General features: G+C 45.2%; 1 protein-coding gene across 1 annotated transcript; it reads right to left on the bottom strand.

Annotated features, from left to right (window-relative positions):
- Positions 1-22,164: 22,164 nt before the first annotated feature.
- On the bottom strand, positions 22,165-69,935 carry SIAH3 (siah E3 ubiquitin protein ligase family member 3). The gene is made up of 2 exons (XM_005433230.3): positions 69,645-69,935; positions 22,165-22,823 (listed from the first exon to the last, which is right to left on the bottom strand). Exons 1-2 carry the CDS (start codon positions 69,777-69,779, stop codon positions 22,230-22,232), a joined length of 729 nt encoding a protein of 242 aa, XP_005433287.1. The 5' UTR covers positions 69,780-69,935; the 3' UTR covers positions 22,165-22,229.
- Between the last annotated feature and the right edge of the window lie 516 nt (positions 69,936-70,451).

The following is a 70,451-nucleotide window of genomic DNA, read 5'->3' as shown; positions in this document are numbered from 1 at the left end:
CTATGGTAGGACATGTCCCAGTCATTCAGGGAGACAGGAGCCCTCTTGCTTCCTCAGCACCACAACTTCATCATCCTACATCTCTTTTTCAACATGTTGAGGTGTCACTAACATAAGCAGTGACAGTGGCAACAAGGCACTCATGCAAATGTACATATTAGAGGTAAAATGAAGGTGAAGAGGCACAGTTCATGCCTGGTTAATTCTTTTTCTAGATCATCCGTTTCCAACATAATTCCAAGTTATTCCATATATATATGTAAAAATATATAAAAGCCATATATACACATGTGTATGTGCATACACACGTGTATGTGCATACACACACACATACATGCACACACATATATATGGAATTCATTACAATTAATTTCCTGCTCCTTTAAAGGTGTCCAGGAATAAACAAATTATGCCCTCACACAAGACAGGTTTCATGGATGTTTACACAGGACAGTGATCGCTCAAGTATGCAGCAGTAAGGCTGGTGATGAACAGCCTTGAAAACACAGTCCCAGTAATAGTTACACGGCACTTTGAAACTTCACAGTTTGCTGAAAACACAAATAAATCCCATGAACTGAACAGTTCAGTAGCACTACCTGCCTCTTTCAAATGGATTATGAAGGAAGAAATGCCACCATCATCAGCAATCAGCTTAATTTTTTTTTACTACAGAAGGAAATCAACAACAACAGCTCAGAGCTGAAAATGTGGGGGGTTCAAGTTTTAAGGGAAAAGTAGGCTTACCCTTGAGGAAGGCTATGGGGACCCATCATGGCCACTGTGAAGGTCTCCAGCGTGGGCACAGGGGGTCTCCTCTCACCACCACCCACACAGCCGACCTGCGGCAGCACCCCACGAGTGCTTATTTCCTTGGCTATAAAGGAAACCACAGTATGCCAACAGCTACATTTTAAACTATAAAGGTGGGTGAGACATCTCTGATTCCTTGTGCTACAAGATTTGCCTCTGCAAAGTCCAGCCTTGTGCATACAGAAAAGCTAATGACCACAAAACATTGAAGAGGTTCCACACTACCATTGGTTTCTCATAGCTATAGGAAAAGATAGCTTTAGCACATACACATTTTTCCTTCCTGAAAATGTTTACAAACCATTCTTCTAATTACCCATTGAGTATTAAATGCATGTTTAAGTACTCTGCTGAATCAGGACCTGAAGCAAACAAGTTCAGTCCATAGAAATTTCAGCTGGTGAAATGAAGGAAAAAAGAAAAGTGACTAATCTATTTTTGCGTTGTCTGTGACAATGACTGAAATGAAACCCTGTGGGATTGCATTTCATTAAAATGCACTTCACAGAAGACACAGGAGGAAAACAGTCGTGAGTCAGTGACACACATTGCTGGAACCCTTTTGGCTCCTTGTGTGCTGGCTGGCAAGAGCTCTGCACACCCCCACAATTTCAGTGTGCTTCTGGGACTGATGCTACTGCTGATGCTGAAAAGCATTTTTGAATGATCTGTGTTTGCAGTGTTATTTCCTAATAGACAATTTGCTTTTAGGTAGAAACCATTGGTGAAATTACGTTGCGAGCAACCAAGCTTGAAGTGATGCTGCAAATGGCACTAAAGGTTCCTTGCAATATGGTACACCTTTCAGAGTAATATACTCTAGTTTAAAGGGCAGGTGACAAAAAATGTCTTTGCTGAGTTTTTCCCTTCTGCTTTAGCAGCTCAGATAAATTATAACATCTTTTGCACTCCTTTCCCCTCAGACTAGAACTTTAATTTTAAATTTCATAGTATGCTGGAAAGAAAACAAACAAAAGCAAATAACAGAATAAATCTACTTAGGAAAAGAAAATGCTGGAGAGTCGCTTCAGTGACTTCTGAACATTAGAGGTGTCCACTTGATGTCATGGGATTACAATACTGAAGTGGTCAGAGCTGCCTCACTGTATTACAGTCACTGAAGTTCAGGCATGAAGGTTTGACTTCCAGTTTTCAATTTAACCTTTTTAAATCCAGGATGAAAAGAAATATATAAAACTCAGGTAATAGCATATTTTCTGGATTTTGGCCTGCCAAAGCATAGAGCCCATGCTGGAGGCTCACATGCCATTCATCTGAGTGAGCAGTAACAGTGGGGACATGTAGAAGGATGAAGCTGGGTTAATTATCATTGATAATGTACAGCTGTGGGCTGGCTTCAGGGGCGGTGGGTTGGCCGATGTAGATAAGGTGCAGCTGTGGCTGGTTCTGTTAAGTGGTTAAAAGCCAATGAAGAGAGAATAGCAGAGGAAGAAGCAGAGAGAGCAAGAACCAAGAGACGGGGCAAGAGCCTACTCTGGATGAGGAGAGGCTAGGAGAAGGCAGCAGATGGACTGGCATGAAAAGTATGTTGGTATGAGATGGTAAAAGACCTTGTTGCAGCTTGATAGTTTTGAGAGTGCTGTGAGAGGGGCTGAGCACTGAACAGAAATTTAACAAATCATTTCAGTCTGAGAGGGCTTAAGTTTACTTTTGCTGCAAAGTGTGACCAATATTAAAAAAAAAAGGGCACCATAAGCAATAATCTTCCTGGATATGCTCATGTCTTGTTTTCTCACTAGCAACCTCTGAAAGCAATTGGGTGTCCTCCTAAAATGCATTCCATAGGTCAGCAAGGAAATCTGAACTCAGTGTGAGAATCCTGGGTGCAATCAAATAGCCCTTAATTCTGTCAGGGAGCTCAGACTAGACAATTAGTTTGTTCCTGGCCCAAAAATTTATGAATCGTGTACCAGCAGTGGCTGGCACAAAGAGCTTTAAGCTAGGAGAAAGTCTTTTTCACAGGGGATTTCTCCCCTGGCTTACTACCATGATCCAGCTCTTTACAGGGGACGAGAGACAATTCGTGTTATAGTGAGCGGTGTAATTTCTCCTTTCATCATGGCTGCAGAACTGGGAGAGGGTAAGAGGGTATTTTAGACAACAAACTCCAGGAACAGCAAAAAATATTGCTTTGAGGCTGTGTCCTTTAAGATGCATACAGATTTAACCTTACTATTTAGATACAGCTTCTCAAATGTGGGGTTAGGGACATGTGATGTAAGCAGAGGACCATGGAGGTGCTGTCCCTGTCAAGACAAGGTCTGTCTCAAGACAAAGGAGGAGTTTTCCTGCCTGAATGTCCCCTGTACCACCAGGGCGTGATAAGGCAGGCTCAAGTAACCTGAGGTGGAACTGCAGCATAGGAATCATCCTGAGCTGTCCCTGAAATGGCATTTCTCTTTCCTTGGGCCCCTGGATATTTCTGGTACCATCAATGCAGAAGACTGATGTAGGTATATACACTGCCTTCACTTTAGGAAGATCTGGGGAGGACTGACCAAGCCTGACAGGATTCAAATGGCAGGTTTGCAGTGGAGTTATCAAGCTCGGATATGGTTGATGTTATCGCTAGTGAAGGTAAATAGGCACCCTCAGGGTGCAAGACCTCTCCCAGCACAAAGGTTTAAGAGCAGTCAGATGGGATAGATGCTAAAAGCACCCATTTCTCCCTGCAGACAGTAAAGGGAGCTGAGAGTGGGACATTCAGGAGGAGACAACTGCTCTGTTGGCATCCTAAGCTAGGTGAGATAAATCTCTGGCCCTTCTAGCCTGATTAGCACCATCCCATCCCTCCAGGTCAGCTTCACTGATGGAGAACTGTGATGATCCCCCTGCATCAGCATGCCACAGAGGTGGATGAGAGCATTGGTCACTTCCTAGAAAAGAGGAAACCTCTGCAAGGTGTGCTCAAGTATATATGTGTGAGCAGTAATAAGATCCTGTGTATTACTTGGTTTACACTGAGTGCCTAATTAGGTGTACATGCTCCTGGAGGACGATGTGCACTACCTAGGTCAAGAACCTCTGCTCCAGCTCTAAAGGAGGAGGGTAGGTAACTCCAAGGATAGATTGAGAGAGCTGGGATGTGATGAGTGACTAGCAGCCACTGGCCAAAGCATGTCCAAGAACCTTCCCCACTCTTCAGTGGAAAGGAAGTGGTCAGGCTCTTCCCTCTCATCCAGGCAGACAGTAAGACCCTGAACCGTCTCTCTTTTCCAGGACAGTCACAGCTGTGGCCTGTAATACATCATTTGCTGTCCTCCCATGCACACCTTGCAAGCACATCCCACCGAAGACAAAGCTATTCAGGCTAGTCAAATCAAAGAAATAATCATTACTTGTAAGATTACTGCAAGCTGATTTTTCTCATTAAAATTTCATTAATGTCTTTTTTTTTCTCCTTACTGTGCTAAATCCCATACTTATAGAAGCATCTCATTCTATTATATTTCCATTAACACTAGCCACCTTATTAATAGCTTGAAAACACAGGCTGGTACATCTATGCTGGTAATGAGCACTGCCCTCACCTTCTCAAAACATAGTTATGACACGCAAAATAAATATCACAGCTAATGCTTTGATTCCTCCTATGGATGTGTTTTAAAGACATCATCAGGGTTTCCAGTTGATCTCAAAGGTATCATCCATGTTTGATTTAGAAACAAAATGATACCGAGTTATTGTTGTCTCCATCTGAGCACAGTCAGAGCCTGGCTGACAAAAAGTGTCATATTAATGCAAGCTGCTATTTTGTCATGGTCTCCAGGCTCTGAGAAGGATCGTTTTACAAACAGAGGGTCATCCTGGTGGCCTTCAGGGCTTGCTGAGCCCTCTGGTGGCATGGGTTTCTGCAGTGGGTCCCCTGCTCTGTGGCAGCTGCACTTCTCCAGGAGGGTTTCTTTGCTCCACCCTGTCCTCCAAAATTGGCCTTTTCTGACTGGAAACCAGCAGCCTGATATGGAGGCACTGATGAGCACAGTGGCTCAAAAAGTTGAGGGAGGGAAATTCATCAAGGACATGCCTCACTGTGACAAGGAGCCATTGGCACCGGTGGGAGTTGGAAAAAGCCCACTGCTCTGTATGGTCCCTCCCTATTTGTGCAACGAAGCCTTGCACACCTGCCTCTGTTCTTGCTGGCGTGTCAGCCTGGAAAAAATGCACCAGGGGATTACTGAAGGGCAGCAGGAAGATGCTGGAGGGAAGAGTGTTTCACTATGTACCAACACTGAACGTCTTCTGAATACTTATCCAGCTGGCTGCTGCCTATGTTACAGGGCTGCCTCTGTTCCCATCCCCAGAGGACTTCAGCCGTCACAGTTCCTGGCTGCGGGGTGTGGGCTCATTAGTTCGAAACAGGTAAACGCACCTCTCCGGCATGCTGCCAAGAAAGCAGCCTTCACCGCCCGTCCCGCTGACATTAAAGGCAGCTTTTAGGGATGTGAAGATTCGGCTGAATCAGGAGCCTCAGAGACATCAGGATCACCCCTGGTGTGCACAGATCACGCATAAAATAATCCCATTTTAAAAATTGCTCCTAAGGACCAAAGGATTGTGTGAGACCGAGGAGGCAGACGGGCTGCGGTGCCCTGGCATGCCGGCGCTCTGCCTGGCAGCGTGCCCACCTGCTGCAGATTCATACTGGTGTAAATGGGAGCAGAAGCTGACGGATTACTTCACCGTCTTGCAAAACACCGTATAACCCCCAAGGGCTGGAAAAGGCCCCCTTCGCTCAGCCTCCCTGGCAGTGTGGGTAGGCTTAGCTTAGCGTGCTAATAAAGCAATCAGAGAGCACAGAGGCAACCCGCTCCGCTATGCCAGTTACTGCGCAAGCAGCAGTGATTCTTTCTTATACTTTCCTAATTAGGGGGAGAGAAAAAACAATATCCATGCACAGCATCTCCTGGGAGGAGATAGAATTTTAACATGTAACTTAAGAAAAAGATAGAGTTATCTTTTTTGGGACCCAGGATAATCTCCCCTTTTCACTGGGGGGATTAGGGCTAGGGTTGGAGGATTTGCAGTTTTAATCAGAGGAGCCTCGACAACTTTCATTGTCTGCTCCAGATTACTCTGGCATCTCCATATCCTCCCATCCCTCTGAATAATGAGGAGCCATGGACTGAATCCTATCTTACTGATACTGCCAGAGTTTTATGGCTTTATGGAAATTAGCAGTAACTTAGGCTGCTGCCGCTCTTTTCAGAGAAAAATGAAGGTTTTCCTGGCATTGAGCTCTTGCTCTGCTCCTTTCAATGATCTAAAAGATCTGGAGAACTTAATGAACTTTTCTACCGGTGGTGGGAACAGCAGGTCCAGTCCTGCTTGACATGAGTGATGGTTGGTAGAGCAACAGCTAAAGACAGGAGAGGTGAGGAGAGACGAGGAGGGGAGGTGAGAGAAGAGGAGGGGAGGGGAGTCTGTCTCTTTGACATCATCACAGGTTTAAGCTCGCAAATTCAGGAATCTCAAAGGTTTAAGGGGGAAAAAAAGCATTCCTCAGGCCCGGATGACTCAAGAAATTGATTAATTATTATAGAGGGTTTGGTTTGTTTTAGCTACAAGAGTAATGTTGCTAGTAGAGGCCAATGTATTTTGACAAACCACTATTTATTTACACAGAATGGAAATGAAATCCCATTCCCCTCATTGAAATAGAAACAAACACACCTGGCGATTTCTTGTCTCAGAAATCCCATTCTGGTGAGTTCTGTGACCAAAAGAATCTCATCTCTGACCTTGCACGGCCAATGTGCCTCTGCTCCACTGACTTACTGCAGTCAAATCTAAGGGAACAGCTCTTGCTTGTGCAATCAGAAAACCCCGTGACCCAAATTAACTAACAATGACCAGACCTTGAGATGAAGATAATTTTCTTGGTTGAGAAACTACCACAGTGTCCACCTACCCAACAACAGAAAGAAGCTTAATTTTTAGCTCAGCTAGTATGTCTGGAAAGAAAATATGTTTAGGCTAGTTGCAGAGAGATTTCTTTTTTAAATAAAAAGTGTATTTTTTTGCTAGATTTGGGTTTTGTTTTCTTTTCCAAAAAAGATATTTTGTGGTCATACATTGGTTTTGACTGTGTTTTCCCGTTCTGTTTTAGTGAAGTTTGAGGTGGGCTGTCTGGCTGTATCCTTGAGGGAGGGAAACAAAGGGGGAGAAATAAAGAAAGCTCTGAAAGCCCTGACCTTTTCAATCTTCCAAAGGACCTTTTCAATCTGTTTTGACATAATCCCCCACTGTGAAAATCATCAGAAGCTATGGGATTTCTTCTATAAAGCAGATTTCAGAACTTCAGAAATTCTTACGATACCAAAGTGAATTGCCACCCTTCAGCCATCCCTCGTCCCTTGCACAGCCGGGTGCTTCAGCTGGACCTACAGCTGGCCTTGAGTTGTAGCTCACCTGCTGGCCACCACTTATCCCCCTCGGACTCATGTAACAAATACTTCAGCTTATATTTAGCAGGTCTGCCCTGAAGATGACAATAAGCAGCCCCAGAAGAGAGCTGAAGAGAGGAGGTAGGGGATCCCTCTGTGTGGGAAGTAGTGCATGTGTGTCTGGGAAAAAGCCTGGCTTGGAGCTCTTGGAGGCAGGAAACATGCAGATGTGCAGCAGGACCCACCAGCTGAGGACACTCTGGGGTCCAGTTATCTAAATGTAGGCATGGTGAAAAAAACACCCTGTCGCCTTGGGCTGGGTGTGAGGGCACCTGGTGTCCCATATGAGGACCCCCTACTTGCTGGGGAAAGCAGCCCTGAATGATTTCTTAGGAGCAGCAGCGATCCAGAAAGGGGGAAAGCACGTGCATTGAAGGTTTTCTAAGTAGAAAAACATTAATTTCTCCCTTGGTGTTGGTGTATTTATATGGATTGCACACAGAAGGGTTTATGTTTGGGGTTGGATACTCAACCTAGGGATATCAGAATCTCCATCCACTGTTGTGTGGGGGCTGCTCTATATTCTCTCACATATCCTGATACATCCAAAAAGAGCCCTAAGAAGCTGGCATTATACTTCCTGGGTGAAAAACCAAAATTTGAACGAGACTCTCTCGTAGCTGTGCGAATCGTTTTGGATTAATCTCAATCAGTTCAGTGATCCTGGTGGGGGGATTACTGGCCTTTTTCCAATTTCACCTTTATTGCTTGATGTAGGATTGATCAGCTTTCAGTCAAAGCTGATATTTTTATAAATAAATGTGGAAACAAATAGAGTTTGCATTCAGTGTCTTTGTCTATAATGCAGTTTTCATTAATGCAATAAGTTTGCAGAATGAATTTCTTCTGAGAGTCTTTATTGTATTTCTTAACAAGAGCAAGGCTATTCCACTGGAGCATTTCTACCATAGCATTTTAAATACAGAGTCATTTTAATCTCACAGTTGCTCTCATTAAACTAAGTGGCTTAAAAAAACGTGACTCCATGTGGACAGTTGCAGGCATGAAGAATTTATCACTTGTTCAAAAATACTTGTATCCTTCCTGAATCCACCCTTGTTTTGTCTGTAACTCTGGGAAAACCACTTTTTTTTTTTTTTTTTTTAACAGATGTCTGCAGCCTCCTACATTACCCTGTCACTTCCAGAAAATAGGATTTCTCACCTACAGATGGTGAGCAGAGAGGAGGATAGCCGTGAACATTAGGTTGAAATTACTTGTCAAGTTTGATCAATTCATAGAAAGACAAAAATCCCTTTTGAAAAGGCACAGTTGATTTTTGAAGATTAGTAGCAGTGTCCTCGCAGCTCCATTGTTTGGGTAAATTATACAAGGGTGCAGTTTATTACCTAAATGAAAGATACATTTGCATGTAGATGGTACATAAATTATTTTATTCTGTGCTGGACAGTGCAATGAACATCCCCTCTCCTATACACACGTGCACACAAATGCACACACTCATTCACTTACCCAGGACTTATGACACAGGGAGCAGCTATTTTCTTTGTGTTTTCTTTTTCCTTTTATTGCCTCGTAAGTATTATTATTTGACAAAGCACTAGGGAAGGAGTACATGAATCTATTAAAGATAACAAAGCTCTATTGTGACCCGAAACTCAGGAAAGCAGACAAATAAATCTTTCATAATGTGGAATAGCTGGTCCCCAGCTCTTCAGGTAAAGAAGAAAGAGTCGATCTCAAAATGAACACTAATCTGAATCCTGCTGTTCTTGTGGTGACTTCTTGTTGCATCAATTTCTTCTTCCAATTTAGTCATGTCATGATGCATTAATTACCATCTGTGTGGCTCTGTTTAATGGGAGCATTAAGAGGCGATACCTGTTTTGTTCCCTCCCAGAGTAGTATTTATAGGAGACAAGTGTGCATGTGCCAGAAAACAGCTCCTGATCTGCTGCATGCTTTATGGTCCACCGATGTAGGCTGTTAACAGGCAGGCTGTTGGCTGTCTCTGACAGGAGAAAAAGATCTCTTTCATAAACAATTCTAGCTTCCTGCTCTGGTTTTCAGCCTGGCTTCCTTCAGCAATGCGGTTCACACAGCCCTGTGCCATGCAGAGTCCTCACCGTGCCTGAACCGCTGGACAGTTTTGCCTGGGTGCCCCAGAGCTGGGGCCAGCTCAGCCTCCCTGCCAGCAGCTGCGTCCAAGGCTGGATTTTGGTTCTGCTGTGTCCACGCTGCTCACAGATGTGAGTGAGCCCTTCTCTCCACCCCATCTCTCCCAGAGTGGTGGGATGTCTCATCCCCAGGGAAAGCCTGTGTGTGAGCTATAAGGGCAGCTGAAGAATTGGTGTCCCATGAAAGCAACTGTCCTGGGCTAACGCGGAGCTTCCAGGAGGGTTTTAGGAGGAGAGGTGACCAAGCTGAAAACAGGGAACTCCCAGTGGTGCCTGCAATGGAGAACAGGCTTCACCATGCGTGTGGTCCCAGGACAGTGTAGAGCCTGAGAAAGGGCTGTGATGCTGCAGATATGTCCCGGGCTTGCAGAAAGGTTCAGCCAGAGTTCACAGTCCATTTCTTGCATAAGACACATGCCTAAGTTTTGGGCTAGAATAAAGGAAGTGTGGGTGCTTCAACCCCCAGCACCTACAAACTAGGGAAAGTCCAAGTTCCTCTGTGTAAGAAATATCCTGATCCCCCATCCTGAGCTGTGTGGAAATCCACCTGAAATGTTATGAAAGCCCTCTCTGACCCGCTTTGCTTGCTGATCGTGTACAATCAGCCTTGGGGAAATAAAGGAACTCTTGCTTCTACGTGATTTCTCCTTTATCCATTAACACCTTATTTTCCTAAGATTAAGGGGAAAAAATTGAAGACATGAACAGCCTCATGTTTCTCAACACTTTGCAGCAGCAGCAAGAAACAAAATGAAACAACCCCTTAAATTATTGCATGTTCAGAAAGAATCATCATCTTGTCATACAGACGGTGTGTGCCCGGCCCTCATTAGCATCCTGGTCTATTTTTAGCCCCTGTTCTTGCTGCACATGGAATTTGGCTGTGTTAAAAGAAGTTTCACACTGCCATCCCCAAACATAATTTTGGTCCACAAAAAGCACTCTGCCCCTTCCTGCCGTGGGTTTTAAGGCGCAACTGCCTTCTTTGCAAACTAGTGATTGCTCTGCAGCCACCAGTGTATTTGTTCATGGGGAAGTTCATGCGTTCATTGGGAATCACCTGCCACATCTCCCTCCTCCAACACCAGCTCTTTTTTTGTGTCTGCCATGAAGAATGTTGTTAATCCTGAAAGTCCTCATCTTTAGACCTTGTTGAAACAGTCTAGGATGGCACTGTCAGGCGAGACAAAAGTGAGGACAAAAGAAATTAAATCTTCTGTGGCTGAACCGGAGACTGATGCTAATCCACAGCCCAGGATGCTCCTTTGGTAACCTTTTGTTATTGCTAGCTGGTAAATGAATGATCTCCCTGGGGAATTTTAGCCTGTGGCAGGAGTGCAAGCACGAGGCACCTTTTGCTTCTAACCTGCAGTGTTTAGGATAGCTTTTGCCCTGGTTTTCCTGGAGATTAAAGTCCCCAACCAAGAGCGGAGGTTGATGTGAGCAATGTACCAGCTTTATTTCTTCTTCCCTTCCAAAGCAGATGTCTAAATAGCTGAAACGGGTCACATCCTCAAAGTGCCCTACCTCCACCTTCCACACTAGAAACTGTTGGTAACCTGTGCAGACACAGGCAGTTATCTCCCAGATGTCTAAAATCAGAAGGGACAACGTCCGTGCTTCATGTCCAAGCAGGAAGCTGGTTCTTGTAGTCCCTTCAGGTCCACTTTCATTTGTACGTACAGCAGAGAATTTCAGGTTTTTCCACTCTGAGTCAGATACAGTTTTCTTTCACTGTTTTGCTGAATTATTTAACATGAGTTTGATGTCCCTCCCAGCTCCTCCAGAGGAATGAGTGGTAATGAGGCAGTAATTTGTATGAGAGACAATAGGTCAGCTGAAGGTACCCTGCTCTGAGAAGAGGGTGGATGTTGTTCCAATAAACCATGAATATTCATCTTGCACGTCTGGTCAGTTTTGATCACTCAGCTTTTTTCAAGGCAATTTCTATCAAGCTTCATGAGTGCCTGAAACAGGTTTTTGGCAATAAGAAAGCAAAGAAAAAGATTGATGTTAAAAGGAATTGACAGGCAATAGGGTTAGAGATCCTGCCTAATTTAATTCTGGTCTTGCAAATAACAAACCTGAAATTAAAGAATTAATCTGTGAAGGTCCTTGACAACTTATGGGGTAGCATTAAAATATATTCCCTGTTAACTGTCCAGAAGAAAAAAACAGACAAACAATATCAACCCCCAAAGCTTGCAGGAAACAAGGAGCAGCCTCCTGTTGTTTCCATTCAGTGAAATGACAGAAAGATTAGAAAATGCCAGGAACCCCTTTCTTTGTTTCCCCACATGACCACCTTCGGGCTAGACACAGGACCAAAGCGCTCTGAATCCTGCGTGGGTTTTCAGGCTCCTGCCGCCAAATGCAGGCAGTGCTGAATCCAGTGCACAAGGGCAGCTGGGGACAGCCCAAGCTGGGAGCACTGGGACCTGAGTTTTGCCTTTGGTGATGGTGACACTTTTCAAACTGGTTATGACTGTGGAAGATTAAAGGTAGGCAATGACAAATTGTAAGGCAAGCTTTAGTAGGCAATGCACTTTGGCAATTGTTCTTTTCTTCCTAATATTTCATTTCTACCCTCTCATGATGTAATACCCTCTTCATAAAAGTAGCCCTCCAATGCAAACAGGTGATACAAGCTGAGAATGCCAAACAGGATTTAATGGCGATTTTCATGGCAGACACTGTGAAATGTTTTACGGATACCAACAGAAAGGTTTATTGCTGCTCTTTTGTGTAATATATCATCATAAGGTTTTCTAGAAAATTATATACATTGGTTCAGATTAAGAAATTGTTTCTGAGGTATCATTGCATGTTAAAGTGGAGCACTTCATACAATGTAATGTATTAAGTCGATGTCAAATATTTGGGACAGACAGAGAAATATGAACAGTAACAAATACAACTATATGTCAGAAAACATGGAAAAGAACACTGCTTAGGATCTGTACAGTAAATTTCTTACCTATTCCTATGCCGCTTTCTTAAATTCCAGTCTGGCATACCTCACCTGGGTTCAGGCAGGTAGATAATCTGTGCTTATCTTCAAGCCTGTATTTAGTCCTTCCCTGTCCATTGAAATGCGTAAGCATATGTGAAAGTCTCCTGACTGAAGTCCTAGGAAAAAATTGCTATGCATTGGTCCTTTAATGAAGCAGCTGGTCTAGGAGCTTTGCCATCATAAGGATCTCAAGTGGCACAGCCTCGTACTGCTCATCCAAAAAGGAACCGTTTCAATTTCCCAAAGGATTAATTTTCTTGAGGCATGAGCAGAGTGATACTGCTTGAATTTTAATAGAAAAAATAGGCTTTTGAAGATGCTGTCATTGATGCTTACAGATGGACACACCTCAGCATCTCAGAGGTTAAGCTAAGCATCTGGATTAAGTGACCTGAACTGTAATTAAATCATGGAGTAGTCATGTTCCAGAAACCCTTCTTCTCCACAGTCTTCTGCTGAGCTTCAGTGATGCCGACCTTGCCAGCCCAGCTCCAAGCACTACTTATTGCACTCCTTGATGCTTCTTTCTAACTATCTGAAACTGGAAGCCTGTCTCTCAGTCTCTTGCTGGTTTTCTGCTTGCTGTGCGCTTTGCGATGCCTTGTGCTAGTTTGCCTTAGGGTTAAATGTCTCTATTCTGGGAAATGACACTGTATTATGACATGTGGCATCTAACACAAGGCTGAAGAGATAGCCAGGATCCCCTAACCCTCTGGGAACATGAAGTCTTGTGGAATTATGTTGACATAACATAGCACTGGGTTGCATTCACTTTTCCAGCCGGGAAGTTTTCTTTTTAGAAGAATTAAAGTGAGGACCTTTAAGCACTGCAAGGGGATGGGATTGCTACCTGTGGAGGAATAAGGATAGTTTTGTGGGGTGTTTGGGCTGGAGGCAAGGCTGCTTGCCAGGGAATGAGACCGCTCTGCGGTGGGGTGATGAGGGGACAGCCAGCTCTTCTACTTTGGGGGTGCTGACACTATACCCCATGACAGTGTCTGAGCCAGAGCTGCAGCCTGAAGGCTGTGGTCCAAGGGACTGAGGACCATTCTCAGGATCATGCATCACCATGACCACAATCAAAATCTCTCCCAGATGAAGCGATTTGAATGTGGCTGTAACCACTGGATGAGAAGAGAGCAGTAAACTAGAGGCATTTTAGTGGAAATAAAAATGCTTCCCAACATCACCACTGTTATTTCTGCCTTTCCCTAGAGGACCTGAGGCCAAATATTTGTGTAGCTGTGGAGTCAGTCTCTTGATTGTGTGCGAGCTGGCCAAAAGCAGCCTCTAACTACACAGCCCTTTTCCAACACGCTCCTGCTTGACAAGTTAGTCCCCCGGCCAGCTTGGTTAGTGCTTCTCTGATCAGAGGCAACTGCCACTGAGTCTTTTAACATGCAATTATACTTTGAAAGGTCACTCTGTGAAAATGGTTCCGTGAAGCTTCGTGCTTATTGACTGCCTTCCCTGGGCAATTTGCTTAGTTTACATGTAATGAATAAATGCTGTTCTTGGCTGCTGCCCAGCCCAACAGGTCTGAAAACAAAGCTGTGTCAGCTTTCTGCCAGGGCATTATCACTAAAACTAAAGGTTGTTCCATAAAAAACCTCTTGACCTTAGCCTAGGAGTGTATTTTTCCTGTCACATTTGCATTTGGGCACTTTGCCGTAATCCTCCTTATCAGCGTCCTCCATTTCTTCTCGTTTTCAGCTGCTGATGAACTCCACCACTGCTTGTATCTGAGCTAGATTTTGGTGCCATTTTGTACCACTGTCAATTTTCACCTGCAGCGTAGCTCCCAGCTTAACTGTGATGGTTCAGACCTGTCTCTAGAACTGGCTGTTGTGTCCGCTTAAGGCACTGAGGAGAAGAAAATGGGGTTTGTCATGTTAGACAGTATATCAGCCTTGTAGATGGCTGCAATCTATAGGGTTAATTTAGCCCCGGGATGGGCAGCACCCATGAGCTCACTCACCATGGGCTAAGCGAGTGACTTAACCTGGTAAAGCAGTAGGACTGTCACCTCAGGATGGCTTCTGATGCTTGTGCTGGCTCACCTGTAGTCAGATCCCAGGTGTAACAGCAATGCAGTATAAATGTAACTGCTTTTCAGATCTAAGGCTCGAAAGGATCATTCTGATTTTGTGGCTTTATGGTGCAGATGGGGTTTCTGCAGCAAGCCTGCACCTGGAAAATATCACAAGTATGTAGAAAAGCTACACTGTGGCTACACAGAAAAGCAGTCATGTCAGTCGCTGAGGAACCGAGAGCCAAAATGTGGCTCATTTGACCTGATATCCCTCAAGTCTGAATGGGAAGTGCAACCATCACTGCACAGGGAAACTCCCCGAGTCAAATAGGGCTTTCACTTAGGTAGCAACTTGAGTGAAGACAAGTGTGTTTTGCAGGAAAAAAATGCTCTGTTTGTCTCTGGATGGGAGAATCTCTGAAGTTAAGGCTTATATTCAAAGACTTCTCAGTATTTGGGTCTGTGCTGTTTGGAGTTTCTCCCTATGCGCAGCAATGGGCCCTCCAGGACAGACACCTCCATGGTGCTTCTGTGCTGGTGTCAGTAACCTGGACACCTGCACAGCTGGTGACTCAGCTCTGGTTCCTCCAGGTTTCCAGCTGAGATAAGAAGAGCAATCAGGAGGCATAAGTGAAATACAATCCAGCACAGACAGTATGATTAAGTGCTCGCCCTCAATGTGCTAAGGACATATCTCGTGCAGAAATGTTTTTTCAACGTGACTTCTCAGTGTTTACATAACCACAAGCCAACATATGTCAGTCCTGCATAACAGGCTATAAGGCCATAACCCACAGCCTGGCTGTCACCATTAGCCGGTACAGACATACACTGCTGGAGGGCCCAGGTTTAATCTCTGCTGGTTTTCAACACGGGAGTTATCACACGCAGTCGCTGTACAACAGCAATAACAATTTACAGGCTGTCAGGAATGCAGCCAGCCCTCCTCAGACCCGGGGCTGTCCCTGTCCTCTGCCAACCCAGCAGAGGAGCGGCGTGGAGGCTAACCCACAGGAGAATGGATAAATCTCTTTGGCAGCTCTCACACTGGTCACACTGTTCAGTCGATATTAATACTCTTTTTTTGCAGTCCTGGTTAAGTATTTCTTTGTGAAAACTCTGGTAGTGACAGAGCAGGGGCTGTGACATGCTGAAGTTCAACTGTCTCTGCCTACTGGAAATCCTTTTCCAAGGACATGTCACAAGAAACTGCTGCCCAGAGGCAACAGCAATATATCTCTGCTTCACTCGGGACTCCCTTAGCTAATTTTTTTTTTAGTTCAGCAGTTCTTTGAGTAATCAGGGTAGCCCTGAGACTGTGACTCTTCTGGATATCTTCTTCCACATCTCAGTAAGGGAAAAGCACAGGCACCACCTGAAGCTTATTTTGAGTAATGATCCCTTTCAGTATCAGCTGCTACTTTTGAAGATGTTATCAGCCCTAAAAGGCCTCACTGCATTATTATTTTATGTTAGTATATTATGTGATTGTTCATTTATATTACTATAATTCCCAGAGGCCTTTCTGTGGATCAGGACACTACTGTGGAAGGTGTAGGAGCACTTAGCCTTGTTTTGTAGCCCAATGTCATTGTCAGGAGCCAGAGAGGAACCCGTATCCTGAAAAAAGAGCCATTTGACGGACATATGAATGGACTAATGTTTGTGTGCATGATCTTGCTTTAATTCTCAAAGCTAAGGGAGGGACTGAAATTGATTTTGGCTGCCATTGGACTGAACATCTCTAGAACTGGTGGCATCCAGTTCTGTGGTCCAGCCATTTGCCACGGAAAGACCCAGACTGGTGCCTGTGGATGTGTCTAGTGCTCCTGCTGTGAAAGGCAGAAGCAAAGATGGAGGGCTTGCCTGCATCCCTGGCATGCACACACACCGATGAGCCTCGCTGAGCCTCAACAGAGCCTCACTGTCTCATGCCTGAAAACCACCTAAAAGTCAACACTAGTAAATTCTCAGGAAAAAGTCTCAAAGTCATCAAAGACCTCAAGTCGGCTGCCTGACAGCTGTTATCTTCAATAGTTGAAGCAGTGATTGTAACATGAAGAAAATGTATATATAGGTTGTGCCTGTGACTCTGAATTGACACTGGACGGGAAGGAGATGTAGTGCCCTCCCCACAGTCTGCTGGCCAGGCAGTCCAGTCTGAAAAGAAAGATTCTTTCCAGACTTGTTTCTTACACAACAGTGTTTTCTTTACTTTTTAAAGTGATCTTCTTTAGTAGAGACAGGAAGAATCTCAGAGTTTTTGAACTCAAGCCAGTAGGACCTGACTGGCAGTGAAATGACTTTTGCTATGCAGACATCCAGTCTGCAGCAATAAGGAAGGTACTTTTAAGATCACCTGAAAAATCTGCCCCAAATCTCATGTTTGCATTTGAATAAGTTTATCTCTTTGTCTAAAAGCTCTGGTTTTTTCAGCCTGCACCGCATGGATGTTGAAGCAGTTCATCACTGTTGCCATGAAAGTTCAAAGCCATTTATCTTCAATAAGGTTACTTGATGCAATTTCTAACAGCAAGAACCCCTCAGTCCTGGGGCTTTCTACAAGATTAAGTGATGTATTCAGATAGGCAATGTCTCAGGAGGATTTTCAGTACCTGGAAGATATAAAGCTCATTCTAGTCAAACGACAACAGGCTTTGCAATTGGTGTTTCCCATTTGCCTCCTGCTAAGGTTTGTTAAGCTCTTTTTTGGAGCCTGGCATCCCTTTGTGAAACTACTGTGAGAACAGCCATCTTTGCAATGGATGTTAGTCCTCATCCTTCTCTTGAAGATGATCATTGCCTGCTAATCCTTCACATGCATGTTCTGGAGGGGCAGAGCCCAAAGGGGGATAAAAAAGCTATGCATTAGTCTATTTCCTTTGCAAAGAGAGAAAGAATGAGTGATCATAGTCCTAACCAAGGGTATGAGCTACAGGTTTAATTTATGTTTTGCCAAAGATTTTTTTGGGTGGTTTTCAGCAAATACTCTCCTACCTTGGTGGGAGCTATTCAGGTGAAAGACAACAAAACTGTCAGGTGCCAGGGCTTGGAGGAACCACTAGCAGCTGCAGGTAGCTGGGTACCCACCAAAACCAGAGGAGCTGTGGGGCAGGATATGGGCTGGGTGTCTGCACTCACTATGCAGCATCAGGGCCATCTGCATGCAGACCCACAGCACCAAGGGCTGGTCCTCTCATCTACACTGCTCCCAAGACAAGGCTCCCAGCAGACAAGAGACCATTTTGCTGGGTGGAAGGTGCTGATGTGAAGAGACACATCTCTGCACAGAGCCTCAGCTCCCCTCTGGTTTGCTACTCTCAGAAGGTCTGATCATTTTCCTGACAGCCCCTGCTGTGACCTCACTCCTAGTGGTTTCTGTTGAGTAATGTTTCTGTCCGGAGGTTAAGCTCTGCCCTCAGTTGCAAGTGTACGCCTCCAGAGCCTGCAGGCACTGCCTTACACTACCCTGCTGTGAAACCCTCTCGTTTTCTGCAGGGTCATCTCTGTAGAAGATGAATCATCTTATGTGAATAGTTCTGGTGATGGTACATGTGGCAATCTTTGTTTTCCGCCCTTCACTCAGATGGTGTGAGCATGCACAGTTAATTGGATTTAAAAAAAAAAGGATTAAAAACTCACGCTTGTGTCTGAACAGTTCAGAAGCTGCAGCTCCTCCATGTGAGAAGGTGTTTCTGATCCACTTGGAGCAGAATTGCATCTCTGAATCTGTTCTGACAGACTCTTCTCCAATGAAAGTGTTTTTCAGGTGTGTTACAAGCTAGAAAAGCAGACAAATCACCTACACTACAGTATCGTCAATCAGGTTTCATTCCTTTGACGCCCAAAAGCAGTATGCAGAAATTTATTGTAAACTATTAATTTTGTTATAAGCCTTTCATTGTCTGGAATTTACCATCCCTCCTTTCTTCAGTAGCTCACTGGCCTGTATTCAAAAAGGGTGGTATGAAACGGAGGATGTGATATCAGAGTCCAGTGGGAAGAGGACTATTGCCCTACTTCTCAGCAAGCCCTCTGTCTGGCACTGGCACAGCAAGATCCTTTGTCATCTTCAAGATGATGAGACTCGGGAAGCTTCAGCTGATTTATAGAGAGTCATGGATATATGATGTGAGCTTAATTCATAATGGGATTGAGCTGAAAGCACTAATGCTGTTTTACTGCAGGTCTGACATTAACATTCACACTGTGTCTGATGGATAGTGCAGAAGAACCAAAGCAAGTTTTCTAGTGGGTCTGGTAGCAATCCATCTGGCTTAGCCTGATGAAACTATTGTTGCAATTTACTGATCAAGGCACAATTAAATCCATCCATGAATACAGATATGTAAAAACTCTAAAAAAAGGGTCCATCATTTTGCCTATGTAAAAAAAAAAAACAAACAACAAAAAACCCCCAACAAACTAAAGAAGCAGCATTGCTCTCAGGTAGATAGGAAAAGAGAATTTTGCAACAGCTGTATAGCAATTTTGCCAGACCTCACTTTCTCCTGCACCAAATGAAGAGTATTTCCATATTTCAAAGAGATGTAAGGCAGTGTTCTTCACAATTTTGAAGGAATTTGGAGTCACTGGGTTCAATACATTATAGATGCAAAATACTAGAGTACAAAGTTAATTCTAGAAGTCCCAATTTCAGCCGAAGTTTGGGAAGCAAAGCGACAGCTGCCTTTCAACCATGAGTAGAAAGCTATAAAAAGTGCTTAATTATGGGTACTGAAAGACTGCGCATAAACTGAATTTCATTGTTGATCCTATTGGCCAGATTTTAGGATTTATGTCCCACCATGCAGAATATTTGCTTCACCTTTGCTTTATGGCAGCAAAGTGTTGCTCATAGGCTTTGAATTACAATAGAATTAGAATGTCTTCCATGGTAGCAAGTCCTTAAATATACCCCTTAACATTTGAGTTTTACGTTGAGATGCTTATGAAGGCTGGATTTAGGCACCCATATCTCCTTTCTCCCCAAAATGTGTCCTCCTTTTTCATACTAGAAGTCTTACTGGGCATATTTTCATCAGTATTCTAACATATCTGGATTTCCAAAATCCCTGCCAGAGCTGGTGCTTTGCAGCTGTGGAGAGAGGCGAGCAAGGAGGTTACTTGGTTGGCTGCAAAGAGCAGCAACAGCAGTTTAGACAATGGCTCCTAAGAGGCAAAAGTGGGAGGAAGCAAGAAACACCACGAGCTCTGTTGAAGGGTGAAATCCAGGTTGAGAGCTTGAGAACAGGCTGAGAAGGGTGACCACAAGATGAGGGGGAGGACTGGGAAGGAAATGGAAAGGCTGAACTGTTGGTGTTGTCATGAGAAAGCTGTGGGAGAAGGACACAGGGGATGTGAGGAGGTCCATGTCAGGGAGATCGCATTTCCACTGTGCCTCCTGCCCCATTGAAACCAGAAAACCAAGGTGCTGGCAAGGGATGGAGATGCCCATCCCAGAGAGCTGTTGTTGTCAAACTCATCCTGCTAGAAATACACTGGTCCTTTGGTGAGGGGCATGCCCTAAAATACTGACAGTGCATTCTTCATTTCAGTAGCTATTTCAAGAGCAAAAGCTGCCAGGTAGCAAGAAGTAAATAGTCTGGAACAAATGAATACCCAAGGAATATCCCTCCCTCTAGAACTGGTTGGGATCAGGCAACAAATGCAGCATTACGTTAGGTCTGCACCACAGGGTACAAAGAGCTCAGGCAGTTTAAGCTAGAGGAACTGTTTTTATTGGGGTTTTATTGCTTTATTTTTGGTTTTAATTCAGCAGTAGAATATTTGCCGGAGGAGCTGGAGAAGCCAGTTTCAGTCCACAAAAACGCCAATGATTTATTTATTGCTATCATTTAGGGAAAGGGCAGCAGTAGCTGGTTCTGAATATTTAACATCTCAGGGAAAAAAAGCAAGCCACTCTGAAGCCTGTGTGTTCCAGTGAAACACTGCAAAGCAGCGTGCCCCCCCATCCCCAAAAATTCAGAGGTGGGAGAGCTGTGAAAGTATGCCCCAGCACACTCTTACAGGGACTGAGCCTTCTTCAGAGCTCAGCTTGTGTGGTCACAAAAAGCCTGTTGAAGGGACCCTAGCTCCTCTCTGAGCAGTGACCTGCTATGGCAGCAGGTAAGGAGGCGAGGTACAACTGCAACTCAGAAGGCACTACCTGCACAGCATTCATCTCAGGAAAACTGTGATTTGTTTTACTTCACGCATCATTTGTAACAATTCCCAGGAGAGCAGCAGGTGGGAGAGATCAGCATCAGTGTTTTTGCCTACCCAAAGCCAGCTACAGCAAGACGCCTTTTGAAAAGCTGAAGGACTGTTCTAGCTTGCTTCCCCTCCTTCCTTAGTTTTCCAAGGGACTCAAGCAATGAGCCTCAGTCTCTCCAGCTACTAACTGACCCAACCCGCCAGATGTTTCTCAAACGAGCATTCAGGAGCAGCCAGGCCACAGCCACACGCGGGCAGATGGGAAAATGGGAAAAGACAATTTCCCATGCTTCTCGTGTGTCACACTCGCTGTAGAGCCCTCTCTTTCCACACGTCACCTACTGTGGTGGGATTTCACTGCTGTTGTTGGCTATGGAGGAAACGTGCCTGACTGCAGATGGGACCGAGTGTCCGGAGATGGCCAGCAGCTGCCTCTGACTCTCCCCAAGAATCCATCCAAGGTAGAAGCTCTTAAAGAAGCCTGTGCCTTCACGTGGCCATTGCTGTCTGTGAAACACCCTCAGCAGAAGGAAGGGACCATCATCACCCCCAAGTGTATGGAAGAAAAAAATTTAGGTTTGTTGTTTGTTTTTTTTAAAGGATAACATTTCAAATCTCACAGCCAATTTGCAAAAAGATATTCCGGCTGCATTGCTTTAAATCAATATTTAGCAGCACACAACACATTGTGGGTCTAAGGGGCCCAGAATTCAATAGCAAGATCAGTGTACAAGTTAGGACTGTCCTGATGTTTTATTTTTATTTTGTGAAAGTCTCCTTTTGAATGCTTAAGGAAATAGGAGCTAAAACTGTGAATGCCCGATGGCTGGCTGTGATTATATCCATCCTGGCTCCAGACCATCTAGCAAGTCCTTCACTGCCCGTCATGATACAAGAGTGAGATTTAACCATGCTCACAGTGACCACCCACTAGCTGTCATCTCTGATTTAATGCAGGATGAGGTTTTCCAGGCCCTGTCTTAGCAGAGGTGGTGACTTTGTCTTTTGCAGCTTTCACTGGCTGGTAAGGGAAGTTTCCTCGGAAGTTGAAGGGAGATGCAAGCTCCCTGGGGCTTGGTTGTGAACCACAGTGTAAGGGTTAAATCACTGTTGCTGGTATGGAAACCTGGGTGCTCTTTTCCCTTAGTGGAATACCTTACCTTTTACCAGGCATAGGGGCCTCCTCTAATTACCAGGCAATTAGGCAAACAATGAAGAAAACACATTTGCATAGCATGCTCAGGCAGAAGGTTTCTGTGAGTCACCCTGGGTGCACTTTCCAGGAGAAAGTGTTGTTTCCAGTGTTGCTGAAGGCAACAATAAATTGATTAGCCTCTTTAAAATTTCTCATAAAATTGTATTAACAAAACAGTAAATACATTACACAGAGACCGGAACCACAGGATGTTTACATAACGCCCACTGTGGACGAGTGCTAAATACCATAAAAGACCTGGGACCCACCCACCCCACCCCCAAAAAGTCCACAAGTCCTGGCTCTCAGAAGGCAGAAAGAGCACCATTGTTGTTCCTGGTCCTCTTCCTCTTCCCCCTCATATTTCAGCTTCAGCATTGTGAACTTTGCTGGTGGTTATTGCAATTCCTATTGCTAGGCTTCCATTGTCAGAAAAGAGCTGAGCCAGGGAAGTGTTCAGCACAAGGCAATCTCCATCTGAAATGACAGAGTCAACACACTCCAGTACCGACCTGGGGGTCGCCTCCCATTTGAGGCGCCTCTGGTTCCTGTTGAGCTCCAGCCGGTAGGTGAAGTTGTCAGCTTGGGTCGGCGTGCCGATCAGCATCATCGTGGCGAAGAACTGAGGGTGGCCTTCATACTTCTCCTGCTTCCTGAGGACCAGCAAAAACTGGTGGCCAAGGCAAGAGTGCATGATGATCCAGTCCGTGGGTGCAGGCAGGTGCATGTCTGTGGCCAGGAAGACAATCTCTGCCCCCTGAAGGATGTTGATGCGATGGGTCTGCCTCAGGTGGGACACCACCACCTCCAGGTGCCCTTCCCATGGGCAGGAGAAAAGCGGGCATGTGCAGGGAACCAGCTGAGGGTCATGCACTGCTTCATGGTGATGGCAGGGAGAAAGGATGCCTTGCTCCGCAGATGTCTGTGCAGCTGCGCAGCGGGTCGGTGCATACTACAAGAAGAGAGAAATTACACATGATAGCAGGTGGATCAGGAACCTGTGCAGATCTTCAAGGTGCAGCCCCCGCAGACATCAGTCACCTAACATACCGCCTAAAACAGCACCAGTGGGAACATCAGGAGCTCAGCACTCCAGAGATCAGGGGCAATTCCAGACCTGAAATCTGCACAGCAAAAGGTGCTGGCAGTAGCCTTGTTCTCCAGGGGAAGAGAGAAACGGTTTGAGCCATGATAAGTCACTTCAAATGAAAGTGATGTATGTGTTTAGAGAGCGGGGGGAAAAATCTGATTAAAAGGAAAAAAAAGCCCAACAAAGCAAGGACAGCATGGGGCGTTTTATATAGTTAAGGCTCTTGCAGCTCAGAACAAGAAAATGAAATATGTATGGCTTTATTATTCTTTAATGAAACACACTGGCAAATACAGGCGTTTCTCCTGAAACAATATGCTTTATAACACCCATAATTTGTGAAACAAAAGTCAGTTTTTATAGTATACGATGCCTTCAGTTGTGTTTATTTCTTGTCAATGTATTTGTGCTTAATTGATGTGCTTGCCTCCATGAATCTTAAATGGCTTTCAGAGGTGGATGGATGGCAAATATAGGGCACGTAAATTTGGATTAAGGTAGGGCAGCCAGCTAAAAAGGCAGCAGCTCTGGCAGCAGGATTCCATGTGAGGAGTAGGAAGCAAACCACTCTGCCTCTGTCAAGTGGATATTGTTGAAGAGAAATGAGTGAGTCTTATTCAACTAAAAGTGTATCCACATGTAATGCTATTCAGGAAGAGTAATGGCTTTCTGCAATAACTCTGTACATAGACAAACCCTAAGGCACAGGCATGTCGGTTGTGATTCATCCTTCCCAATTTTAAGCATTTACTCCAGCCTCCCAGGATGGAAACCCTGTTACCTTGGACTGCCTCTGCAGTCAATAGAGTGAGGCCACCCTTCCCAGTGGCAGATTCAGATCTTAGCTGGAGTAATCCACCTCCTAAAGGTGATGCTGGCTGCGGCCAGAGTGACTGAGATCCAGCCTGTCTAGCTGTATCTAAATTTTAGATGCTTAAACACAGGAAGACATTGCCTCTCTCTGAACTCCTCTGGAGATGCTTATAAAGAGTACAAGAATTAAGAGTACATACATATATACATACATTTTGCTTTAACATATGTTTTAGGAAGATTTATGTAATTCCTTAAATACTGCCCAATGTCTGCTCATTTTAACACATGAACATATGTACCCGAAATTATAGGAACAACAGTATGGTTCTAACATCTAACAGTTGTTCTCCATGCCACATCCAAGTCATAGCAAATCTGGGTTTTCTTCAGCTGTTTTTGAGCAGAGACTTGTCTTAACCAGGGGCAAGCATAAACCTGTATAATAGGTGCGGGATATGCTGCAGATGGCTCGCTGTCTCATCTCTCTGTGGGTACTGTGATGCCTTTATTACACCCTTGATGTGAGCGTAAGCATTCTTACTGTAAGCAGTTTTTCCTTAATGTTTCCTTAATGTTCCAGTAGTACCAGAACTTGTACTTTTGCTTTCCAGGATGTTTTTGGAAGGCAAATCTCTTGGGTCAACTGTCCTAACTCTCAGGTGATGAGGGATTCCTTGCCAATCCAGGATGACAACGTCTTGGATCTCCATTCTTATTGTGTCAGTAGCTGCCAAGGGATGTGTTGAGCAGAGCAAGGTTGTGATTGCTGCTGCTGTGAAATTCATGGTTCTTCCCAAAGCACTGGGTGTCAAAGGGAGCTGTTTCTTCCTCCTGACATTTGATACGAAGAATAATTGCCTATTTAAGCCCTGCTATTGAACCTTGGCAACTTTTTCTTTGGAGAATTATTGCTGTGATAGTACTGTTCTACTTTTTCCTTCCTCATATTTTATTTGTTTTGCTGTATAAAATCCAAGAATATAAACTTTCCAAGAAGATAATGAATTGAGGACAGATAAATGACTATCATTGTCTGGAAAATAAAACAGGTCATTATAAACTAATTGAGGTTTGTGGCTTTAGTTCCCTGCTTATCACGGTGGGATTGCTGGTTCGCACTTAATTCTACATTAATTTTTGCATCCCATTAGGATGAAAGTTATGGTTAAATTAAACTCTTTTTGGTGAAGGAGGCTACTGCAATGGCGGATCATAAAAGCCTTTAAAAAAAATCCCTGAAATGCTAATTGCCTCATAAAATGAATTCTAATCTCCCAATCTAATACAGTGGGTGTGAGCAATTACTTTCTCTCACCAAACTGTTAATGCAACATCAGTGATTATACTAATTAAAACTAATGAACTCATACTCGCATGCTGATAAACCTCTCAACCACTCGACAAGTTCCAGCCTTCTATCAGTTTTATTTAACTCCTCTTTAGGAAGATGAATCTTAAATTAACCTCTTGAATAACATTCAAAATTAGGTTTTGAAATGTGAAGCTTTATAGACTGTGTATAATTCTTCTCCAAAGATTACCAGAGTCAGAGAACCAGTTCTACTGAGGATGTAATTGAATTTAGAAATGCATTCTCCTAATTTGATGAGCATGGAGAGCAATGGTAGCTCATCCATCTAAACTGTATCCAAGGTAAGGAAATACAAATATCTCAAAAAATCAATTTGTGACAAGCACAGTTCTATGGCTCAGGAACTGGAAAAATAAATTACAATGAGCAATTCATTAGATCTTCTTTGCTTCATTTGTGATATTTTGTGTGTGTGTGTGTGTGCAGATAATTGAGATTTCCCTTTCACAACTCACATTTTTGAAACATTTCCATGAATCATTTCAGCAAAGTATTTTTGATCTGACTTTGTTCAGTTCAGATTTATTGAAAACTCTGGAAAAACAGCACAAACCACATGATCTATTTTTATTCTCTGACTGGGTAAGTCAAAATCTGGTTTCTGAATTATTCAGCATTCCTGTTTCTAAATTATAAATTTTTGAATATTCTGAAATATCTTAAAAATTTCCTGTCTTTGTGAAGAAAAGTCTCACAGAAAACTATTATTTTACTTTTATTTTTGAGGTATGAGTGTAACTGTTGGGGTGCCTGTCCCCTTGTTGGTCTTTCATATGGCTGTGAATGGAACCTCTAAAACTGAAATGCAAAATGGGCATAAAATGGTCACCTTGAGAGCATTTAAAAGCTTGAATAAATATTTATGAACTTTTTTTCCCATGTTTAATCTGCTCCAGTATTTACTTTCCATCATTTATTGCCTGATTACCTAGTTAAATAAGGTTTATTATATTTTTGTGTCAGTCCAGTATTATTTTCAATTACCTTTCAGCCTGTTGGACAGTTTCAGTCAAATTTAACTGTGTGATAGAAGTCTCAAAGGCTTTAATCTTCAACCGGTTTTGTGAGAAAAGGCAGCGCGGTAGAGAAGTATGACCCTTCTGCATCTCCAGGGAGCAACAGCTTGCCCCGTGTGCAATGTTACATTGTCAGATAGGAAAGAACCTAAACAACGGCAGTTTGAACCCACATGTACTGTAGACACTAGAGAACCCACATGAGACAGTGTCTTTATGAACAGGAGAAAAGGCTTCAGCCAGAGTGCTCCTCATTAGATGTGAGATAATCCCACCACGAGACACCAAACCGCAGGACACCAGGCTCTGCCGCTCACAGAAAAATTTCTTTTTAATGATGCAGCTTATTACAGTGTAATTCTTTTAAAGAACAAGTCATTTGGCAAAAAAGTAATTTATAAACACATCATGCTTTTCTTACAGGAAAAAATAAAAAGGGTTATATTTGGACTTGGAACACAGGGTTCCTGGGTCCTGCCCCAGCTTTTCTACAGACTTTCTGCTAAAAATGCAACAAACCACTCTAGGTGTGACTCATCTGTTCTACCTTTGACGTCGGAGGAGTAGGTGGCTAACTCTGAAGAACATCAGCTCCTTTTACAGCCTATGCAGAGCCCTGGAGTGCGATTCACTTGAAAGAAATGAGAGAAGGAGTAACCTAAAAGATACTAAGGAACTGCCCCTGGACACCACTTTCTACATGCAGCCAGGACCAAATCCATCCTCAGGGCAGGCCCACAGAGGTTTTACTGGTTTCTAGACAAGAAGCAGGAGGGTACCCCTATCTTAGTCAGGAGAGAGTTGTACCTTCTCCAGCTGGAGACAAAGCAGTCCATGGAGAAAGAAATGGATGCCTGTTCATCTGAGGGTGTAAATCTGTGGCTCCCTACCACCATTACACTCTGGTCACCAGTGGCTTGATCCAGGGGAAGGTCAAAGGGTAGATCCAAGAGGTAGAGATCTCCAAGATCTCCAAGAGGTAGACATGAGCATGTCTCTGAGTCTGCAGCTGCAAAGCTGAGGCACCCATCCAGGAGAGAGGGCTTTGGGATTGCTCCTCATGCTCTGAGGGAACTTTTGTATTTTAACTAGCAAAGACTTTAGGTCAGCTATGGTAAAAATAGTGGAAACAGAGACAGCAACCCACACCGCACCCCTGCTGGCTGAGCTCTGGGCCCTGTGGGGTGCTGGCACCAGCTACACCACGATCCCTCAACCTCTGCTTCTCTGCTGCACATGGGCACAGCTTCTAACAGCAGAGCAAAGGTGGCTGCTGCCCTGAGTAGCCAAATGCTTTGCAATTCAGGTCCTAACTTGCAAATGAGAGTTTGCTCCCTGCAAACACCTCAGGGTGAGGGAGTGTTCAGTCCAGTTCTCCCACCCCATGGGACAGGATCCAGACACTGATGATCTGGAGTAAAAGGAGGACGAGTAGCACCGTTGCATTGTAGAAGAATAAATGTTGCTAAGGTCTTCAGAGCAAAGGTTAAAAGTCACCTTTCTGCACTGTCCAGTATTTCCCAGTGTTATACTGGGAGCCTGGATGCCTTATTCATACTTTTACTTACAGTAATGCACATAATGTGCAAAAAACCAGCCTGTGAACGGTGCCAGCATGTGCTGAGAATATCCCAAAGAGTGAGGACAAGGACTCATTCGCTGCCCAGTCAATAAAGGTTTTTGACAGCAAAGCAGGTGCTGCAAATAGTCATCCTTTTCCAGACATTTCACACCTGTGCAACTGCATTCTACCCACTGATCACACACAACTGTGCAAACACCCATCAATTCACCTATGGGCTTGGCTGTTTCCTTGGGGAAGTCAGTGATGTAGTCTGAAGGTCATCATGGTGGGTCTTCTGAGTAGGATCACTCAGAAACCAGCAGAGATGAAAATAAAGCCATCAGACACAACAGCCAACCTGAACAGCAGACAGTGCTCCTCTCTCTCCACCCCCGTCCAGCTTTAGCACACCCTGAGACATTGCAACCTAGTCCTCTTCCAGGGAGGGAACCCATATCTTCTCCTTCCGTGGGTCCCAGCTCTTCCTTCCTTAGCCACATCTTTCTTGGCTGGATTACAGGAGGCTTGGTAGGAGCCGTGTATGTTCATGGAAGCTGTCACCTTACGTGGGAGCCAGGGTTTCAAAGGGGCTGTGCTCACACCCCTGCCACAAGCCCGTCACTTCTGCTAATGCTGCTTCCTGCTATGGCTCACCTCTGTCTGAGATCCAGTTTCCTTTTGTGTACAACTTTGTAAAGCCTATATTCTCCAGGGTAACATCTGATTCAGACTGACTTATTATATTAAATTATATATACACTTATATAAACACACATACACATATTTATACAGGGACACATAATGCTTACAGGTCTGTTTTGAATGTTTCTTAGAACAATGCAGTGGGGAAAACCATATTTTTGTGCTGGTTAAACCATTCTGGTGCCTTTTTTATTTAAAAAATGGTGGGATATGGAGGGATGGAAGCCCGTGAATTTTGATAATGAGCTTATTTTTGCTATCATTGTGAAAACAGTGCCAAATTTGAGACTGCATTTTTTTTAAACTGCCTCTAAGAATAATTCACTTTGTCATGTATTTTTTTCTCCGATGAAGCTCCTTGCTGTGGCTGTCTCTATGGATCACAGGCATCTGTTGGCTGATATCTATGACGCTGAGCTAAAGTACAACAGTAGTATTATTTCTCAGTTTAGGGTCAAGGAATTTAGGCTTGGGGAGATTAAAGATCTGAGTGCATTGACCATATTTTATTGCCCAGCTTCTATCACATACCCCCTGATTTTTCATAGGAAAATTGCCTCCTAGAGCACTTGATATTTTCAAAATCCAGCCTCCATTAACCTCACATGCAGCTACAAGTGCTTGAACTATCTGCAGATCGGGTCTAAGATTTTAGGTTGAGCATCCCAGGGGCAGAGATCGACTGACTAGAAGCCACCCATGAGAGGCTTGCTGTAAATGACTCCAGTTTCACAAAGTGCTTTCCAGGCAGAGACATGAGTGCAGTCCAGCTCTCCAGGGCCATGTGGTCTTCCTCCTAGCTACAGGACCTCCTTGCTAACATGCCATCACTTATCTCCTCCACCACCCTACCTATGACAAGGGAAAACAAGGGATGCAGTCAGCCTGTAGGCAGGTGGAAAACCACCTGGAAACGTGCTGTGAAAACTTGGTGGATTTTTGGCTTTGACCTAAAGATTTTCTCAGGCAAGGAGGGACCCGAGTCTGCAGCTGGTGAGATGCTTTGAGTGAGAGCTCCATGGCAACTTCCAGGGTTTCTATTGAAACAAATTGGTATTTTCTTTGCCAGTGAACTGTGCCGTTTATTCAGTTTTCTTACTGTCGTCCTCCTCTTCCCTGGCTTCTCAGTGTCTGATTGCTTCTTCTCATCTGTATGGAAACTGCCTCCAATAATTTTCTAATTCTCAGCTTCTTTCTGCCTCATAAAAGCTTTGCCACCCACTAACATCCACCTCCACATTACTCACACCCACCACACAGGGACAGATGCTCAAAAGAACTATAAAGGTGACATGAAGAAAGTAGTGAGTCTTTTAATCCTGGTCTTGATTTAATTTCTCGTCTGCTATTTTCTAGTATGCTAATGAGATTTTATAAATCTATCAGGTGAAAGAAAAGAGAAGGAAAATACCCCAAAACCCTCAACCTATTTTGTCAAAAGCTGTACTTTCATATCTGCAATTAATAAGTCCAAGCCAAGGCTCATGTTGGGGATTTATTTAAAATTTTAATTACACAAAATCCTATTCATTATGAATGCAGCAGCTGAATTTCTTAAGTACTGAATATTAGTTGCAGCTTTGGCAGTGGAGGGATTTGTTTTCCCTACTATCAAATGGCAGCGAGAGGACAACTTCAAGCTCATTTTGCTAATCTCACTTTGCAACATAATCAGGCATGACTTGGTGACACAGCACACGGGATGTGTTAATGGCTGTCCTCATGCTAATTACACACCTCTGACTATGCAGAGGAAATGCTGCTTTAGTACATGTCCACACTGTAGCATCACACTTCTCTTTATCAGAGGACCCTGAATTTTAGACGAGGCCACGTATTTTTAGAGGTATTTTGGAAAAAAAATAAATTTGTTTTTGTGGTAGATGTAGCAAAAATATGTTACGGCATTTTAAATGCATCCCAGATGGAAAGAAAGACATTATTCTCAAATTAAACCCCCTTCCTTGCTTTTCAAAAATCAGTTTTTTCAACATAAACTGTCACGCAGACTTGCAGTGCAAGTGAAAAAAAAAATCAAAAAACCTGACATTCTTCAATATATTGAAAACAATGCAATTATAATGAAATATAAACAGGATTCACACTAAAGCATTTCAGTCTTAGAGATGCTTTCTGAGGGACACCCAGGTATAGACACCGGCAGGGTGGAGCAAGGTCATGGTCTCCAGCTCTCCTGCTTTAAATGCAGGTTTGATGGACCATTCCCAGCCCAGCGAGGACACTGAAACTTCCTGTGTTTCAGGCTCAAGGGAGATCAATCATCTTGCTGACCCCCAGTCCAAGCTGTAGATGGGTCATGGACATCCAGGCAAATGATCCTGGTTTAGCTGCTGTGTTTGCTGGATCCTACCTGAGATCACTTTCTGTGCTTTCTTTGAGGAATAAAACACATTGAGTAGATACAAACAAAACCATGCACATGGGCAATTTCTGTGGAGTATCTTGCACAGTTATTTGCTAGCCAAAATGAATGAAAAGCGTGGAGATTAAGTGGATGAAATGGAAGCATCTGGACCTGTGGAGGTCTGGCGGGTTGGCAAGCAGATCCACATCACCTGCTCTGGGGTAATTTCCCTGTGCCTGCTCCAAGCACTTAAACAAGGATGATTCTTAGATTTGAATCTGTAACCACAGAAAAAAAAGCATCCCAGCTTTCCGTAACACGGTATGAGACCATGACTGCAGGACCAAATAGGATCAGACATGCTCATAGTGGCCAGAGTATCTTTGGTCAATGTGGGTTTATCCTGCACCCATGCTCACTACCCTCACCCATGTGGCCTTTCAGCTCTCTGTTACTTGGGTTTGGGACCCCCTGACAGAAACAGTGGCTTCCTGGAAATTGTGAAGGACTCCTAAAATGAAGGGAAACAATAGAAGATGATGAAATTCTCCTGGTCCTCAAGGAGAAACCCATAAAGGTTCTCTTGCCAGTACCATTTAAGCCCCTTGCAAAGGCATCCAGGAGAGGAGTTGTATTAAAGCTTGTTTTGTGGAGCAGGAGGCTGGGTCCCTGCTGTGGCCAAGCAGAGACAGACTGCCTCTGCCATGAGGAGCTTCCCTGAAGTGCAAACAGTTACTGGGGATGAATCCAGATCCTGGATCCTGAGCTACAGCTACTGTCAGCAATAGAGGTGGAAAAGGGTGGACATCTGCAGGTCAGAAACACGGTTTTCCTCTGCTGGTTTATTCTGGGAGAACCTAAGCCTCCTCCAGAAGGGCTGGAGTCATTATGGATTTGGAAGAAACTGGGCTGGAGGGTGGGACATGCCCCTGGGACCTGATTTGCAACTTGAATTCTCTTTGCTGCATTTTAGGGCTGGGCACAATGCAGTGACAACAAATCGTAGCGCAGAGTATTTGATGTTGCATTGCAACTGCTGATGCACTGGGGCATGGAGAAGTTTACTCCCTTCTCTTTGGACTACAAGAAGATTTTATACCTTGTTCTAAGCAAGGGTGATCCCTCTAAATGCCATCTCCTTTGGCCACAGAAGGCAAGTATCAGAAGCCAAAGCACATGCTGTCAGCTTTTGCTCCAGAAGGGCAGGGTGTAACCACTGTTTATCATCAGATCTCTCATGAGACAATGCTGGTTGTGGCTCTGGGTGATGTAGTGAATGGCCTGCACATGTAAAAAGAGATAATCCAAAATGTAGAATTATCTGAAGATTCACTTCATCCTTTATCCACTTTGTGTTTTGGATAAAGCCTGTTAACAAAGTGCAAAACCATTATAGGCTTTAATTCAATGCAAAGTGATAAAGTAGTTCCAAGCTGCATCTGCTGTGTCTGATAGGGGAGGCAGAGTTCACAAGAGCCCTATCTCTGACCTCTTGATTTTGTGTTTTACATTCACACTGAAAAAGAAATTAATATGGAAAAGATTTTTTTTTAAAAAAAGCGATTACCCACTGTGCTCATAAACTTACCAGTTCAGACTGCTTCTAATAACTCATCATCCAATATTCATTTACAAGTTACTACAGTAACAGCATGTCTCCAAGAGGAGCAGATTTGCTGGTGTCATCTGAGATAATTAGACCAAATCCACCCTGAGACAATCGAAATGCTTCCCTTCCATCAGGCAACCTCCAGCTATCACAATTATATGACATTTAAATCTACTAACTGCTCTTTCAGAAATGCACCCCAGGAGTGCCAAAGGACGGCACAAACATTATTGGTTTGTTGGAAGGAGACCAGGGATGAGGTGGTGGCTGAGCAAGCCGGCAACCTCCCTTGGCGGGTGTGATGTCTCCAGTCCCATCCATGCACACCTCCCTGGCCAAGGAATTGCTCTGTGCTCTGTGTCACATTGGTCTTGCAGTTGCCAAAGGGTAATGGGCAATTAAGGCTACACCAGGCAGGTCACAGAGAGCTCAGACCCTGCGCTGCGGCCGCAGAGGTGGAGCAGGGAGCACGGGGCACGCAGCACTCCTGACGCTGGCTCCCTGTCCTGTCTCAAAGGCTGTGCCTGTGCCTACATCTCTGTAGCAGTCACTGAGCAATGAACGAGCTGTAAGACACTCCTCATTTTTGGTTAAGACCTTCTTCTGAGAGCTGTGTCTTGGGAAATGCAAGAGTGGCTTAAAATCATGTCTGCCTCCCTCCTGCCAAGGCACCGCTGGTACTGGTGGGTGATGGGCACCTCAGACTCATCCACAATGGCCTGTTGTGGTGAAGGTCATGTTCAGGTTTCAGGAGCATTAGGAAGAGAAGACGGGAAAATAAACTGTGCCAAGCCCAGAGTCACTTCCCTTTACAGTACCTGTTCTTGCCCCTTCTCCATTAGTGACCTAGCCCTGCGCTTTCAGTTTGCCCTTGCTCTGGATACCTGCCATGTGAATGCAGCGTTGAATGAAAAAAAGTCTTCCTGTTACAAGACAACCCAAAAGTCATCATTATTCCACTATCAGCTGAAAGTGTGTCTCGAATTTGTACAGTCTTAAGAAAGGGGCGGGGGGCGGGGGGGGGGAATGCAAAACAATCCAGAAAACCAATGTAAGCCATTAGCTTTGGGCAAGTCTGGGGAAATTTTTTAAGTTTCTGCAATGTATGTTGGTGTTTCATTGACATATTCTTTGCAGTAAAGAAAGGGACATTTCTGTGGGAACATTTGACTTTTATCACAAATACTTTTAATTTTGTGCAAATCATAGCCTGTTCCTTCTTTATCCTCCCCCTCCAATTCTCAAAGAATAGTTCCTCTATACGTTTTCTTCACATGGGGAGGGTGCAGGTGGAAAGAAAGAACAGAAAGGGAGGCTCATCTTTGCCAGAGAAGACAATGTTCCATCTCTATTAATAGGAATGAAAGTTTAAAGAGCTTTATTGAAGGGGAAAAAACCCAACACCCAACAACCTACTAAGTTAACATTTATGTTTACGGAGAGGTACTGTACTGACAGCCTCTGAGCCTGCAGTGCTTTGCCTGCAGAAGAAGCAGAGCACAGAGAAAAATACCATTCATTTTTTTTTTTCCAAAATTGCCTTAGGTCTGAGACAAAATGGTCTCCTCTAGCCAGGAGAAGTTGAGTCTGTCTCCACGCTACCCTTCCTGTAAGCACTGCCTTTTTGGGGAGGGAATCTGCTGTCATCCCCTAGCCTGCTGGCACCTCCACTCTGACCACATGTGCCATCAGGAAGAGGGAGCATAGAGTCACAGAATCACAAAATGGTTGGGATCGGAAGGAACCTTTGAAGATCATCTATTTTCAAACCGCCCTGCCATGGGCAAGGACATCTTTCCACTACACCAGGTTGCTCAAAGCACCATCCAACCTGGCCTTGAACACTTCCAGGGATGGGGCATCCACACCTTCTCTGGACAACCTGTACCACTGTTTCACCATCCTCATAATAAGAAAATTCTTTCTGTCCAATATAAACCTACTCTCTTTCACTTTAAAACTATTAACCCTGGTCCTGTTACTACAGGCCCTGCTAAAAAGAGTTGTTCCGTCCTTTTTATCAGCCCCCTTTATATACTGAAAGGCCAAAATCAGGTCTCCCCGGAGCCTTCTCTTCTCCAGGCTGAAAAACTCCAGCTCTCTCAGCCTGTCATCATAGGAGAGGTGCTCCAGCCCTCTGACCATTTTTGTGGCCATTCTCTGGACTTGCTCCAAAAGGCCCATGTCTGTCTTGTGCCAGGGGCCCCAGAGCTGGACACAGCACTCCAGGTGGGATCTCATGAGAGCGGAGTAGAGGGGGTGAATCACCTCCCTCAACCTGCTGGACATGCTTCTTGTGATGCAGCCCAAGATAATATGGTTGGCTGCCTGGGCTGCAAGTACACATTGCTGAGTCATAAATGAGATTTCATCCACCAGTATCCCCAAGTCCTCCACAGGGCTGCTGCCAAATAATTCACCATCCGGCCTATGTTGATACCAGGGGTTGCCCCGATCCAAGTGCAGGATCTTGCACTTGATCTTGTTCAACTTTGTGAGATTCACAAGGTCCCACTCCTCAAGCCTGCCAAGGTCCCTTTGGATGGCATCCCTTTCCTCAAGTGAATCAACTACACTGCTCAGCTTGGTGTCATCTGCAAACTTGTTGAGGGTGCACTCAGTCCCGCTATTTGTCATTGATGATATTAAATAGTATCGGTCCCAGTATGGACCCTTGTGGGACACCACTCATTGCTGGTTTCCACTTGCATGTTGAGCCATTGACTGTAACTCTTTGAATGCTGCCATCCAGTCAATTCCTTATCCATCTAACAGTTCCTCCATCAAAACCCTCCCTCTCCAATTAAGAGGTAAGAATACTGTGAACGACCATATCAAAGGCCTTACAGAAGCCCAGGTAGATGACATCTGTAGTTCTTCCCATGCCCACTGATGTAGTCACTCCATTGTAGAAGGCAACTAGATTAGTGAGGCATGATTTGTCCTTGGTGAAGCAATATTGGCTGTCTCTAATCACATCCCTGTCTTCCATATGTTTCAACATCTTCCAGGAGGATCTGCTCCATGATTTTACTAGACCTGTCACCCAGCAGAGCTGCAGCTCCTGGGTTCTAGTTATTTTTAAAGCTGGGGAAACTCTTGCTGGAAATCCATTGGCATAGGCTGTGTAGCTCTGGCTGCAGCACCACAGGCTTTTTCAGTTTGCTCTGGTCTCTCTGGTTCTCCATCCTAAAATTTCCTATTTCATTACAAGTGTAGCTTTGGAGAAAGGGGGAAGAGGGACCACTTTCCTTATTCAAAGTCATCCTTGCACTTTAATGTCCCCCCTCTCACCCTCACTTGTCTGGTGGGAAGGTTTTATGTTTTAACTTCAGCCAGGTCCTCCCTGTGTAGCCAGCTTAATACATGTTCTTATAAACTTGTCTGGCTGTACACTACTGCGTACCTTGCACATCTTAAAAGTGAATAATTGTACAATTATTCTGATACATTTACAGATTTTAAGGATTTGAGAGTGGGATAGGTTTTTTTTAATTTATTTTCAGCTTTCTATAGAGAGCTTTTTATAGAGCTTTGTGTGTGACATGTTATTGAACAAGATGACAGACCACTCATTTCATCACATCAAAGGTGTTTCAGCCTTTCTTTCACAGGGAAAACCTCTCTGCTTTTTCCCAAAGGGCTGCCAGGGCTGAAAGGAGGACATGTGGCAGCCCAGTGACTGGACACTGGGAGAAGATCTGCTCCTCTTATATCACACTGCAGTGCTCTCTACCTGCTCCCTGGGCCAGGGTGCATGTGTGTGAGGCAGACCTCAGCTCCACTGCCCAGGGCTCAGGCTGCTGAGCTCCCCGCTGCAGTCCCCGCTCCCTGTCAGGATGTGACTCTTAAGTCACAGTATGGTTTTGCTGCAAGGACCTGCACACCCCTGTGACAATCCGAGTTAGCTGGGGTGGACATTACATCCCCTTCTGGTTTCGTATAGGGCGAGGAGATCTCAGGGAAGACCTCTGGGACCAAGGGTGAACGGCTGTGTGGTGTTTTGTGCAGCCTGTCAGGCCAAAGGCATGAATCGCATGTGTAGTCACCACAGGAGAGATACCCACATTTCCAGGAGGAGCCACTCAAGTGTTTCTGGAAAGTGCCTAACAGCTCAGTGAAGGCTGTTAGGCACCCTCACGCCCCTGTTAGCATAGCTTCCATCTATCTTTAAAACCCTTCTTTTCCCTCCTTTCCACCCTATGAGCATGCAGTGAAGGCTTACCCTGCAATTTCCAAATCCGCAGCGAGTCCATGCTAACTCAGAATGCTAACTCAAAATAACATCTTTTAGACCCACAGGGCTCGCAAGGACTTCAAGGGGAAGGATAACATTCCTTAGCAGCAGAAACACCTGTGACAAAGAACTGGATAAATTTTGGGTGGGATTTGTCTTGTCTAATGTATATGTCTAAAAGACAGACATGTTCAAATCTGAGCTACTCACCTGAAGCTCCCTTAATAACGAAGGTAAGATGTACCTCCACAGAGCAATTAATCATCCCTATTTTGAATGTGCCTATCTTCAGGAAAAGATGAAATTACCTTCCAGCATCTGCAGGTGATGTTCACTTCTCTTCCTTGGCTAGAGGTGGAGCTAGGGTTTCTGGCCCAGAACAGGACATGAGACTTGAAAAGTTTCACCACATTCAGTGCAGCAGGAGAGTCACGACTTGGCGTAGCAAAGGGTGTCAGGAGACAGCCACTGTGACTGTTTAATGGGTGATTATGAGCTGCCTATTTGCCTAATGCAGAAAATCCCTTGAGCTGATACATTTTCTTCCCAGCTAAGGGATGGTCATCCTAATTTTCAGGCCTCTAGATTTAACAGTGAAATAAAACTAATTTACAGCTCTTGCCATTACGAGGACAAATTTTCATCTCCGTCCTTCAAGTGAGAGGCACTATAACAAATGAATGATTACTGACCCATGATACCTATTAGAGATTGCAGTTGGGTCATCTCATTTGTTGTTTTAACACAAGAAATTAAGAGCCCTAGCAGGGCTGTCACAGAAATTGAATTGATAATGAGATGAACACTGCCTTTACCAGAGCCTCTTCCTAGAATTACATGCGGGAAGAGCTCAGCAACAACAGGACCTTGAGCCGTGGGCCTGAACTGCAGAGCCCAGCAGGACTTGCTGCTTGCACTGGCTTCCTTCCATTGCTGCCTGGAAGTGCAATCCAGCTGCTGCACGTTGGACTTCACACAAACAAAGAAACAGTTAACCATGTACTTGCTTGGCCCTTTTCTCTCTATCGCTGCCTGCAGCTAAATTGCCCACCAAAGAGGCTTTGAATCAAAAGGGGGTAAGTGGATAGGACAGCTGGCTCCCAACATCAGCTGCTGTGGCAGACCCCTGTGTGCTTAGACTGACGCTGATTGCAGACCAATCCCTGCTGCCTGGTCTCCTTCAAAAATATCCTTAATTCTAGGAAACAAATAGCCTTTAAGTTTTAGGAGAAACACTGGAGAACATCATGGATAAGCGGACTTTGAGCTGTAACTATAACTGTGGGCACTGTGCATCATGTACGTGTAACTCAGCACCACAGCATCGGTCCTGGTCTGAGCCTGTGCTCCAGCTGCACCCCAGACCCTTGGAACCACCAGTCATCTCTGATCTAGCAATGCTGTTCCTCCCAGCAACCTACCCTGACTCCCCAGGCTTTTCCCATTGTGTGACAGTGCCCTGGTATTGCCTCACATATTGAAGGAAAGAAAATTTTAAGAATCAGCTGCAACTTAATCACCTACTAGCTAGCCATCAGTTGACTAGTTGTTTCTTTTTCAGATCTAACATAAGATGGAAAACTGTCCCGCCACGCTTAGCTCACAGAGGCCTGTTTAGTGCATTCACAGGCAGAGAAAGTACTCAGAGAAGTATCCTACTCTTACTTTGTGGAGTTGGGTTATACCTTTCCCCTCCACACTGGGGTTTCAGCTTAGCACTGGATGGAAGGAGATCAGAGCTATAACTTTGTTCTACAGCAGAGCAGCAGAGCAGCAGAGCTAACTGCCCTGTTTTCATAGGCTCAGGGAAGTACAAACAGGAGGCTTTGAAAGGTTGTGGTGTGAAGCTACATGGCAAAACCTGCTTCAGATTTAGAACATAACCCAGAAGTTAAATGATCAATGAAGGGCTTAATATTTTCACTGCTTTCCTCCATCTACAGCCACTTAGGCCAGTGCACTCCAGAGCAGAATAGGGCTGTATGAACACAGGTCGTCCACCACTGCAAACCAGACCAGACCCGGCACCCACCAGCTTAGGATGCAGACCATTAACCTCATCCCTGCTTGGCCCTTTGTCAGCACTGGTGAGAGCGGATAACTTCAGGGCAGGTAGTGGAAAACCTGTTTCCGCAGAAAGTGCTGATGCAGTTATAGTGGGAGACCTCCCACTCCCTTCTATCACTGCAGTCCCAACTAATGCATCACAAATGCTCTTTCCACAGAGCTGCTTTGTCTTTCTGGTGGACCTGAGGTTGCGAGGTCAACGTTGTGAAGTCGGACCTGCATGTCACATCTCCACTTTGCTTCCCATGTGAGCTTTCTTCTCATTTACTCCTGCTGCCTCTTTTACACAAAGATCTGCTTTAGCTTTTGGGCTTGCTCCAGCACCACAGGATAGAATTATATTAAGTATTGATTGGTAACAGATATATTAGAGGGCAATGCTATTGAGGATACATTAAGTAAATGGAAGAGGAGGCCCATGCTGCTTTCTTTCTTTCACTCTGTTGCTGTTTATCAGAATGGCAATCATCATCAGCAGAGATGTAGAGAATCTCTATCAACCATGACTTAAACTGGCCAGAGATCATTCAAATTAATAGGTTGTGAAGAAGACTCCGTGCTGTGTTAAGTAGCTGTGGACCTGGTACTACCCTAGGTTACAGAGTAGTTACATAGATGATCTCGTGAAATGAGAATCGTTCAATGAAAAAACTCTGGTGATTCAAGAACCTCAGCATTGTGGTGATCCGCCATAACGCTCTATGTTTCATTTTCAATTATTATCGCTCAATATTTTATTTTGTTTTGTACTTAGAAAGGTGCCAAGGCCTGGTGATGGTGATGGCTGGTTACTGTTTTTCAAGCCGAGCTACTCGGGCAATGAAACAGAAGGGACAATAAAAGAAGAGTAGACACAGCCACAACTCCAGGTGATGGACATTAAAGTGACACTGGCAGAAGATGAAAGTGAATGTTTCAGGATGAGAAACTGAGGTAAAAAAGAGTTTTAAGCAGCAATTTTTCACTAAGACACAGAAAGCAAGGTAAATTGCAACTTTTTCCTCACAGTCAGATGTGGAAATAAGCATCAGTGACAGCAGCATCAAACTAAACTGACTTGCAAATGACCTTTTGCTGGAGTTCCTTGCTACTGGTATTACACGGCTGACTGCAATTAAAGGAATGCAGGCTGAAAAATTAGGAAAGTCTGTGTATGAAATAACATCAGGGTTAAGTTAAACCACCTGAAGCTGTAGAGTGGCCGAGTTATAGCTAAACTGCCTTCCCAGTTCAGTCAGGTATTGTCCTGATTCTGGCATCACTTGGCTATTTCCTTCCACTGCCTGTAAGGGGAATTGAAGGTAACTAAGCTGAGCTCAGAAGCAGATATCTGGTTTTCAGTTCCTATGTTCTGGTGAGATCAATCCCACCCTGCTCTTGTCTCAGGTCCTGAGCTTCCTGGTCACCTTCAAGCCCTTTGATTCTGTCTGTTCCTGATCCATCTGCTTGGCCCCACACCAGCTTGTCCCCATGTTGCCTCAAACATGGTCCCTTTGTTGTCTCCATGTCCTTCTTCAGATCAGCACTTTTATGAATTTAGGCTCTCCTAATAACACTTCTGCTCTTCCTTGAACACTGTTTTAACTAAACATTGAGACAGGACCGTCACGATCCCACTCTAAACTTAGACTGCTTTCACGATCTCAGCTAGCCAGCTGGAGTACCTCCATGCCCTCTTTTTGCCATGTGAAGATGTGCCTTGACACTGACCATCTAGTTGATAAACTCTATACCACCTGGTCCCTCGTGTGAAAAGCTCCATATGACAAAGCAAGCATCCCTGTTTCTGCCACGACTTGCAGCCTTTAAAGGACAATGACATACAGGTCTTATGTGCAAGGACTAAATTGACAAATAAAGGAGGTCTGGGGACAGATCTTGAGTCCCAGGCTCAGGTGACACAACCTGGCGTACAGACATACCTTCACTGAGGGGAGACAGGAAAGCCTGAACCCGTGCCAAGGAAAAAGTGGTGCAGGTGGTCAAGGTCCACACCTCATTTCTGATTTGCCAGCGTAGGCTACTTTTATACAGATTAATAAAACAGGCCAGGAGCTATTCCCTGGCCCTGACAACAAGTGGCACGTCTTGTGTCCATGGGGTTCAACTCGCCTCTCACACAGGGTGACCTCTGCGTTGTGGCTGGTGGGAACAGCCCTGGTCTCTGAGCCCACAAAGGAGAGTGCCTGCTGGCACAGGGCAAATCCAGGGGGAGTGCTGGCCAGCACACAGCATGGACGGCTGCAGGCTGCTGCTGTGGCCTTGGCCTGCTGCGGCATGGTGGATGCAGCCCTACCTGAATTTCCCACACCCAGAGGTGGCTCAGCTTGTGCAGGTGAGAGGCAGAAGTTCACGTGAGGGGAGCTCATGTGCCGTTTCCCAAGCCCTTGAAGGTTAATGGCTGCACAGAGACTGTCAGCCTTCAGGGACATCTTTTGGCACCTTTCCTAAGCACTCGGTCATTTGGAAGGGAAAATAATAAGTGCTTTCCTGTGGAGGGCTTTTTCTTTTGGCATCTTATGTCAAGATGTAGTTACATGTCAGGTACGTGTTTGTTTTCATAAGGCACTATGTAAAAAATATCTTTTCCTTCAAGCACAGACTGTGTCAGCAGCTCTTTTGGACTGATTTCAACTCCTCGGCCATACCACAGGTCTTCTACAGCTAGAAGAGGGCATTCAGGCTTTACCTTCCCTGTCAGCTGAAGAGTCACATCTTTGTGACTTTGCAAACTGCCCTTGAAATCAATGTGGTTGCTATATTAGAAATACTTAGCACATAAATTGTAGGACATGGAGTCAGTGTGTGTTACAAGGCATGATAAGCGTGCATTGAACCTGCTGTACAAGCTCATTTCAAAATCTAGCACAGACTCCTTGTTCTCCCACTTGCTTGGGTCAGAGCTTTAAGGGAGGGTGTGCTTGTGAAGGTACATGGCTAATCTCACCCAGACTCCAGTCAGCCAGAAATGGGCCTGAGCTTTCTCACACATTATGTATTTTTTAATGCTGATATGCCCCTACTGCAGGTTTAGTTGTAAAATGAGCTTTCCCACCTAATTTGCGCACTTTCATCTGAATCTGAGGAAGTTACTGGGTGGGCAGTGGTGAAAGAACAATAAAACAGGAATAGAAGTGGCACACCCACATTTAGACAGGTGTCTTCAAAGGGCTCGATTATGTACACACTGATAAATAACTATAAATGGGTACTTTATCCTGGAATAGTGTGACAGTGAGGGAAAGAATAGAGACTACCTGTGCCAGTTTTTCAAATGCTTGGGCATTTGACCAAGGAGACCATGGTAAGGATGCAGTCAGAAGGTGGTTTTGTTTCCAAGCCCACCAAGGAAAGATACGTCTATGCATGTAAATATTAAAGGCATATCTTGCGTGTTCGCAAACCTGAGCCTATAAAAAGACAAGCTCATTTACCAGGGAAAGTCTTTCTCTGTGAAAAACGTAAAGGCTCTTTAGACGTGCCAGATTGATTTCTTTGTCTTCAAGCACAAATATCAATTAAGCTGAGGTTATGTCCTAGCTTAAAAGCAGGGTGAGATTTATGTGAACAATTGGTTTCAGTTACAGGGAATTAATTTTAAGTGTATAGTACAGGCATAGGAGTGCTTTCCTTTTATGTCATTTGTTTCCTGATACTGGCATTCTGGAGCAAGGGTATCTCAGGTAAATTTGGCTTCTCATTATACATCCAAATCCCATCAGCACAACTATGGACACCTGGAGAAGGGTCACATTCAGTTGAACATGCTCAGCTGTGTGCAGGTGACATCATGTTTCAGCGGATGCACCTCAAGGTTTTGTAGACATCGCTGGTAGAGCAGCCTGGGCTCTGGGGGAAGAGCATGTGCTGAGTGGGTCTTGTTTGCTCTGGAGCGGTGCATTTCCCACTTGGCTGCTTCACTGTTGTGCCACCCTCATTATTTCTGCTACTGCTATTTCTCCAGCACTGAGCATAACAAGTATCTTGAAAAAGGACCATGCAGAAAGGGTGAGCTGCTACAAACACAAATTCTTAGCTGATCAAAGCCAGCACAGCTCCACTGCAGCCATCGCACCTCTGCTACGGAGCTGTGCTGCTAGGAGCAAGGAGACACAGGAACAGCAGAGGCTTGCACAGTTTGTGTGCTGACGTGAGGGAAGATAAATTTAGGATCCAGTCCCAGTTCCTGTGGATTGTGTTTTACAGGAGACAGTAGCTAAAAGAAACCAGGCTGCAGTTTACTGTTTTCACAAGGCACGTAGGTATGGAGTCACATTTCTTCTAGCCCAAGATGTTTGTGGTTTTGTCTGCATGACGACCTCACTTCAACAGAAAGAGTGGAGGGTGATCCCTGCCCTGATCCCTTCCACAATGAGGGCATTCCTGTTGGAAGTAGGAGATACGGTTTCCCCGCTAAAGGAGAGACTTCTTGCTTCTAGGATGTTCTGCCAGCAGTGGATGAAACATAGACTGAAAGCTGATGCCAGGGAGTTGCATCTTCTCCTGCCCTCTGTGCTGTCACTCTGTGTTGGGTACACTCACAAATTAAATACTAGTCCCTCAGGGAGCACGGGACTGCCTGATTTTGCACCCAGAGAGCTACAAGTGGGAGACACTCATGTGGGCAAGGTGATGTCCTAAGATGTCAGCCCTTTAGGGGTGGGGAGGCACACTAGGCACATTAGCACATATTCAGTGCAAGCTTTGTTGTACAGGGGCTCTTACAGTGTCTAAGTGATCAGGTTAGGCACTTTTGGAGTTAGAGACCAAGTAGCGTCTAACAGTATTTTAGGAGCTGGATCTTGCCCTAAGTCCCCAACAGGTCATGTTCATGGACAAGTACGGGAAATATCACAAAATGGCTAAGGCACTATCCATCATGGGAATTTATCCATCCTCCAGATACTGGGCGACCACGGAAAACCTTGGGTATCTCAGTCTATTAACTACAAAAGACTTACCCTGCTTTGTGGCACCACACCCAAGCTTGCACCGAATGAGTCTCACACAGTTAGCTGAGAAAAAAGGGACACTTTGAATGAGAATAGTGGGAAAATGCATTCAAAAGGAGGGGTCAGATACTGGATATCTCTGCTCTGCAAGTGGGAGCTGAGCCTGGTGGTGGCTGTGGCTGCAGAAGAAGGTGGGAAGAATGGAACTAGGATCAGCAGGGGTTCAGTCTGAAATGCTTGCACAGGGGTTCCCTAGAAGTGGGGTACATGGTATTGGTGGCATGCAAGCCTCACGTGGTGCCAGGACCTATCAGTCATAATATGCATCCTCAAAAGCACTGCTGATCTTGGTGCCAAGCAAAAAAATCACTTGCAGATAAATGCATCCATAACTCACTTACTCCCTAACAATTACAACCTCCTCTCTTCCTAGAAAGTAGGTCTCTGTGATCCAGAAATCCAGTGCCTGGCTCTGGCTCAGCCCAGGTACATAGCCTTGGCTCAGATCGCTGAGGAAGAGCTGGAAGAAAGTGCAGAGCAGTGACTCATGAAATGAGAAAGGTGAACATGCAAGCAGTGGTAGGATTTCTGAGATGGTGATAGGGAACAACTCAAGGATTCAAGAAGAAAAACACCACTGTGGGAAGATATAAAATCCTAGATGGCAACATAGAGAGTTGGAAACTGGAAACTCAGCAGCACTGAGGACATGCCACAAATGCAGCAGAAACCAAACCTTCCCCAAGTGATGGCTGACTGCCTGGCCAGCAAGGACTCTTCAGGTGTCTTAATGGGGACACTGAGCATAGTAATGCTTCGTCTGGTAGCACATTAAGTCCCAGCTATCTCTTGTCTGCGTCAACTGATAAATACCTGTATTATATTTCGAAGTTGTGTACATCCTGCTTACAGAATCTCTTTGTGCATAGCAAAAGATGCCTGAACAAAGTGACCTAGAAAAGGAGGGTTACAGTTTCCTCTCTCCAGCATAGAAAGCCAGCATGACCAATAGAAGAAAATCTGGTTTCTTTGTTCTTGTTCTCCCTTTTAATCTTCATCATCGCTCCAACTAATGAAAACGAAACATTTTCATTGTGATTTATTGGTGTTAGGGGTTGCCACAAAGGCATAAGGGTAAAAAACACAGCCAGAGTTGTATTTCCACTTGTACACAAGTGGGAAGTGATGTCTGTAGTATGTCATGGTGGAAAGTGATATATGTAGTATGTCAATATGTAGGTGTTGACTTTTTCAGGACAAAATTTCAGATTTTAGTAATAGTCACAGAAAAAAATAGCTTTGAAGATGTAGACTATTTAGGTCGTGGAAGGTTCCAGTCTGCTGGGCTAGAGTATCTACTATCTCACAAAGAGAAATCTGGCTAATGTTTTATCCTTTGTGTTTCAAAGTTCTGAGGTCACTTAATCCCGTCCAGCAAGAAAAAGTGTGATTCATCTTACCTAACATCATAGGTTCACAGGCATCTGTGTATGATCCATTCAATACAGGCTCTCCTAAAAGTCAAGGTAAATAGCATAGCCCTCTGGGCTCACCTCCCAATCTGCTTTTGCATCTATACTAGGCATCCCTATTCCCCTTCGTGGGGTAAAATGGGACCCTCCGTTTAGTCGTGTATCTTGTATGTTTGGCACCAGAAGAGAGCAGTGTGCAAGGAGTTAGGAGTCACGGAGGCTGTGGAGCAAAATCAAAATGAGGAGCACTGGCTCTGGCTGGGATGGAGTTAACTTTCTTCACAGCAGCCCATATGGTGCTAGACTTTGGATTTGTGACCAGAACATCATTGATAACACAGAGATGTTTTAGTCATTGCTGAGAAGTGCTTGCATCAAATCGAGGTCTGTTTCTCACTCTGGCCTTGCAGCAAGTTGACTGGGGCTGGGTGAGAAGTCTGGAGGGGACACAGCTGGGACAGATGACCCCAGCTGATCAAAGGTATATTCCATAACGTCACGCTCAGCAATAAATTGGGGAGGGGGTGGGGGGTTAGTCTTTCCAAAATACTCTTTGCTTGGAGACCAGCTGGACATTGGTCTGCTGGTGAGAGGTGGCAAGTGACTGCATTTGCATCACTTGTTATTTGTTTTCTCTCTTTCCTTCACTTATTAAATTGTCTTTTTCTTGACTTGTGATTTTTTTCTCACTATTGATCCTCCAATTCTTTCCCCATCCTGCTGATGGGGAGTGAGTGAGCAGACAGTGGGTGCTTAGTTGCTGGATGGGATTAACCCACCACCAAGGGCAAAAAGGCAAGAAATGTTAGTGAAGATCGAAAGGAAAGGGCACCAGAAAACGGACATTTGCACAAAATAAATCAAATTCTGTAGTCCCCTGGCAACATTGCTGAAACATGAAGGAAATGGGAATGGAACTTCCAGGACTCCAGTGCCACAGAACAAACAAGGAGCCACAGCCTGAAAGTAACAATTTTACTAGAAGTTTATAACATTTGGTTGCACCAGACCTGAAAAAAACCTTCCCATTTTGTATAAGGTCTCAGCAATACTACTATTGTAATTCTGAAAATCCTGTTTGAACAATGCCAGCTGCAGGGGCACCCACACTCAATGGAAGAGCAGTTTGGCAAAGGAAGCTGAAACATGACCCAAAGCTGAGACCAAAAAAGCAGGAGGTGAAAAATTTTGAAACACTGAGAGTGACACACTTGGAAACAAACTTGTGTTTGTACCATTTATAGCAAAGATAGTCCACAGCGCTGAGCCATCCCCGCAACTAATCCAGCAGTGGGGAAAGACCTTGCAATACGACGCTGTGGGAAGGTAGAAGGGACAAACAACAAATGAGCTGCTCCATGCCATCCACCACTACTACGCAGAGAAAGCGCAAGGGTGTGCAATCAGCCCAGATGACAGCCCCCAGATCTACACTAGAAGCAGCTATAGGGAAAGTTAGTAGGAAACGTTTGCCCATGCAGTTTGAACAGCAGTCGTCTGCACCAGTTGTCTGCAGTGGAGGAACCACATGAACAGCAAGCAGTGTGGAGCACCAGCAGCTGGAATTGCCAGGGTAATTTTGTGATTTGCAGCAGGCTGACCAGAAAATAAGTGCATACGAAATGAGAGGTCAGGGCAACATGCCAGAATGAGGTCAAGACTGGCGTGCTAGCTTTGTCAGAGGTGTTCCCCAAGGAAATAGGCTGAGCTGGTAGTAAAAACTGGTTGCACGGTCTTTAGCCCCTGCAGATAAAGGTTAACCCAAGCTGTGGTAGCCCGCTCATGGTTCAGGTGTGATGGCAAAGGCACGGGCTGAGCAGCTGCTGTAGGAACAGAGTAACACTATCTTTTAAAAATCAGTTTGTTTGTGAGCTGTGATGGAGAACTACAGCAGAGGGAAGTGGAAGGTTACACTCTGTGGCCGGACAAGAGTGCCCATGTGAAAGCTCAGTGGTGTTTCTCTCCACCCAGGCCTGCTCTAGGTAAGTGCAGAAGAGAAGCGATCTTCTCTTTAACCTTTCAATACACCTCCATGGTGTGAGGCTGTCCCAAAACACAGCGCAGGTGTGGTCTGACCACAGGCACGTGCAGCACCACTTATATCATCTGTCTCTTTTCCGATGGGCTTTCCTGCCTTCCTTCCCTGCTGCTCCAGCCCCACTCTGGTGGCACATAGCTCTGAAGCCAGCATGACCTTCACAGCTCTGAAACCAGCATGACACCCCCGCAACCCTCTGGTTTGCAACTTGCTGCCATGATGTTCCCTGGGCTGACAGCCTAATCTTGACCCGCTGGGCAACACTGCAGCAACGTGTCTTTAGGGCTTCCTCCCTGACTCAGTTACTGTTACTATTTCACAAAAGCTCCTGATGGTTTGGGAGCATCCTGATATTTTCTGACCGTAAGCTACACTTCCTTATGACTGCATTAACTTTTCTTCCTCTGGTTGTGTTTGATATGAAATGCTTAGGAAGTCTGGCAGCTGAATGTGTTACGTCAACACTTTGGCAGCTTGCTGCCCAATGCAGTGGATTTCTTGCTATCCACCACCACACTGAGCTGAAGCTGTGTGATAAATCAGATATGATGAACCCAGCCTGATCTGGTGCAGCCACAGTGACCAGGCCTGGGAGACTCTTTGTGTAAAGCACATTTGTGGAAACGCGGCAGCCCACTGCTTCCAGATAAATGCAAATAAAGAAGGAATGACTTAAGTGGGTTACTCCCCACTGCCTTTGGATGTGATGAAGGACACCGCATTAACAAGTCTCCTAGCAGCCACGATAACATTTCTGAGCATGGAGCCAGCACTGGCACCCTCGTTCTCCTTTCCCTACCTCCTTTGAGACAAATTGACCATGCCTAAGTAAGAAAGGACTTTCCTAATCACATTAGAACCAGCTTAGATGGCAGAGAGGGTAACAGAATTAGAGCTTTTAAACCATTATCTCTTCTTCATGAACATCTGTGTTGATACAAGCCTGTGGAGAGTTCAGGAAAGCTGAGCTATGGCTGATCTCATTATAGCTTTAAGAAACAAAATATATGATGGAGAGCTGGTCCATGGCTGTAAGAAAACTATCAGTCTTTTTAGGCTCTGCTCAAGCCCAGAGTGGTTGTATTCTGATCCATGGTTTAAAAAATAAAATGATCTCTAATTCCTCAAGTCTTTTCCTAGGCTCCATATGCAAACTAATAGATACCTAGTCAGGTAGTGTGCCTATAATTTCATTATATGTGTCATGCCATAGTGTTTTAATCCTGTTGTCTGCATCCTGTTTGAGGCAATAATTTATTGAAATATTTTACATAACCAGAGTTGTTATATTGTATAGAGAAGCCAGGGAGTGTGTCTGATCTCCTTGCTATGACAGCAATAAATGAAGTGTTATGGTTATTGTACTCGGGGAGAAACATGAACTCTGCAGAAAAAACGGACTGGATGAAATAGAGGATACGACTAGATTTTGGCTAATGCAAAGTAGACACCTATATGGCAGATGATACAGTGGCCAGGAGTTTTACCACGCAACATGTTTTTCTTAAAAGCACTGAATAGGAACTGTTCACATATTTCTTGACATAAAGGAAAAAGCAGGACTTCCTGTTGACTAATTCTAAGTATAATTTACTGTGAAAAAACTTTTATTCATGTATTTATGTATATAAATAAAGCTAAGAAGGTCAAAAATCATACCAAAATATTCTGAATTTGATTACATCAGACAGATGGGCCCAAAACGCAAAGCCAATATCTGGAGCTGGGTACATTCAGGAAGAAGGATATGTGGCTATGTCCAGCAAAAGAAAATCAAGTAGTGAACCCAAGCACTGAACTCCTGATCATCCACATACATTATCAGCTCACTCCCTGGCTTGCTTTGCCCTCTCCAGCTACACCTCTCCAAGGTGAAATTGCTATAGCGAGAGCTAACCCTCACCGGTTCAAGGAGTCACTGGCGTTTAGCTTCAGGCAAGAGGTTGCTTCCCATCCCTCTTTCATTTAACAGTATAGACATAACCCACCAGTCTTGGGCTTGATAGTGTACTTTGTGCAAACACCACTCCTGCAATGCATTTATACTGATGTGTATAAATGCACGTGTGCATGTATGCACACATCCACATGTATCTTTGTCGCTCCAATTTGGCAGAAACCTGAACCTAATTTTGAAATGTCACAGCTCAAATATAATGCCCCAGAAGAGTTTGCAATGCAAATCACTACAGCAATCTAGTTCACAGCACAGTCCCCAAAATGATAGTATTGGTAACAGACTGAGATGAGAGAGCAAAAACTTTTTAAGCCAGCCTCACCACTGAAGTCTACTAATGAAACTACCCTCTCCATCTATGGACATTTAATTGCTACCTGGCTTTTGGCCTCATTAAATTTCAGATAATTAATCCCCAAGTACTAGATTTTCACTCTGCTCCAAGACACTTCCACAGGTTTTCTTAGCGGTGGCCCTGAAATGATAATTTCCTGCTCTCAGTGCTGGACGTGCTGTGCCAAGCAGTTTATGCATGTCCATTAACAGCGGACCACTTGGCTATATCAAGGGGAAGAAGAAGAAAGAGTACAAGCCTTGCACTATCATCAGTTTCACAGTGAATTCGAGTGATTAGAAAAACACAGATTCTACCACTTGCAGGTCAGTCACCTCACTGCTCTCCAGGGAGCTCAGTTTGCAGAATGGCCAAAGTTCCAGGCTGAGCTTCAGAGCTGCTGCCACCGGAGTGCCATCGCGCACCCCTCCTGCCCTGGGGTCATCACCAGCCCCACAGAGACATGAATGTACCAGTCCAAAGGGAAGGGACCAAAACCCAGTCCCCCTTTTTGGCATTGAAACTATCTCCCAATTCCACTCCATTCTCCCATTCTGGTTCAAAGGTGGATAAAATCCCAAAGAAATGAGCACAATGGACTCCCCATTGTGAAACGGGGACATAAAACTTAGCTGCAATTTATTCCTAGGTAAATTCCACCACAGATCTAATTCAATCAAAACTTCCCTTTTTCTCTTAAATAATCAGCAGAAGGCATTTGCTGTAGGTTCCCCCTCTGCGACGGGCACCAGCAGAGACATAGCTGGAAGGTGGCATCCCATGGACACTGCCTTCAGGGACAAACAGAAGGTACCTTGTGTGAAATTTGCACTTTTGCCCCTGGAGACTCAACAGCATCTTCATTTTTTTCTATGATTTGGATAACAAGTTTAATGTAATCTCCAGATGACACAGCACAGACTTGAAAGTAGCTCTTAGCTTACTTATTTATTTTCCAGGCTTTTGAGTCCGGCACAACAGCCCTGACAGGAGCTGGAACGTCCTCACTAAGTGCCTGGTTCACATACTTTGATTGAGGTGAGGTAGGGAATAGTGTCTGTCCTTCAATGGGCACCTTTTCTGCAGTAGAAATTCTAGCAGCTTATGTTTACTTTCCTTTTTTTTTTTTTTTTTTTTTTTTTTTAGCACTGTATTTCTGTGTGTTGTATGTGGCAGGTGCTTGGACTGATTGTCTCCAAAACCAGCATAATTAATGGCTTTCTGTAACTTCAAAATCAAATGTATTTTTATGAACTTCAAAAAAAGACCTTTCTTTCTGCTGATGGGAGGTGTGAACCTGTAAGTGCTGAGCCCCTGAGACTTTCCCTGACTTCAGAGGAGGTTTCGTCTCTCATTCCACAGAATTACTGAGAATGCCTTCTTAATGAAAAGAGAGGAGGCTGGGGCTTTCTTCTTTCTGCGTCTCAGACCTTGCTTTAACCTCAGAAAGGCCTTGGTTTTTCCATCTCTAAAATGTAGGTGACAGTATTTATAAGTGGACTGGGAGTTTCTACTTGAGGAACATTGTATGAAAGCCTGGCTATTTGCCAAAGACAAGCATGATATTTTCCAGACCAATGAGCCATGGACTCTTTACTGCAGGGGGAAAAAAAAAAAACAACAAAAAATCCACCACAAGAAGATCCAGTCCTCTAAAACAAGTTTCGATATTTAATTAGAACAGAAGTGGGGCATTAAGGCATTGCAACCCTGCCAGGCTGGTACCCCCAAGGCTGAGGGAGCAGAAGGCCCACAGCTGATGTCCCTGATGTGGGGATGACCAAGGCTGCTTCAGGAGCCTGCAGGAGAAGGTGCTGTGCAGGGAGAGTGCTCTCTGCCTGATCCTGGATGGGGAAACCAGCTGGATGGTTCAGGATGCAACTGGGGGGAAAGTAAAGGAGCAATCTGGCAAAATGGGGCAGGGGGAGGGTGCTGCAGCTACTGTGAGAAAGCAGCAGAGAAGGCTGGGGCTCTGCTGTGGGGTAAGTGCTGTGTGCTTGTAAGGCATCGCTGGCTTTTACAGAGTGCTGAAGCACCAGTCGGTGGTTTTGCAAGCTGGGGTGACTTTCACGAAATCTCACAGGGCAAGAAGTGCTGATCCAGCAGTCAACATGAGCTGTAACTGCACCTGTGAAAGCTGGTAGAGAGAGAAGCATGGGGAAAAGCCGCCGTGGAGAAAAAAGGCTGTTGTGTTGAGCACTGAGAGAATGTAAGGCTATTGCAAAATTATCCCGAGGAAGGGGAGTCTCACCGTATAGATACAAACTTCTATTGTCAATCAGCTGTAATTGATTTTTCTGGGGTTATTTCACTGCCTCCCCTCCAACCCCCAGCAAAGTTACTCCGTTTTTTACAACAGACATAGTGTTTCTGGGGGGATAACAAAGTTCTCCCAAGCAGAGGGGAGGGGATACTTAATTTCCAGGCTTTTGTGGGGGATCTCAAGTTGCTGCTATTTTGTTAACATTCAGGAAAGAGAAAACACTGAACAATGTCTTCCCAGCTTCCCCAGAGCCATCCAAGGTAATAAAATGTAGCCTTTTTTTCTGCTGACAGTACCATTTCTAAAAATACCGTATTTTGCCCATAGACACGTGATCTCTATTGATAAAAGTCACTCTGTCCAAACTAGAGTTCTTTCTAAAAGACATCAGGGAGCTGAAGTTATGGCTTTGAGCTCCTAAGGAAGATCTTAGCTTTGTGCAGCTGGTCTGGTCAGGTTACCATAAGAACCTCTTGTGGCTTTAAATGATGTGAATCTATGTCTGGGAGGCAAGAAAATTTCACTGTACCCTCACCAAAGCTTCACCCTGTGTTATGTCAGTGAAGTTTCCAATTGGGATCCCTCCTTTTGCCTGCCCCTGCACCAGCTTCACAGGCTCCCTCCAGATGCTTGTCCTCATTGACGGATGAACATGCTGTGAGCACACAAAGTCAGTGACAAACATTTGAAAATCCTCAGCCTTGTGACTTGCACTTCATTTAGGTCAAAGAAGACACAAGCGTGTTGCCCTGCAGTTCCTGGGGTTGGTGGCTTAAAAGGCAGCTCAGTGATCCCACTGGATGGTGGTTTAACCCTCATTTGAGGGACCAATGCTGCACTTCCCAGGGGAACTATATCCCTAAGCATGATGCAGAAATGGAAGAGCCATTTAACTTGTGAGAGTCCCATCCTACCCAGGGAGCTACAGCAGAAGGAACCTTTGAAGGACCACACACTTGCTAGGTCCTGACAGACAGATTCCCTTCCCAATTAATATTTGTTGGCGTGTATATATCATTGTCGTGGTTTAACACCAGCTGGCAACTAAGTACCACACAGCTTACTCTCCTCCCGCCTTGGTGGAATGGGAAAGAGAATCAGAGAAAGGTTAAAACCCACAGTATGAGGTAAGAACAGTTTAATAATTGAAATAAAGTAAAATCTAATAATAATGATGATGATGATGAAAAGGGTGATAACAAAAAGAAACAAAGGAATAAAACCCAAGAAGAACAAGTGATGCACAATACAGTTGCTTGGCGCCTGCTGACCAATGCCAAGCCAGTCTCCAAGCAGCAATTGGTGGTCCCTGACCAACTCCCCCCAGTTTATGTACTGAGCATGACATTCTGTGGTATGGGATACCCCTTTGGCTGGTTCGGGTCACCTGTCCTGGCCCTGCTCCCTCGCCCACCGGCAGAGCACAGGAAAGTGAAAAGCCTTTGCCTTAGGGTAAGCCCTGCTCAGCAACAGCTGAAACACCAGTGTGGTATCAACCCTGCCCACATCCTAAATCCAAAACACAGCACTGTACCAGCTACTAGGAAGAAAATTAACTCTATCCCAGCTGAAACCAGGACAATTGCTTAACCCAGATCTGATGCACAGAATTGTGATCTTCATGGTAACAGTCTCCTCTCCTTTGATCATAGCATGCCAGGAGTTTTATGAAAGCCTTTGGTATCTGCTGTGTCTACAGAAGAGTTGATTTATGGTTTGCTTAATGAACATTGTTCTATTGCATATTGATTTTCTGTGTGGTTAATAGTTTAACTTCAAAATGATGTGAAGGGTATAACTATGTTAAACCTGTATGAACAGCAAAACACTCTGACATAACAAAGCAAGAAATTGTTGCTGACCTGCAGGCTAGTGCATCCTCTCTGAGAATCTGCTTAAGCATCATAGCTAACACATTCTCTGAAATAATTTTTCTCAGAGGTGAGCTCATAAGCAAGCTAATTAAATATCAAATTGGTTATTGCAGGTGCATTTACTGGGCATGAAAAAGTGATGCAACTCTGACATTTCCCTCTGTAAATATGTTTTGAATAAGTCATTGGTTGTTAATTACCATACCATAAAATTAAGGCAAATAGATGTATTTTGGATGCTATAAGGCATCTGCTTTATGGTAATTAAATAACATCAATGGATTATGCTTAGATAAGAATTCTGGAAAATCAGGAGCATCACATCATGATATGGCATTTATTGCTTTCCCAGGCATAGCTTCTGGATTAAAGGAGGTGCAAGGGATATATCCACGCTGGCGACAAGGGCAGCATGGAGCAGGAAGGAGGGGGCTGATTTGCAGCAAGCTGTTATATCTTGAGGATGACCGGTCCACAAACCCTGTTTCCTGGCCATGAAGTTTGGGGTGGCTGCCAATCTTGTACGTTCACCACAGGTTGCTTCCCACTGGGGTGGTACCCATGAGTGAGCTGTGGGGCACAGCTGCAGGCCTGGGACCTCAGGGTTTTGTCCAGAGAAGGATTTACCCCCTTGAGCACATACATGTTTTTCCTTCTTCAGCTTTAGGACTGGATTTGAGAGGCAAGCCCACCAGAAACGCAGGCTTCCTGCTCTTGCTCCTCTCTTTGCTTTGCAACTGGAGCAGCCACCCCAGGTTGATAGGATTTGTGTGTTTTGGGAGATTTGGCCATGACTTAGCCATAATTTGGCCATGCATCCAAGATGCAGTTTATCTGGTCACATAATATGGCCAGCACATGGCCTTAGTCTTATCTCGTATATTGGGAGTGAAGATAACGCATGAAAATAAAATCATTTGGAACGATGACAGCCTCAGCACTTGTTTCATATGGTGACAGGTATCTGGAAAATTAAGTTCCCTGGCAGGATGAAGGAAGATCTTGCCTTTGACCACATCATACATGTACATCTATTACTGCCTAACTTGCCTCTCCATTCTCATTTTACCCTGTCATAAGGCAGTGCACAGTACCCCCTTGAATTTTCTGTTGGTTAAGAACTTCCTGGAGGTCGCTGAGTTGACAAGTTTTTTTATTTGATCCATGGTATTAGGATGTTTTCTATGAGAATTAAAGCTTTCCTGGAATTAAAGCCCAGAGACTGGATAGCTGTGGTGCAGACACTGTGATTTCTGCCTCTGCTGCAGCTCTGGGAACTCATTATGCTTGCAACTGAATGAGGCACAGCCTAATCGCTGTTGTGCACAGAGAACCACCAAGAAAATCCAAAGCGATGAAGAACACTTTTGTTTATCAGTGAAGATAAGGCAGGCAAATACTCCCATACATTTATTTTTTTAGCAGGTCATTTGTGTGGTGAAGCCTAGATGATTTATGATTGACCTTCCAAGAGTTTTGCCTTTGCCAGGGAAAAACAGAGGTTGCTGCACTGACACATGCTTTTCCAAAGCACTGCCTTTGACCTCTACCTAGGTGGCTGGATTTTACTCCGACTGGAAGCTGAAAGCAGAAGGTGCCAACTTTGCTGTCTTCGTTAGGGAAAAAGTCAGGATGTTGGCGCAGATCTGCCCTAAAACCCCAGTGCACAGCATCAAGGGCACTGTGCATGCCTCATGCTCTGTACCTTAGAACATCACCTTCTGTCCACCTCCACCTTCCCCCATGGTCCCAGGTGGAGCGGGTATCCTCTGTTTCCCTTCTGAAGGCAGGCAGGGATGACATGCTGTGTAATGCTGAGGCAGCATGATTGCTTCGTTCCCTCTCAGTGGTGGCTGCATATTAACTGTGGATTAATGAGCCCTCTAAGTATTCCTTAATGCTTCTAAAATGCTTTATATTTTCTACTTACAGTATAATCATCATTAAGGGATTAAGGTAAAAAAAATATAAACTTAGGTGGCTACAATGAAGCTTCAGCATCTTCATTTTAGGTCTCGCATATTTACAGACTGACTGTGAGACTGGAAAAGTGTATCACCTCAGCCTGATTGACACCAAAAGGATTGGCAGCTTCACAGTATTTGTGGCAGCAGGGCCAGTTTTGCAGATGGGTCCCTCACACACATACAGCGGCTTAACCTACAGCAGATCTGACTATTTTGGCCTCCATCCCAAACCACCTAACTGGTGTCATAGAATCATAGGATCATTCAGGCTGGAAAAGACCTTGAAGATCATCGAGTCCAACTGTACATCGAGATCCTCCCACACTACCTCATAACTATTTTTCTAAAGAAGGTCACAAAACAAAGAAATAATTACACTATGCAACCATTAAGAACTAATACGCCACACCTACTCTCCAATAGAAAGTCGGAGAACATTGTTCATCCCCATTTGCAGAGAGAGAAACCAAAGGCATAGACACTTGCAGAGCATCCCAGCTCGCTGATTCCCCCCGCAGCTCCAGTGGCACAACGAACTGCTGCAGCATGTGGATGTGCCCGTCAGGTTTGGAGGCAGATAAACCACAGTGCCTTGGCAGGATGCTGCAGTGAACAGATCCTGTCTCCTGCAGGGCTTGTTAGTTCAGGCACAGTAGCCGCTTAATGCAGCTATTTATCTACTAGAATCAGCCTGGCTCATATCCAGTCTCTGCTGCATCTCTGCTCCATCCTTGCTTGCACCCCAGCTGCTGGGGCGAGCTGGGCAGGGGATGGGAAGCCTGCCTGTGCTGTTGGTGAGCTCAAAGGCTGGCAAAGCTGTTTTGGGTACAGAGGTAAGCACAACAGACTCTCTGTCACCTTTAACTGTGGCCTGGGCTCAGAGCATCGGGTCAGTCATCACTGAGGGCTCTTTAGGGAGCTCAGCCTGATTTTGCCTGTGAACTCAGGAACAGGTGCTGGCTGCGTGGGTCTTGGGGAAGTCTGGTGATACCCACCAAGAGCTGGGGTTGTTCCCCACCAGGGAAATACATTATCCTGTAGGACTTCTTGACTGCAGAGGGCTGGACTAGGTTCTTGCTCATCTTTTAGCACTCAGCTATTTGCAGACACCAGGTGGCACGGGTCTGACTGGAGTGCCTGAGCTGTAATTACAAGTCAGCCAGGACTGCAGTGGGCTGCAACCCACTTCGTGACTTGCCTGTAGAGAGCATAAAGGTCCTTTTCCATGAAAACAACTCAGAAGCTACTTGATCTGCGAGTTTCTTCCATGTTGTAAAAGTCAACAAGCAAAAGTTACCACTACAAAAAGTGCTGAAAGGCTGCTTCTTGTATCAATTAATTTATTTTCCCTATGAGTAAGTAAAGAAAAGTTCTTCCCTTCCCCAACATCTGCTTCATCAGACTGCGTTCTCTTGCTATAGGCTGTTGGTTGGCCTCTGGCAAATTAAAGTTGCTTTAGTTAAAGCAGCAAATAGGCAAAATACCCAGATGCAGTCTGGATTTATCTGTGAACTGGGATGTTGTTTTCTGATCACTGGCTTATTCTTAAAAAATCATTACAAGCTTAAATTTTTTTAAAAGATACCTCACCAGTAATCTTGTGTTTAGCTGCAACACTAAATTATCTCCAGTTGCCTTGTGAAGCTCCTGAAGATTAAGCTGGCTTCAGATCTGTTTTCTGATAGCACCTTCATCTTTTACCAATAGCCTGAAAGAAAATTCATTCTTTATAATCAGTTATTTACAAACCAGTGGTTATGTTTGTGCAACCTTGCATGACCTTAGCATTTCTGAGTCTCTTTTTTGAACTATTCTCTATGGCAGAAGAAACCCTTTACAAGTTCTGTTTTATTTTTAAAGCTGTATTATTTCCTGTATGATCTAGGTCCTTGAGATTCCAGGCAGGAACTGGATGAAAGATTCCAGTTTGGCTGTAAGTGGGAAACCAGATGAAGCAACGGTGAATTACTTTGAGCATTTGTGTCAGTTTTCCTGCTACACTTTAAATCTTGACCTGGGCATAACCATGAATTGTCTGCAGGTAAACACCCCCCCATTTATAAAAAACGTGCTCCTGCTGCACTGCTGCCTTCTTTGGGTTGCATTCTGCCGAGGCTGGTGTGTGGCGGTGGAAAACGTGTCTTTTCACCTACACCCAAAAGCACAGATAATGAGAGCTCTAAACCTGAGTACTTGTCTCGAGGCAAATATTTATATGGGATATTGCTTGACTCAACAAGGGCAAAGAGGTCCCCAGAAAACTTTTGCCAGAATGATGTCAGAGAGGAAACCAAATGAGCCAGACAAGCCCCTGATCACATCACAACTATTTGGTAGGAATGCGAGGACAGAAAATGAAATGTGAATATCTCCCCCAGGCCAACAAACCTTAAAAATGAGCAAAACATTTTCCAAGGACCAATGCTTCAGGGTCCTGTCAGATATTGTCTGGTGAAGCTTGTTAGGGTGGCCCAGGACATTCCTGATCCCAGCATCTGCGCGGCCGCTGCAGGCAGTCACATTCCCACAGCCAAGGCAGCAAAGGGGAACATGTGCCTGCATTTCAGCTGCCTCTTCAGTCTGACACATGAATAAAACCTCTTTTAATAGACCCACAAAGACCTGTGACAAGACTTGGAGGTGGTGTGAGGACCAAGCTCTGTCTCCCCCTCTGCTGCCCCTGCACCAGGGCAATGACAACTTTTAAGGGATCGACAAAGTCATGTGGGATAGCAGCATGTTCAGCTAACAAAATACAGGTCACCCACAGACTTCCACACTGCAAACCATGATCTGGGCAAAAAAGTCTGTATAAATCAGTGTTTCCTCACCTCTAATTATGCTATCTCATTCCAAGTCACCAAAACCTGTGTAGGACCTCTGGCTGTCACTGATCAAAGACAAACAGAAACAGACTCCATCCGGCCTAGAGCAGACCCAGAATCCAGACAGGGAACAGAAATGACATTACCTAAGCAGCCTCTCTGCTTTGTACCTCTTTGCACAGCTAATTAACACAGCTCACAGGCCAAAAAGCGGGTCTGAAGCATTAGGAATCCTGCCATAGGGGGAAAGTAATCATGAAGCAGTTAATTGAATAAACCCAGAGAAAGTTTGTCCTGCTGGCAGCCAGCCCAATCAGGAGAACGAAAGGCAGATTTATCCAAATGGATTATTTGCTCCATGTGACTTGCTCCACATTATTTGCTCCACTCAGCGCTCTTTAGGAGCATGTTTACCCTTGTTCTGGGGTGCAAAGCCTTTTCTGATAGATGTTGAACAATCTGCCCTCTCCCCTTCAGAATTTATTTCATATTGCTTGCAATTACTAATAAGAGTGCTTATGTTGAAGCATATTTTGAAGTATGTCTTGCTGTCTTTTGCCATCCTTTATCTGCCACAGTGACCTCCTTTCCAATCCAGACTGATTTCATTAGCTGGTAATATCTATGGGCTTTGGGCTACCATAAGGATTTGCATTTCTGATGAGTTTAAATTACTGGATACTTGTGTAACTGGTATAGCTTCATAATTTTTGGCTAGTGTCAGTCTCCTGTGCTGATCCTAGGATTCCTGAGTGTGTCCCACATGTCTGTTTGCCTTCTTCATTCTTTTCAGATATGTCTTTTTGATATGACTTCGGCTTGCTTGTTGTTGATGCAAACACTCAATGGTTGTACTTGAGACCCTTGTACTACTGCCCCCCTCCTTGCACATAAACTGGTATTATACAGAACAATTCAGGTGGGAAAGGACCTCTGGGCATCACATTGCCCAACTCCTGCTTAAGGGACGGTCAACTGCAAAGATAGTTCATGTTACCCAGGGTCCCATCGAGTTTTAAAATCCCCAAGAATGCAGATGGCAGAGCCTCTCTGGGCAGCCTGTGCGAGTGCCTCACTACTCCCACGATAAGGACTTTTTGTGTCATATCTAGTCAAAATATCCCTTGCTCTGGCTTATGTCTAGTCCTTGTTTCCTTTCCAGTGTGCATCTGTGGGAGGAGTCTTGTTCTGTTTTCTCTATACAGTCCCATTAGTTAATTGTAGACAGCAATTCCCTTCGCTTCCCCAGGCTGAGCCAGCACAGCCCTCAGCCTCTCCTCCCCCATCCTGTGCTCCAGCCTCCTGACCCGCCTGGTGCCCCTCACTGGGCTCGCTCCTCTGCCTCAGTGCCTTTTCGGTGGCAGGGAACACCAGGGATTCTGTACTCTGGACGTGGTCTCACAAGTTACAGTCCTGCTAACAGAGCCCAGGATGATGTTGGCCTTTGCCACAGGGGTACAATGCTGGCTCACATCCAGCTTGTCCACCAGAACCCCTTTGCCCCTCTGTCTTGCCTGGCAATGGTGACAGCATCTATGGTTTATTCAGTTGCTTTGCCTGAAATTCTCCATTGTCACTTTGTTCAAAAATTTATTCCCTACTTTTTGCATGATGAGAAGTTCCTTGTAGTAGAAATAAATTGAAAGCTCTCACTCTGCAGTTATGTGTCCAGACCTTATTTTGCTGTATTTGAAAACTCCCTCAGAGCTTGTTTTTGGGGAGTGGAAAGCAGGTTGTCTTACCTGAACCTGCGTAAAATAGTAGTGAATATAATACTTGGTGTTACTGTGCCCAAATTTTCTGGATTTATCTTAAGAAGACAATTATCCTGATTGGATATTCTTTTGCATAAGTCAGAAAAACTGTAGCGTATTTGTGGAGTTAATTTCATCTAGCTTCAGCTGGACAAAAATGACATCCATCCCAAGCTAGTTTTCTGGCTTCCTTGATTGTTAGTGGCAAGAAAGACAGTCTTCCTTTGAGGACAACACATCTCACTGATCCTAGACTCCAAAAGATATTGCACCACAGAGGTGTCCTCAGCTCTCAGGTGGTACGAGCAGGCAACTCATAGTACTGCCCCACAAGCAAAGCCTGGCCCCACTGGTCTGTAATGTGCCTTTTCACACCATGGGGGTCCAACCAGCAGATAACACATGCGGGCACGCAGTCAGGTATTCTCACCTGAGCAGATGTAGCAACGCAGTGGTGAGACATCCCTGCTCACTTCCCTATTAGAGAGGAAGATGGCTTCAGTCTGCCCTGTGCTCTTTAGAAGGGATGGATAAGTTTGCTGGACTCCAGCGGGTTTTCCATACGGTCTTTTACTGGATCAAGTTTGGTTATTTTTAAATATGTATGTCTGAGAAAGGGTCTGATCCTGCAAAAAATACATATTTTTGAATCTGTGCACATGCTTGACAATGAACCTGGCGAGGTCTCGCTGAGCTCAGGGCACTACTGTGATAAGCCCACTTGCTGCCATCCTGCCGTTTCCATTTCAGCCTGTCATTTCCACAAAGCCTGAAGGTGACCATAACTGTCCTCTTACCCCAGCTGCTCTATGTAATCCTTGTGTAGTGGCTATTTACTCCATTTTCACATTTATTACTTTGCTTATTTTCCACATGGCAGTCCGTAAGAGTAGAAGAACATTTTCATCTGCTGCTGATGTGGTTTTCTGCTCCATAGCATCTGCCTCCTTGCTCATCTATAGTGTTTGTTTTCTGTGCAAGGGGATGTTACCAATTTCATCTTTTTATGTCTCATTTATGCTCCATTTCCGTTTCTCTTCCCATTTCAGCTGGCACTTGATGTGAAAGAGTGTGTGATCTTGTGTTTAAGATATTCACAGGGATCTGTGTCTCTTCTCCGCCATGCATTTCCCAGGGTTTGGTGAGCAATTCGCTACATCAGTATCTCCATGTGTAAATTACTGGTAACATCACTAAGGCTCTGAAAATGATTTATTTTATACTGGGGAGGCCAATATGGAATGAAAAGGGGTTTCAGTTTGGATCTGCTCAGGATGAAATTGCCCTGGAAGAAAAGAATAGAACTGAAAGCACTGCATATGGTGTGGAAATACCTGATTGATGCCTTTCCAAAGTTGTTTCAAATATTTCTACCTTTTACAAAAAGTATACCAAAATAAACATGCAAAGTGCTCAGAGGTCTCTGCCATTGTCCCCCAGTGACACTTCCACGTGGTTGCTGAGACTAAAGGGGAGAGCTAAAGATAAATCCATTAATGTTATATAAGATGCTCAGAAATGTCTCTAAATAAATAAAGTGCTTCAAATTCCACGCTGCATATGTGTCAGGCAATTTATCAGCAGTGCCAGGATGCTTTTTCCTCTTTGGAGGAGAGCTCTGTGGGAGAGCTGAGCAGACGTATTGCAGGTGGCTATTAGCAGCAGGTCACCCAGAACAATTTTCAGGATATCTCCATGCACAACTGAAATTTTGCCATTCAGCACAGCCCTCAATAATCTCTAGGGGTAAGAGCTTCATGGGAGGTTGTGAAAACCACGTGAGGTCACTGCCTGGCCCAGCGGCCTGCTTCTGCAGCATAGAAGCAGAAGGGACATGTGCCTACCTTGGCAGCGTGCATGCCAGACCACCAGCTTAAATTCCAGCTGAAAGTGGATTTGCTTCACCACACCAAAGCACAGGGAAGATATTCTCTTCTGCCAGCACTGGTGAAGGGATCATAGTCATGGCTCACTGTGCTGAGTGGACAACAGGCAGCTGTGACACCTCCAGCCAGACCTGCCTGCTCCCGCCCTGATCCAGTGTGCAATGGCAATTATGTTTTGTCGGTATGTAAGGCACTTGGCTTCCTCACCAGCTGCACCTGCAAGTGGTGACACGGACTGCCTTTTGTAGCCCTCCTCATCTTGCTGGCAATCGTTTTAAAGCAATAGGGAAATTGGTGGCACCAAACAAGTGGAGGACTGAATGATTGTGATTTCTTCTGAAAGATCTTAGAGGGAAATAGGAGACCCAAAGTTGCTGTGAAATTAGTGATGCTTTCCTTTCAGCTGGACTAAAAAAAGCCCAAAATTAGGTTACTGAAGGACAGATGAGGCGATTCTTATCATTTAAGACTATGGTATAGCAGGGAACGTGCAGGGTCAGAAGGAACAATAGCGCACAAGAAAAGGTACTTAACAAAAAGAGAAAAGCTACGGTAAGAAAGAAAATGCAGTTTGATGAGTTGTTTAATGTCTCAGCATCCATGCTTTTCATTTCCAAATACAGTATGTGCATAGAGAGGTGGGCTGCGAAGTTGCCGCTCTGCGTTCAGCCAGAGCCAAGCAGAGACTTCAGGACCAGGCTCTCTCCAGCTCCATCAGAAGGTGGATCCAGATCAGCCAAACATGGTGGTTCAGCTCTGTTCGCCTCTATTGCAAAAATCACAACAAAAGCAGGCCAAGGGTATTACCTAAATCTTTTTCAGCTCTCCAAAGGAATTTTCTCCTTTTTGGTGGCTCATGTGCCTCCCAGCACCCACCTTCAGCAGCTCCAGGGAGGACCATGGCTCTGCACCACACTGTGCCATGCTGTGCCAGGGACTTGTGCTAGGGACAATGCCACCAAGAGGTGCTGAGGGCAGCCCATCACAATCATCACTCCCATGGTCATTGCTCCCAGCACACCAGGGGAGCAGTAGGCCTCTCCACCTCAGTCTCGTGCAGCCAGAAGAGCATGGCTGTGCCCTCCCATGCTCCTCACTGACTCGCTCAGGCCCCAGTAAAGCTGGGTCAAGACTATCCCTGTCATCCTCCCTGCCCTGTGAAATTGCACGATTCACTGTTTTTCCCTCTTCTGCATCAGGCTGAGAGACGCTGATTGCCTGTTGTGATGGAAAAGTTTTGGGGGTGCCAGGAGGGACTCAATGTCTCAGCTCTGAGTCAGCCAGGACAAGGCTTGTGGGCTTTCTATGGTGTATGAAGTGCTGAAACCCCAGCGAGACAGGGCACAGCCACAGCAGCTCCTTTCCTTTGCTTTACTGGAGCTTTTGGGATTCGTTGTGCTTCCTTTAAACTCGGTTTCTTGGATCACTTAAGAACCTCAGGCTGTCTCTGAGAAAAAAAGGAAGTTTCCAAGGGCGCCCCAGCTAAGTGTGCTGGGATGCCTTTGATGCCAGGCAACGATCTTAACAGTGAAACAAAAATGTATACTCCCTGCAAATTCTGACTTTGAGGCAAAATTCATGATGCTTGGAAACCTGGCCTGGGTCCTTTTAACATGGGAGGTTTGCAGGACCATGTTCAGTGCTCAGCTTCTCTACCTGAGGCAACCAGCAACGTGTGCTAATTAATGCCAGCTGTGAGAATGTCTAGGGTTGACTTAACTGGGAAGCAGACTGAGACCTCAGCACTCATTTCATGTAATCAAGGCTTATATTAAAACAGTCCTCTTTCCTCCACACCCCGTGTGTTAGCCACAGCAATTGCTTTGGGGCAGCATTTCTCCCAAGGGGTGTATCTGGGTGGTTATGTCTAACCCAAAGGGCTGCACCGAGAAATTCTCGATATACCGAGCCACATCAGAGTGGGTGGATTACAAAGCTGTATGTGTTGGTGTCTGATGGCTACTCCTCACCCTGTGGCCAAACACCCTGTTGAGGGGAGAGGCATTTCTCTAATGTTAAAATAACAGCACTGTCTTCCATTGATAACATCTGACTTGAAACATCCTGCAGCCAGGTTGGGTTTACTGAAATTCACCCTCAAAATGAAACGTGGTTAGGAAAGGACCCAATGCTTACCTACTTTATCCCGTTGCCAGAGCTGTAGCCTGACAGGCAGGGCCAGTTAACAGTGGTAATTAATTTTCTGCAGTGGGTTTTGGGTGGGCGGTGGGGAGAAGGAAGCTGGAGCACTTTAACACAGAAACTTCTGAGATGGCAGCTCTTCCCCTCCCTCTCCCTTCACGGAGAAGACGCCGGAATTGTTTTTCTGGGAGACCACGCTGAAGCTCTGAGCTGCCCTCCTTTGCAGCGTGCTTGGAGCAAAGCCCGCACCACCCTGCGCTGCCGTCCTGTGGGCTGTGCTGGTGTGTGGGTCTGTGGGCACAAGGTTAGTGCCTTACAGGACAGGGGAGTCCCTGGGACCAGGCAGTGGCTGATGGAGAGCCACCAGGGACAACTGCCAGAGCATGCTCTGCCTTGCCTCTGCAGAGCACCATTATGATCACATCTGCAGGCAGCTGTGGATTGACAGATGGAAGCTCCCCAGATGCTTGAGGTCAGCTTGGTTTCCAGTTTTGCTCGTTGAAATCTTTTCAAACCAAAGCAGGGCAGAAGCAGGGGCGGCAGAGCAACGCAGCTTGCTTCCCTCCACATGTCTGCAAAAGGATTTGAAAGCCTGAGGTGCCCAGTGCTCGCACAGCCCTGGTCCACAGCTGGGACAGGACCCAGGTGCCTTGCCAGGAGCCTGAGTTTGCAGGCAGCAGGGGGTTTTGCAGCCCCTCTGGCCACAGCTCTCATGATCCTGCTGGACATTGGGGCCAAAAGCCACTTGAGATCCCCAAATCACAGCCCTGCATGGGAGATTTGAGGATGTCTGGGCTGAGACAGTGGCAGAGGATGTCTGGAGGTTGTTAGGGGTTTCAGAGACCCTCTCCTGCCTTGCACCAAACAAATAAATAAATCTCATGGGGGTATAATGCACCGTAGCATTTTAATCCTGCTGGGCATGAAGTGGATTACAATGCTATTTGGCTGGCCACTGCGCACGGAGCCAAGCTGTTATAACAGGATTAAGATCCCTTCCCTAACTCAGAACAGATTTGCTTGTTACTTTAGAAAGCAGCTAGAAGACAGCTTGGCCCATAAACCATGCTACAACCCTTTCTGATTGTAAGATTGAACTATTTATGCCCTCCTTTAAATATGCTTCTTTTTGTAATTCAATGAGTTTCTTGAAGTCCTACAGAGATGTAGATGGGTGGGTTTTACAAGAGCATTGTAGACACACTTTTTTACTCTTTACAAAAACATTTTTCATACTCTCCAAAGAGTTAAAGTTGTGTGTAAAAATTCTTGAATGAAGAAGATCTGGTTTACCCAGCCATACACAACACCTTGAAAAGCATCGGCACCCATCTGGGTTGTGATTGCACTGCTGTCCCCTGCCCTGTACTGCTGGTTTTTGGGGCAGAGACTGATGCCAACTAAGGAGCAAGGGCACACCGCCCATCTTCCCCTTCTACCCAGCCTGCAATTAGCAGTGCTGGGGAGAATTGCTACTAACAGGGGGAAAATGCACAGGAATTCAGTGAGACTCATCTCCGCTAGACCATCAAACCCTGCTTGCTTCTTCCATGTGCACGGAGCACCTTTAAAACTTTCCCTGCATGCTGGGGTCTGCAGCCAGTAACATAAGCAGTGCTCCTTGAATTAATATGGCCTTGGAGGGAGCAGCCACTTGGCTGGGGAGCTCCCTTGCCTGGCCATGCCTCTCCAAGGGGAGACATTCATGGCGACTGTACGCTTGAAGGAAGGCAGGTTACAAGGTAATGCATATAATATGATTAAGAGCAAAGGTGACCTATAGTAATGTGGTAAATATGTGGTTTTCTCTGCTTTGCCAGTGAATTTTGATCCCAGTGTAGCACTGCATTGTAAGGTGCCGCTGCTATGCCTGGCGAAGCTTGTGGGAGGACAAAGAGCAGAAAGCGGCAAGAAGTACAAAGAGGCTCCAAAACACCCCCTGCCCCTGCCTATTCATACCCCTGCCAAAGAGGCGAAATGGAAGGGGGACGGTTGCAAAATTGTCTTTCCTTGTTTAGAGTTGCCTGTGTCAGCCTGTCGTGCCCAGGGAAAATAGCAGCAGATCAATAGAGGTGTCTGTGCTGACATTCTTACTGTCTTGTCCTTTAAGATACACTGAATCACTCATCAGCCTTCCCAGTTAATGAGCCTTTCAGTGGGAAGAAAGGCACAGGTTTCTTTCTAAGTGTGTGCTTCTTTGCCAGCCTCCAGACCTCTCCTAAAGGAAGACATAAGTGATGGGCTCTGGTCATGGTCAGAGGTCTGGGCTATGATTGCAGCAACAGCGTGCTGACAGAACTTTACTGGAGGCTTCCCTTGGTCTAGCTATGGGTTTGTGACAACAGGAGCTGCTGCAGCCTTTCCCTGGAGGGTAGCAGGGTTCCCCTGCCCTTTGCCACTCACTAACTGCTTTACATGATGCCAGATCTCTGGGACACCACCCCTGAGCACTCCCCTGGATGGAAGGAGCAAGAACGGAGGTCCTGCTGCAATTTTACTTTAATGGAGTTATGTCCGTTGGCACTGATCAAGGACCTGACCTATGTGAGGGATGTCAACGTGCATAATGACACCAGAATATGATGCCTGTCATTTATCACTTGCACCAGTCATCCAGGAGCCCTGTTGCCCAGGTGCTGTGGAGATAGGGAATAAAATAATTCCTTTGCAAAGAGCTTATGATTTTGAAATAAGCACAAACATTGAAGGCTTGAAGGTAAGGGAGAGAAATTACATTGCTCCTAGTCCTTGTTACCTAGCAGGCTTGCATTCATCGACCGCGAACCTTAATACAGTTTTCACTCCACTTGTCAATTGTTAAGATAGATTGGGGGGCTGTCAACAGAATGTTACAGTTGAAAAGATCCAGCTAGAAATAATAGACTATGAAACATCAAAGTAGTCATAATACTGTAAACCACCACAGAGGAATGCATTTGGCCCTTTCATTTTTAATGGTCCCTCAGGTGTTGTTTGGCATACAGGACAATCTGGGGGGGATTTCCCTGTCCCAGCTTCAGAAGTGTCTGCTCCAGGCTGCCCAAGGGAGCAACCACAGCCTCTCCTTGAGCATCCGTGGGGGACAAATGGGCACCCCAAGAAGCAAGTTCATCTGGCTTGTCTCTGACACCAGTTTTTGGACAAGGTGCCTTGCCATCCAGAGGTGACTACATCTTCATCTCTAGGCAAGAGCAGGGGGGGTGAGGTGTCTCGCTCAGAGACAGCTGGCACTGGCCTACAGGCTCCCACTCCTCACTGGTGCTGGTGGGTGGGTGTCGGTAGTGCTGTGCTGGGCACAAAGGGGTCCAACCCACGCATCACTTCTGGGTGCTGCCACGAAGTGGTGGTGCATTCCTTACAGAACTGGTGGGAAACCACACTGAACACCTTGAGAGCAGATCAGAGCTAAAGCCTGCTGCATTTACCCGGCTGGATGTGAGCTGGGTAAACTTGGGACCACCTTCAAAGCATATTTCACTTTATAGTCAGAGGGTTTTTTTCAGAGCAGAGAGGTTTCTTGTCAGCTTGTCCATCTGCCTGGTGTCTCAACAGGCCCGTGTGGGGAAACACATGCCATCAGGTTCCCACTGCCATCCTATAGGGGTAGGAATTCCTAGCCAGGTCAAGATGATTCCTACTGGGGTTTCACTGACACGTCAGACCTTTTCCTAGAGGCTGTCATCTGTTTCCAAGAGAGTTTTGCATCCAATGCCTATTTTCAAGAGCTGCCAAGACAGCACCAAGATTGCTCATCTCTCTACCGGGCTTTGGGTCTGAGCAGTGGAGAGGTTGGCCACAGGGGATTTTAATAAACTGAAGTGCTCTGTGTATTTAAAAGAGAGGAACAGAAACATCAGCTTTTTTTGGTATGCTCGAAGGTAAAATGTTGCAGCTCCTACAACAGCAAATCTGCTACTTGAGAAGAACTGAACTGATAAATTCAGGACTATCCTAGGTACAGTGGAGCAGTCGGTGGACACCCCTCTGTGTGCTTATGAGACCTCATAAGACAGTGCCACTGGCACTGAAATTGTGTTGTGACCTTCAACAAGCTTTTTCCTTCTCAGCTGTTTTTTTAAATAATTAAAATTATAGATGAAAGTAGTGGGAGACAGACACATAAAAGGGGTCGAGCACAGAAGCATTCACTTACAAAATCTCCCCATGCACTTAGGAATGTGGCTATTTCTTTTATCCATTTGGATGGCCAGATCCTTTCAGATAATGACAGGGCTGTGCTTTTTTTAAATAGCTTGTGTTGGTGGAGGAGCACAATGCTGGGAGAGGCGAGCCCACACCCGAGCACTCCATCCCCTGGGAGAGCCTGCCCCGGCCAACTGCGCTTCTCAGGCTGAGCATGCCCTTGTGGGGAATCTGTCCTGCTGCCTGAGTGCAGCCTGAGACTGGAAATACAACTCTGGGAAATCTGCCATTCTGGGGGGACAGGTCCTGCTCTGAAGAGGGATTTACCCCATCAACGGACCTCCCTGGGACCTATAGCTCAGGAAAGATGCTCCCTGCAACCACTCCGAGTTCCTCGCAGGGACCTCAACAGAGCCAAAGATAAGTTGTCCTGAATTAAATTAATTTCTAAGCTTGTGTCGGGCTAGCAGCGTGGCATTGCAAGTCAGGTTTGCAAGGACTTCCCACAGAACAGGAGCCACTTTGTTAAAGTTGGTCATTCACTACTGTGATAAAGTAATTAAAGCCTCCCAGTCTCTTTCTCCCCCTGCTGCTCCTTCTCTACATACAAACATCAGGGCTTTGGCATAGATGGAGCTGTTGACACTTTGTCAGTGAAAATCCAGAGCTGTGCGAGTAAGAGAAATGCTTTATGGGGACTATAAATAGTTTTGCATTAAGGCAAATGTATTCTCCCGCCTAAAATAGACTCACCTTGCAAACAGCTTAAGGACAGTTTCAGCACCAGAGGAATGCCTTCAGACTCCCCTCAGGAGACAGAAACAGCCTTTCCCCCCCGAAAATGCAAAAAAGAACAGCAGCTGGAGACCCCTCTGCTGCCATCCCCCCTCTCCCTGCTCCCCACTGCCTGGCAGCATCCCGCTGTGCTTGGGTGTCAGCCTGGGAGACCACTCAGCATCCTTCCAGCAAAAAGGGACATTAATTCATCCAACTAACTTTTCCAATCATTTTTCCTAGATGCTTGCAATATGCGTGCTCATTACACAGGTGAAAGGGTTGAGGAAACTTTGGGGAGGGGGAGCAGAGACTTCCCATGATGGCTTGGAGCAGCGGATAGCTTCTCCTTGCTCCAAAGGGAATCATGCAGCCAGACAATGCAAACATCCTCTCTGCCAGGGCTTCAATGTGTTAACAGCACTCTCTCCTTGCTGCCAGAGCACCGTTTCATTCCCTGCAGAGAAATGCCAGTGGGGGTGGGGTGGGGGTGGGGGTGGGGGGGTAGGGGGGTGATGAGAAGATGTCAGAAGAGCAAAAATGTTTTGACTCACCTTTAGGCTGTGCGTTGGGTTGACGACGCAGACAAGTTGCCCGGCAGCTGAGAAAACCCTCTTTGCCTTGTAGTGCTGAAACCGCAGGTGAATAAGATCTAACACAGCTCCAAAGCACTGGGTGAAGAAAAGCATCACAACTTTTGGCGTTGCTGCTGCTGCTACTGCTGCTGGCAGTGGGCAGGGGAAGCAGCGAGGGAGCCCCTGAGTCCTTGAGCCTGGGGAGGGAGTGCAGTCGGCGAGAGCTACGCTCCAGCACGGCTTAGCATGCCTTCATATTCATCATCAAAATAAGACGGGAAGAGGCTTGCAGCAGCGGGGCGGCCAATGGAAAGGACAGAAATGTTATCCTTGAGGTCCGGAGACAGCCAATAACGAATGCCTCCCCTCCAGAAACTCCCTGATGAATTGAGCCTGGTAGAGAATGTATTATTGAACATTACCATACATCAGCACATTGCATTTATCTTGTGATTACAGCCAGTCATATGTAAGGCTGTGGAGATATGCAGGCAAAATTGATTGCTTAACGTCTCCATTTATTAATTGCCTTAATTTAACAAAAGAGCACTCGGATATCAAAGCTAAATGTAAGGCGTAGGGAAGAAGCCCACCAGTGAAACTGTTAGGAAGTAGCAAAAATAGATTAAGTAGCCTATGTTTTACTGAGAGAGAAAAATCAAATATGCAAAGAGAGTTGCAGTTCCTTGCAGGGGTTAAGCAGAAGTAGAGCTCGCTGTATAAATAGATTCACGTCTGTGCATTTGCAGGCTTTGATTTGGATTTTCACCACTCTGAAGTTTTCTG

Source organism: Falco cherrug, chromosome 2 (genome assembly GCF_023634085.1).
Source record: "Falco cherrug isolate bFalChe1 chromosome 2, bFalChe1.pri, whole genome shotgun sequence".
Lineage (NCBI taxonomy): Eukaryota > Metazoa > Chordata > Aves > Falconiformes > Falconidae > Falco > Falco cherrug.
Note: the sequence above shows the minus strand (reverse complement) of the source record. Positions and strands in the feature narration are given on the sequence as shown.

Bases quoted from the DNA above. Each gene is read 5' to 3' on its own strand.
- SIAH3 (XM_005433230.3), bottom strand. From the start codon at position 69,779: ATGCTTTTCTTCACCCAGTGCTTTGGAGCTGTGTTAGATCTTATTCAC. The intron at 22,824-69,644 runs GTGAGTCAAAAC...CTCTTCTTGTAG, and splicing joins ACCCAACGCACAGCCTAAAG to TATGCACCGACCCGCTGCGC.